Raw genomic sequence first — 72089 nt, forward strand, 5'->3', positions numbered from 1 at the left:
GAAAAAGCATAAAATATACTCACAATGGTGAATTTGTTTTTCCAGGTTTTAAAACTTCTTTGAAAACAGCATCATGATGTAGCCAAGTCTGGGGTAGAACTTTAAATCTTCTTGCCTTAATCTTCAGAGTGCTAAAATTTCATACATGCAACACTGTACCTGCAAGTTAGGATTATTTCTCCTGAATATGCTGTATGGTTACTGAATATAATAATCCTCAGAGTATGATTCACTAGTATAAATTGTTTAATAAGACCAGTGGATCCTAAATTTATTTCTGTGTTATGTTCACCCATCATTTTCTTACACACAAAGCAAAGAACAAAAATACCACCAAATCCTCCTATCTCATCCTCTATCTCAGCTTGTGTTTTAGAGAAATTAGCCAGGCAAGGGTGGTTTATGCCTCTAGTCCTAACATCTCAGGAGGCTGATATATGCTACCTAGGAGGATGAGATATGAAGGTCATAGTTTGGAGCCACATTAGCCAGGCAAATCTCTAAGACTCTTATCTCCAATTAATTACCAAAGTGCTACAAGTGGAGCTATAGCTCAAATAGTATAATGCTAGCCTTGAGGAAGTGTACAGGGACAGCACCTAGAACATGAGTTCAAGCTCCAGGACCTGAAAAAAACATAGCAAGAGGGTAAGAGAATGGAGAGGAAGAGATAGAGGGAGAGAGAATGATGCAGAGGATGACAGACACAGAGAGAAATGATCCTTACAGATAGAATATCTGCAGAACTGTAGATGAGGAAAAACTGAGAAATGTGGAGAAAAAAATAGGGCACAGCTTTGCATTAGGAATAAGATCCATTTCATGCCTGGGTATAGTTGGAATTTGCACATAAATCAGCTATCCAGTGGCTATCTCCTGTAATCCTGGCTACTCAGGAAGCTGAGATCTGAGGATCCCAGTTCACAGCCAGCCCAAGCACTAAAGACCATAAGACCCTTATCTACGATGAACCACTAGAAATGGGAAGTGGGGCTGAGGCTCAAAGGGTAGGGTGGTATTCTAGAGCTGTAGAGTTCAGGAACAGTACCCAGGCCCAGTGTTCAAGGCCTATGATCCACTGCCTTCCCCTCAAAAAAGTCAGCTACCCAAGAAGTGAAGACAAAAGAATTGCAGCTTTTGAGACAGCATGAAAATAACCTTAGGGAGACTTCTAGTTCAATAAAAACAGGTCCCTGTTCTTATGGCCCTGTTACATAGGAGGCTTCAAGGTTCACTACCAAAAAAAAGGAAGAAAGAAAAGTAAAAGAAAAAAGAAGACCCTAGCTGCCTCAACAAATGGCTATGGATTTGGTTCAGGTTGTATGGATCAACCACAGATAACCCATTTCAAATCTCACTACTCCAAGTTTGCTATGTTTTAAAGAAGATCCTTTGAGGCTAAACATCAACAAAGGTATCATAAATAAGAGAAGCCTAACTCTAAAAGCCTTACTTACTTGTCCAGCCTCTTTAAAGACCAACTCTCTTTTCTGAGATTCATTATCATTCTTATCTCTGTGCCTGTTTTTACCTCCTTTACCTGATTAGTAAAAGTAAATGAGAGAATTAATGGTCGCTCTCTATCTACTTTAAAATCGTCGTTAAAACTACTCTTGACCGCTGTATATACAGAGCGGAAAAGGGAAGAGATGTGGAATGGGTACACAATGGCTACTGTGTAATTTATCCTTTTCTGTGATTCGGAGTTCCAGGAGTTCCTTTTTTGCATGCATGTTTTTAGCGAACCTTAAATAAAAACATAATTTGTGATCTTCCAACTGGTTTGGAAACAGCAGAGTGGCAATGGCACGCCTTTGGGATACTGCACTGAACAAGGACGCATAGGACTGGGGGCCTTATTTGGAAGAAGTGGAACACCGCATGTCTTAACAGGTCTTTGGAGAAATGAAGTGGCATTTCTGCAGCCAAGTGTCAAACATCGAGTGTACAGAGCTCTGACCACAAGAGCATGAACATGGAAGACTTGTTCCAGGTTGTGAAGGATGGCTCTGTCTGGTGTAGTTTCAGGGGTCTCCTCTACCACGGTTTGGTAGGCTCCCTGCAACACTAAATCCTTTTATTACAGAAGATAGTAGCCAGCATCCACCCCTTCAGCTTGAGACAGTCCTTTTCTGAGGCAGCTGACTTTCAGACCTGGACAACTGCACACAATCGTTATCTGCCATTTGGACAGTATCTGTAAATCCTAGTCTTCAGGTCCACCCCGGGTCCCCACTTCTTCTCCTTCCGCTAAACCCCACAGGTTATAGAAGTCAATGGCTGGCACTTCTTTCATGTGGCATATGTGAGAAGTGGTCACTTATCCTCCGCCTAGCCCCACCCCCTAAAACTTCTTCCTTCATTCCCTGTACCTGGACCTCTGCATGATTCCTGGCAAAGTCCTCATATTGTTTAACATTTGGTGCCCAACATGGGCACCAACATGTCCTCTTGGGAATTTGCTCTTCCCTCCATGGAATCTCAGCTGTCCACGGAACCTAGCTCCTGAACCCTTGTACTTCTTTCTGCCAGACCAACAATTGCCTTCTGCCAAGTGATTATCGACATCCACTTCACTGGGGACTGGGAATCCCCAAGGTGATGTATCCCTATTTGCAGTGCTGTCTTTACTTATTCCTGCTCATAGGCCTGGTATCAGGCCACTGGTAAGCCTTAAGGCCTCAGACCTAAGAACTAGGTTTGGGGTCTGAGACACAAGGGTCAGTTGATGAGCTCACTGCTCTTTCTCACCATTCCTCCCTAAGTCTAAGTATATTCGGTGATAGCCGAACTAGTAGACCTTAGCCTAAAATCCCACCTGATTCACCTCGGGTGCATGGCTGGCATATGCTGGTGCATTGGTGGTGCATATGCTCTCTCCACTTAAGGAAGCATGGCCAAGCTATGATCTACAAAAAACCTCTACATGGCTGAATGACAGCACCTTTGATCCCATAATTCTCTGGTATTTACTTATATCATGAGTGATTGAGATAGTGGGATCAGGTACAGTAGCTTTCTACTCCTTCCAGGCCTATCTGGAACTCTTATCTCTCGAAATATATCTCTCCGACTGACCAGCAGATCAAGCAACAGCACTCAAAACCTCTGCCTTAAACCTACGATCTCCTCCCCCAGGCCTCAGCCACAGCAGCTGCCTGCAAAGCCCGTTCCTCTCCACTAACTTTTCAGCCCTCTCCCAACAAACTTCTCAGAAGAGGCAGAGTAGTTGCAAACTCTTCCTCCTCCCTTCTCTTCCCCTATTGCTCCAGCCACTCCCAGCTCAGGGATTGCCTCCACCCTCAACCTCACCTGGGCTTCCCAGTCAGGGCCACTATGGTGGCTCCTCCCCCCACTACAGAGCTCGCCTTGCCTCTCTCCAAGTACCCTGCCTTACTCCCCCTCCACTCCCAACATCACCTCCCTCCAGCTCCTCCTGCTCCTCAGGTCACTCCATGTGAAACACTTAAGACAATTCAGGATTCCCGCTCCCACTGTGCTCAGATATTTGGACAAACACTGCCCCACTGCCTCACATTCCTGTCAATCTCTCCCACCCCTGCTCCCCCACTAAACTCCTCCTTATTGGATAGCTTTATCCAACTGCTCAAACATTCACTTTTAGTACCACATCCACTTTCCTAACTCCTTCTCTCCCAGTTCTTTCTACAGGCTTTGGGATTAACACAGAAAAGGAGATAAAGCATACCTGCCAGGGGATTTTCTGCAACTGCACTACTCTTCTACCAGACCTATTTCTCTTTTTACTCCATGCAGTTGTTAGCCTTCTAATAGTGATGGTCTCAGCAGGTGTGGTGCTGGGGGACAGAAACCCCAACAGGGAAGGTTATGTCCCCCTGTGAATTTCCACAGCCCTTTAACCTTTCTGTCACGCTCACATCCAGCTTGCCGATGCCATCCAAAATCTTTTTGGAGTCACTCAAAATTCCTCCAGAAGCAAGTCCCTGTCTCTCTGTCCTGTTTTATGTTTTTCTCAAAGCTAAAAACACCCTTCTCCAATTAAAAGTAGTTGATATGCAAAGATGCCTTGTTAATACCAACAAGCACTGATATAAAACCCACATGTCATTCTTTATGTCTATCTAACATATACCTGACTTGCCAGCAAAATACTAACCGACCGACCAATGGACCTGCAAAGGCCAGTGTACTCAAAGTATGCAACCTGGAAAATCCTGGGTAATTTCAAATGTCCTTAACTAGATTCTGTAGAAATTTGCAGGCAACACAACAAGAAGTATGGCAATCCATCCAATGGATGCTGGAAGATGCTACTTCAGCCTCACCCAGATCCAGGCCATATCTTCTGCCTGGACCACTGTGACTTCCTCCACTGTGGTAAAAATGAATCCCTGTCTGCCCCCATCACACACAACTAAAGCCTGCTGATAAAAGACACAAGTCACCTCAGATCCACTAAAGCCAGGACCTTTACATCATCTGGACACTTACCCTCTTAACCTCTATTCATTTATATTCTCTTTCACCTGTTGGTATGTTAATACACACAAGTTAGATCAAGACGCTGTATGAACAGATACACTTTGGTAAATATCAAAGTCTACCAAATATGCCAAGTAGCAAACCGTGCCAAGTTTGGACTTGTGGCACAGGGCTGGTATTCATAACTCTAGCAGTAAAAATGGTCATTCTAAGTCAAATCTTGTCTAAGAGTTAACTCAGACTAAAAATCAAAAATACTAAAACCCTAAATCAGTTGCCTAGGTGAGCTCTATTCCCAGTGAGTTCTATTCCCCCTTGTTGCTCCAGTTCAAAACCAGCCTGTGCAGAAGAAAATCTGTCCAAACTCCATCTCCCAACTGTCCAGCAAAGAGCCGGGGTGGAAGCAGTTCTCAAGATCTCCCACCAGCCAAAGACTGAAAGTGGCACTGTGAGTCAGAGTGGTAGGGTGCTAGCCAGGAACAGAAGTGCTTGTGAGTACTGCTCAGGTCGTGGTACCACATACATAGATTAAAAACCCAGAAGTGGTGTTGGGTCTGAAGTGTTAGACCTCTAGCCTTGGGAAAGTCCAAGGCAGTGCTCAGGCCCTGAGCTCAAACCCAGGACTGTCAAAAAAAAAGAATTATAGAAAAAGTTTCTAAAAATGTTAAGATGTTTATGAGACTGCGTGTCAAGGTAAGAAGTATAAGCTGTTTGAAGAAAGAGGTTAATGGAATTGCAAATGTACTTCAGAAAATCATACCAGACAACTTCCTAATCATCCAGAAGGATAGATCTATCAAAATACAAGAAGCTTTTAGACCCCCAAACAGACCTGACCAGAAAAGGACATCCCACAGCCACATTATAGTCCTTAAGGATCAACCGAGACCAAGGAAAGGATCCTTAAAGCAGCTAGGAATAAGAGAAAAATCACCTACAAAGGAAAACCAATCCGAAAAACCACAGATTTCTCAGCAGAGACGATGCAAGCAAGAAGAGCTAGGAATGGTGTATGCCATGCCCTAAAGACAAAAAAAAACACCATTCAAGAATATTGTACCTAGATAAGCCCTCATTCATAGGTGAGGGAACAATAAAAACCTTCCAAAGCAAGGAAATGTTGAAACAGTATGTACCCAGAGAACCAGAATTACAAGAAATTCTCAAAGATGTTATACACATTGACAATCAACAATAACATATTGTTAACATGTTATTAACAGAAAAGTGGCACCTAAAAAGCATACCAGCTAGGGGCAGGGAGTTTGGCCTAGTGGTAGAGTGCTTGCCTAGCATGGATGAAGATCTGGTTTCGATTCCTCAGTGGGTACCACATGCATAGACAAAGGTGGGAAGAGGTGCTGTGGCTCAAGTGGTAGAGCTTCTAGACTTGAAAAAGTCCAAGGACAGCACTCAGGCCCTGAGCTCAAGCCCAAGACTGACAAAAAAACCCAAAAAACATAGCAGCTAATAACAGGTAGAATGGACAAGTCAAAGGCCCTGACCAAAATAAAAAATGGCAGCAATTATTAAATATTTTTCGATCCTAATCCTCCATATCAATGGACTTAACTAGACTGTCTAGGTGGATCACAAAGAAAGATCCTTCTTTTTGCTGTCTACAATAGACATATTTTGCCCCATAAACATATTCTGAGACTGAAAGGCTGTAATCTGTACCAAGAAAAACTTGGTAACTCATGGAGACTGAACAACACATTGTTGAATCACCAGTGGGTCATTGGGAGATGTAAATTCAACAGTTTATGGTATTAATCAAAAAGGAGCACACAAAATACCAGCTCCTTTGGGACACAGCAAAGGCATTATACTCTGAGGAAGATTTATACCTCTCAGTGCTTACATTAACAAATTGGTAAAATCTCAAACCAACAATTTCATGGCTCACCTTAAGCTCTTGGAAACAGAGCAACACACCAGTAGTAGGAAATACGTTATTAAAATTAGAGCAGAATTAAATGACTTAGAGTCAAAAAAATAAATTAAAACCATGAAAGAATCAACAAAACAAAAATCAAACAAAACTGAGGGACGCTTAGCAAACATTACCAAAAAAAACAAGGGAGCACACCCACATAAACAAAATCATAGATGAGAATGAAAATTACCAAGATCCAGAGCATCATAAGGGGATTCTTTTCAAACCTTTATGCCAACAAATTTGGGAATATAGAAGAGATGGATGAATTTCTAGCCAATATTAACATACTGAAATTGAACCAAGAAAACCTAGCCCTACTAAACAGACCTATTTCAAGCATTGAAATAGAAATCATAAGAGACCTCCCGTCCAAGAAAAGCACAGGACCTGATGGACCTGAATTCTATAAGGACTTCAAAGCAGAGCTCACACCAAAACTCTTCCAACTCTTCAATGAAATTGAAAGTGAAGGTTCTTTGCCCAACTCATTCTACAAAGCCAGTGTTAGACTCCCACTGCCCAAAACCAGACAGGGACTCATCAAAGAAAGAGAACTGTAGACCCATTTCTTTGATGAACATTGATGTAAAACTTTTCAACAAAATACTGGCCAACCGTCTTCAGCAACTCATCCAAAAAAATTATACACTATGATCAAACAAGATTGATGACAGCATGCAAAGCTAGTTCAATATATGCAACTTAATTACAATAATTCATCAGCAGAAGCAAGGACAAGAATTACATGATTATCTCCATAGATGCAGAAAAAACATTTGACCAGCTCCAACAGAACTTCAGGCTCTGTAGAAACTAGGGATCCATGGAACATATCTCACTATAATAAAGGCTGTGTATGAAAAATCGCTTAATCACCAAAACTAAAGTTTTTTCCTCTAAAATCATGAACATGACAGGAATGCCTACTCACTGCACTCCTCTTTAATGTAGTGAATAATAAGGCTAGAAGCAAACATAAAGGGGATCCAAACAGGGAAACTTTTTCTCTTTGTAAATGACATGACTATATATTTAAAGAACCTTACAGAGCCCACACTCCCAAGTAGCTTGAGCTGATTCAAAACTTTGGCAAAGTAGCAGGGTAAAAACTTAACCCTTAAAAATGAACTGCTTTCCAGTATGCCAACAATGAGAAGAGTGAGGAGGAAATGAGGAAAGCAACTGCCTTTGCAGTAGCCTCAAAGAAAATAAAATACTTATGAATTAACTAAGGAGTATAAATGACCTTTATGATGAAAACTTTTAAAACCTGAAAAAGAAAGTCAAGGCATATGGAATAATAAAAGAACCTGTATAGCAAAAAACAATCCTTAGCCGAAATAACAGTGCTGGAGAAATATCAATACCAAACTTTAGACAGAGCTATAGTAACCAAAAGAGCTTGGCATGCAAACAGGCCTGAGCAACAATGGAGTAGAAATGAAGACCCAGAAATCCACCCACAGCCCTATGGCCACCTAATCTTTGACAACAGAGCAAAATGTTAGGAGAAAGACAGCCTCTTCAACAAATGGTGCTGGTAGAATTGTTTACGCACAGGTAGAAAACTAACGTTGGATCCTTCTATGTCAACCAGTACCAGAATTAATTCCAAATGTGTCAAAGACTCTTGAAGCAAAAGCAGATACTATGAAAAAAAAACAAAAAACAAAAAAAATTCAGGAATCCCGGTTCCCTGCTGGCTGGCCTCGGCAAGTGGCGATGGAACAGAGACCTGACAACCTGGGACGACGGTAGAGGACCCCACTGTGGTGCGGTCTTAAGAGAGTGTGAGAGTGGGAGAAAGTATATTCAGGAGTAAAAATAATGGGACAAGATAATGCCCGCAGGCCCTTAGAGGGACACTCCAAGCCCGTGGATTGCGGGAAGGGCAGGGGCAGCTTGAATGCGTCCTACAGTTTATTGAGGAATTGTGCCCGTGGTTTCCAGAGGAGGGAACCCTAAATTTGGAAACCTTGCTAAAGGTAGAGAAAATGCTTGAGTAATTTTTTGAAACTGATATGTCCATCTGCCCATGGATCCTTGCAGGATGGGGTAAGTCCACTTGGGAGAGGGTAGCCTGGCAGCATCAGAAAGGGAAGCATACTAGGAGCCCCCTGGGAGAGTTCTCTGCTGCCCCTGTAGATAAAGTCATAAGTAAGCAAATTCATCCATCACTGATTGATCTCAAACTCCAGAATGAAAGCTGACCTGCCCCTCATCCTGGTGGCTTCTCTAAGGAGTTTCCCTTATGCCCCTCAGGAATCTCATGGGATGGGAAGTCCATCCCTCAGTAATTCCCCCCTTTTTTGTACAACAAATGTTTAGAACAATGCTAATCACCTTGAAGACCCCCTTGAACTGGAAAGCAATCATGTGGGCAATACTTTCGGGAGACAGTTTTTTTACAGTGCAAACTGGCCAGTTATAATGAAGCTGAGGCCAGGGGCTACAACAATGCCTAGCCTGGAATTTTGATCTCCTCCCAGTCCTAAGTTCCCACCTCCTAGAAACTCTGCAGCAGGTCCCCTCTCCAAGGCTTAGGCAGCCTAGCAGCTCATACCCGCTGCACTGGTGAGAGCTGTTCAGCCTCTGTTCTTAAAGAGAACCTGCCCAATGATCTCTAGGGAGAGACAAGATATGGTTGTTGTGTCATTCTATGATGACTGCATTATTTATGAGAAAATTGGCATAAAACTGCTCCCCCAATTTTAGGAACCACAGTTAACTTGGAAATCACATGACGCTGTATGGATGGATCAGTGGCCTATTGGCAGAAAAAAACAATTGGAGCCACTAAAATTGAAACAGGAACAACTTTAGAATTCCCCATTTTTGTTATCAAAAAGGGTCAGGCAAATACAGGTTTATGCAGCCCATTGGGGCCACCCAACCAGGGCTCAGAGGTCTTGCATGAATTCCTAATAATTTATAATGCCACTGAGATAAAGGATTGTTTTTGTTTTGTTTTGTTTTCTTATTCTGCTTCATCCATTGGATAAGCAGCAGTTTACCTTTACTCCCCCTCCTATTAACAACCTTTTTTGGGAAATATGCCCACCTAAAAAGCAAAAGCCTCAGGACGTAAGTAGAAGTCAGCCGACCCTCTGTATGTCTGCATGGTTTTTTTCTTTTTCTTTTTTTCCTTTTTTTAAGGAAGTGCACTGTGGGCCTAAAACAGAGAGGAAAAAGCTAGACACAGCAAGCTCTCTTAGGCCTGGGTGTCAAAGGCCAACCTTGATCCCCTTCTGGGTTTCTTGTCGATAACAGGGCATGCCTGGGAGTCCCACCAGCAAGACATGTGTAAATCGAAATGAGCTGTTTGGTGAAAATATTCATCTGAGTTCTAATTTTTGTGTTAAGTGTATCTGATTGAGTCCAATTTTCTTGTTATGAGTCAATGTCTGGTTTTCTTTGACAGCCTTTTGTAGGTAGGTTAGGATGGCCTCCACCTGCTGGCTATCAGGGAATGGAAATCTCCATAGGGGAGGTGCCCCCTGAGTTCAGGGCCCCATGGTTTTTCCATTACTCTGATAGTTTAAGGCCAGGCATGCCATCAGAAGCTTAGGAGTTATTTAAAAGACTTTGCTTCTCTGTCTTGTTCTTGTTATGTTTTTCCTTGGGTGTCCTTGCGGTGTGTGTGTGTGTGTGTGTGTGTGTGTGTGTGCACATCTTTGTTGTCTATTTAAATATATCTGGGAAGTAAAAGTTTTGGTCACACCTGGGGTAGGTATTGAGCCTGGTATGTCCCCCTCCCACTCGGAGGCAGTACAGGCAAGCTGAGATCAGACAGAGCAGCTGCAGGCTTAGTCAGTTTTCCTTTCCCTAACAACCTGTTCAAGTGAGAGTCTGGAGACAATTGGTGGCAGGACACAGACTTCAGTCTTAGTTCCCCTACGTTTAAGACTCCCACTCAGCTTTCATCTGCAAAAGAAAAGTGTGACATCAGGAACAAGCTCTGGAAAAATAAATTTCAGCTAAGTTGCCTTGTTAGAAAGTTTGGTCTTAAGAGACCTATGGCCAACTAATCTTTGACAAGGGAGCCAAAAAAATAGAATGGAAGAAAGCCTCTTCAACAAGTTGTGCTGGCAGAACTGGTTAAGCACCTGCAGAAAAATAAAGTTGGATCCTTCTTTGTCACCTTGCACAAAATTAACTCCAAATGGATCAGAGACCTGGAGGTAAAAGCTGACACACTAAAAACTTTACAGGAAGGAAAAGGAGATACACTAGGCCTCCTTGGCACAGGTCGAAACTTTCTTAATAAGGACCAAGAATCACAACAAATCAGAGAAAGTCTGGATAAGTGGGACTGCATTAAACTGCAGAGCTTTTGTATGGCAAAGGATATAGCTAGTAAACTAATCAGGAAGCCTACAGATTGGGAGAAGATCTTCACCAACCAAACAACGGACAAAGGCCTCATATCTACAATATATCAACAACTCAAAAAATTGAATCACTCCAAAACTAACCTCCAAAGTAACAACCATCCCATTAAAAAATGGGCCAAAGACTTAAAGAGAGTCTTCTCTGAAGAAGAAACAAAAAGGGCCTATAGACACATGAAGAAATGCTCAACATCTCTGGTCATAAAAGAAATGCAAATCAAAACAACTCCAGTTAGAATGGCCAGGATCAGGAAAACGAATGACAACAGATGCTGGAGGGGATGTGGCCAGGAGGGATCACTACTACACTGTTGGTGGGAGTGCAAACTCGTTCAACCACTATGGAAAGCAGTGTGGCAGTGCCTCAAAAGGCTAAACATAGAACTCCCCTATGACCCAGCAATTCCACTACTTGGCATTTACCCAACCACCCAGAAACAAGGACATACTAAACCCACTAGCACAACAATGTTCATTGCAGCACTATTCACCATAGCAAAGATATGGAACCAACCTAGATGTCCCTCAGTTGATGAGTGGATCAACAAGTTGTGGTATTTGTACACAATGGAATTCTATGCTGCTGTCAGAAAGAATGACATCGCCCCATTCGTTAGGAAATGGAAAGACTTAGAAAAAATCATATGAAGTGAAGTAAGCCAGACTCAAAGAAACTTAGGCTCAATGGTTTCCCTCATTTGTCACAATCAGTAGAAACCTTGGGCTCTACTAGCAGAGATCTGCAATAGAGCAAAATCTTGATACATAAGGACATATAATGTGAAGCTAATTGAAAGGACCTCCAGGATATTGAAACAAAGCCATATAATGAATGATTGTTGTCCTTAATGTATTGTGTTGTCTCTCATCTCCTTTGCTGTCCCTTGGTTATCTCATATTGGTATAGTATCTCACTTTGTTATCTGATATATTGAATTTATTTGTATTTGGATATTTGAAATTTGATAGGGAAGGGGGGAAAACCAAGATGGGTGGGGGGTGTGGGGGTGGAGGGAAATGGGTACCAAGACATGTGAAAGGGTATCAATGTATGTGAATTAATGCACCTTCTATCTGGCAAATATCATGTAACCCTTTTACTAATGACAATAAAAAACAAAAAAAGGAAGTTTGGTTTTAAAATTGGTTGTCACCTGCAAGAGTAAGATTGGCAAAAAAATATTCTTGACACTAAAATGTATGGCTGATATTGATTTTGTGTGCTTTAAGATCTTTTAGTATGAATGGGTGTGAGTGGGTGTGAGTGAACATGTTAAATTGTCAGTATGCTGTATAAAATAATGTATGAATTTGTACTTGAAACACAAAGGCAATTGGGTAAATCTAAGTTTAAACTTCAAGAAAAGTATTAGTTTTGAATGCTTCTAATGTCTCAAAGGATTATTGCATTACTTTAAAGAGGAACTGCTTAAGAGTATTTTTCTAAAGATCCTGAAATCTGCATCTTAAAAATCTGGTATTGTAATGCATAGAGCTATTTACATTGTAAACATGGTATCCTGTTTAGCACAGAGGAGTTAAATTTGGAATTTGGAATTTATTACCTTGAGTTAAAGTTCAGAGACAAGTATCAGAAATTTAAATCTGAATTTGGGTATCAATATCAGAAACTTTGCCTGTCTTTTAAAATTGTTTAGGTAATCAAATCCAAAAGAAAGGACCTGAAATCTTAGGATAGTTCTGTGAGCCTATATTTGGGGGTTAGAGGTGAACTGGCAAAAGTGCAGCTCTCGGTTCCCCATGGTGGGACAGGTCCTAGGGAGGGTCCATGCATGCTGAAAAAGTAAGCTGGCAGAAAGGCTGTTCATCTAAACCTCATCAGATGGGAACCGTGGACCATCTTCATCCTGTCTCTTTTCCTTACAGACTGACACTAGAAATCTGATGGTAAATGTGGGTAATATGATTAGCATTTCTTAAACTGCCCCTTAAAGTATATTAAATTGGGAAAAGGGTTTTAAAAGAAATGAATAACATTTACCTTCTCATGATTGGGTTTTATGCTACTTTACAATTAAATGTATTTTCGAAAAACAAGGAAACACAAGTCTGGACTTTTGGTGCACTGATGTTTGTAATTCTTGCATTAGGGAAAAACTGTTATTTGAGTTTAAACTGTTATTGGAATTCTAAGCAGTAACTAACCAATACAAAGGGAAAGTAGGACGATCAAAATGATTGCTCCATTGCTATTTCAGTTTGGTCTTTTAAGTTTATAACAATTTCCAGCAGACCCATGGAGGAGGACAGCTGATCCTTATTCAAATGTAATTTTGGCCGAGTTCCAAGTAAGATCATGCTTAGAGACTATTTCTGTGTTGACCACCTTGTTGCTTTAATTGGAGTTAAGTGGCCTTATAAAGGACTCATTGATCTAAAAACTGCAGTTCTGAGTCAGCAATTCTGGACAGAGCAAAGTCCCTGTGAAACTGTGGCGTCTAATCTAGCAGCAGAGTGCTAGTGAGGCAGAGTTGCATTGGAGCTTATAGTGGCAGAGTGCTAGCCTTAGGCTGGAGAGCTGAAGGACAGCACCCAGGCCCTGAGTTCAAGTCTAGCAACCAACGAAGTGAAAAGCCAATTCCTGTTTGACACATTCCTTGGAAAAAAGCAATGAAGCATCCACATGCAGAAAGCCTCTGCTTAGATGTAAGAGATGGTGTCAGATCCTAGAGCCAGTCATGCTTTGCCACTCAAAATTTCTCAGAGCTGGGAGGTTTTTTTCCAGCCCAATCAAGCAAACTGATCAGAAAAACTGCAGAGCCAAATTGAAAGAGAAAAGATGTTTTGAAAGGTTTGGATCCCGAATTTAGTGGAGACACAAGATTCCAATACTTCCCCAACCTCCCTAAAAAAAAAACTAAAAAATACCCCTTTTTATTTTCTTTTCTCCTTTTTTTTCATTTTCTACCCTTTTTCATTTGCATTTTTTTAATGTTATGATTCTTTCCTTCCCAATCCCCCATTCCTTCTGTCATTGTGATCCTTCCTAGAAACATAATGACAGCACTGGGTACAGAATGTATACAAAGGCATTTATACTGATACAGTCACCGCCTTTTTTTATCTCTTGGTTCCCAACCTTTGTATTTCTTGTCTAAGAACTCACAATTGTGTGGGATCTCCCCCCACCCATTTTTCTTGTTTTCCTTTTTTTAAATTTTTACTCTTTAAAATTTTTATTATTGAATTCTCCTATATATACCTTCCTATTTTCTCTATATATCCTCCTTGTAACTTTTATTTTCATAAGTTTTATCTTATTTTTTCTAAATTTTGTACTCAACTATTTTACCTTTCACCCTAAATCTGGTTTAGTATTACTCTTGCTCCCATTTTCAAATCGGCAGGACAAGAATCTCAATAAAAATGACAAACCAAAGAATAGCATCTCCCACCCAATATAAACAGGCAATGGCAGAACTAGAGGAAAGTCCTCTAAATGCTATACAACTGCAATTGATAAACATGATTAAGGAAAAGTGTGAAAACATAATACCGGAAGAGATACAAGAGGAAGCCATACTTAAATGAGATGAAACCATAAACAAGGTGATATGTGAATGAGAGGAAGCCATAAAGGAGGCCATAATAAAGGATTTACAAAGAAAAATGGATGAATTCATAGAATCCACAAACAGAAAGTTGACCAAACGCCAACGAATGTCCAAAGAGAACAAAGCTGCTGAGCTAACCACTCAAATGGAAATCAAGGAGTTAAAGAAGTCAGTACATGATCGAAAACAAGAGATGCAAGGCATCAAAAATGAGCAATTAGAAGCAAGGGAGATGAAGAATAAAGTAGAAAGCTTTGATAGCAGGTTAGACAATGTAGAAGACAGAATTTCCGGGGTTGAAAATAACTTAACTATTTTAGAGAAAGAACAGAAAATGAGTCAAACAAAATCTAGGAAATGTGAGAGAATGCTTCAGGAGGTCCAAGTTACAATTAGGAAGCCTAATTTAAGCCTAATTGAGAATGAGGTCAGGGATTCATCTCAGAGAACTTCCCAAATATCCAGAAGGACAGGCCCATCCAGATACAAGAAGCATTTAGAACCCCAAACACACCCTACCAGAAAAGGACATCCCACAGCCACATTATAATCCAAACTGGATCAATAGAGACCAAGCAAAGGATCCTAAAAGGAGCCGGGGAGAAGAGAACAATCACTTACAAGGGAAAATCAATCCAAACAACCACAGATTTCTCATCAGAGACCATGCAAGCAAAAAGAGATTGGAAGGATATATGTCATGCCCTTAAGACAAATACCTACCATTTAAGAATACTGTACCCCAGCTAAGCTCCCATTCATAACTGAGGGAACAATAAAAACCTTCCATTCCAAGGAAAAGTTGCAACATTACGTAGCAACCAAACCAGCATTACAGGAAATTGTCAAAGATGTTCTACACACTGAAAACCAACACAAACGTGATACTGACAAAGGAATGGCACCTAAAAATAATACCAGCTAGTAAGTACTGCAAGAACTGTCAAGCCACAGGCCCTAATGAAAGCTTTTAAAAATGGTAGGAACTAGTTAATATTTTTCAATCCTAACCTTCAATATCAATCAACCTAACTCTCCAATTAAATGGCATAGACTGTCTAGTTGCATCAAAATGCAAGATCCATCATTCTGCTGTCTTCAAGAGACACATCTTGCCCCCCCAAAACAAATACTTTTTGAAAGTGAGAGATTGGAATAAAGTTTATCAAGCTAACGGTCCCCATAATCAGGCTGGCGTTGTCATCTGCATATCAGATAAAATAGACTTCAAACGAAAATTAGTGAGAAAAGGCAAAGAAGGTTATTACATACTAAGAGAGGGTTATCTCCTCCAGGAGCACTTAACCATCTTAAATATCTACACACCTAATCCAGGAGCTCTGAACTTCATCAAGCAAACTTTACTTTCACTATATCCACACATAGACAGAAACATAGTGATGGCTGGTGACTTTAACATACCACTGTCACCTATGGAAGATCAACCAGGCAAAAACTCAACAGAGAAAGCTCAGAATTGAACAGCTGCATAGACCAACTAGACCTAATGGACATGTACAGATTATTTCACCCAGCAACATCACAATATACATTTTTTTTCAGCAGCAGCACATGGAACATTTTCAAAAATAGACCACATTTTAGGGCATAAAACAAACCTGGGCAGGTTCAGAAAGACTGAAATTATTCCCTGCTTTCACTCAGACAGTCAACAAGGGCATCAAATTGGAACTGAATACCAATCTCCACCAAGGAAAACCTGGTAACTCAAGGAAATTGAACAGCAAATTGTTCAATCACCAATGGGTCATTGAAGAGATCAGAACAGAAATTCAACAGTTTATATTCAAGAGTCATATAATAGAACAAAACCTAAATACTTAAGGCCATATAGAATGACCCTAAATCAAAGGACCTCTAAGATACAGAAACAAAACCCATATAATGCATGATTGTTGTTTTTAATGTACTATGTTATCTCTCATCTCTTTTGCACTCTTGCTTATCTCATATTGTTACAATATTTCACCTTGTTATCTGATATATTTTTTATGTGCTTAATTGGTTATTTGAAATAAGAGAGGGGAGCGAGGAAATCAAGATGAGTGGGAGGAGGGAGGAGGGAAATGGGGACCATGACATGAGAAAGGGTATTAATATCTGTGAAGTAGTGTATCTTCTATCTGGCTAATATAATATAACCATTCTATTAATTACGATAAAATTATATGAGAAAGATATGTGAGTAAAAAAAGAAACAACCATCCCAATAAAACATGGGTCAAAGACTTTTTTCTTTTTACCATTAATATTTTTCATATTTTTATTATTATTAATAGAAGGGTTACATGATATTTGCCAGGTAGGAGGTGCATTAATTCACATACACTGACACCCTTTCACATGTCTTGATCCCCATTTTCCTTCATCAGAAAGAACGACATTGCCCCATTCGTAAGGAAATGGAAAGACATAGAAAAACATCATAGTAAGTGAAGTAAGCCAGATCCAAAGACACATAGGCTCCATGGTTTCCCTCCTTTGGAACAATCAGGACACATGAAGTATACTTCTAGTATACAGGGGATCACAATAGCACAAAAGCTATGTACACATGGCCACATGGAATGAGGCTAAGTTTAATGTACTCCAGGATAAGGAAACAGGAGGCTTATCTTAGTGACTGTTGTTTTCAATCAGTAAATTGTTGCATCATGTGAAGTTATTTCTTTTCTCTTTTGTTTCTCCTTATGCTTTATCTCATGTTGTTACTGTATCCAACTTTGGTACTTGCTATCTTGTATATAAGTGTATTTGTTTATTTGAAAGAGGGAAGGTAAGGGATGAATGGGAGGGGTTGCAGGGAGAAAAACACGGGAAGGGGTAACAATGTTGAAGAACTAATGTACCCACTACCTGATGAATATAACTGTAACCCCTCTATATATCACAATAAAATAAAATAAAAACAAAAAATGAACTATTGTCTTAATAGTAAATATTTCACTTTTATTAGCAAATTCCACTTGAACTCAAGACAGTTAACATGTTAATTAAAATAACTCAGCATCTTCCTTCTTCACAGCAACATTGAAACTGGTTTTTGAAAACAGAACAACCAACTCTCTACTCATGCAAATGAAACTGCCCTCTGCAGATGATGGTCAAGATCACAACTGTAGAACAATCCTTGAAGACTGGAATAACGTTTGTTGAGTTCAGCCTAGTTCTGTAAGTAAAAGAAATGACAGATCCAGTGACTAAAGATCACTACAATGTAATACTGTACAGATAACTGTAAAGTTATCTGTATAATGCTATACGGATAATATTCATTCATCCAATTTTCCCCTTTTTCTGCCTGTTGCCAATGTGTCTTTCTTTGTTTCTATATAGGCAAATTTAGATTGCAGCATACATACTGATGGTGTGTAAATGGATGTTTACTTGAGTAAAATTTTCACAGACACTTTTCTATTCATCTCATTACTACTTCATATTTTGACTTGTTACCAAACACATTGATGCATCAAATTAATGTAATTACTACCTCCATTTTTGATCAGTATATATGCTTATACAGAATATATATGTAACATATACTATACATAACTATATAGCATATGTTCATAATACATTAATTTGTATTCTGTAAATATTGTATGATGTACAGTCTAGGATAAATGTATAGTATAGGATATATAAAATACTATATATTCTACAGGTATTTTACCTGCATGAAACATATATAAGAATACATCCTGCCGTACATAGGACATGACATGTACTCTATATTTACACAGTGTATTATATACACACGTCACATACACATTTATGTCTAATCACATACTAGCTAACTTTATGTAGACATTCTTGCATTCTTTTTTTTTGCCAGTCCTGGGCTTAAGCTCAGGGCCTGAGCACTGTCCTTGGACTTTCTCAAGGCTAGAGCTCTACCACTTGAGTCTCAGCACCACTCACGGCTTTTTTCTATATATGGTACCGAGGAATCGAACCCGGGTCTTCATGCATGCTAGGCAAGCACTTTAACCACTAGGCCAAACTCCCGGCCCATTCTTGCATTCTTTTAACCGTCTGAAATAGTCCTAGATGGATCTAACAAATTAGGATTTTTGAGATGATATGGATGAATGATTCTCAAAGAAGTCTCAACATCAGGATCATGATACAGTAATCTAACTTTGTCAAGACTACCCTATACAATTTTTGAAACCTCTGGCAATCATGTTGAACGTAAGAGTTTTTCAAAACTATCAGGCACAGTTTCATCTCAGCAATCAGTCAAACTGTCAATATAAGGGAATTTTGTTCCAGAACTGAGATATCAAAACCTATTACTGGGTCAATTTTCTTCAAAACCATTTACGTAAGTTGATTTCCAATAGAGGTATATTTAAAAAGAGGCTGATAAACTTGTAGAAGTTACACTATAATCCCAATTGCTTCTATGAATTCATATATTGATACATGTAACATATATACTATACAGAGTGTGGTGTTAAGAATAAAAAAGAATTTTGCTTGTAATATTTTACAGGTATGGCCATGAAGGGTTAAAGTGTAGTTATGTGCCGAGTGCTGTTTGCTTACCATTACAATGGATTTATTTTCTGAATGGACCTTACATATATGGCTGTATATTGTGTCTCTATCTATATAAACACACCCATATATGTACACAAATGTACATACAAACATCTATGTATAGATGCAAATCCAGGATTTATTCTGACCAATGAAATGATGGAATCTCCATGCTTTTCCCTAACAACGCTTTAGAGTACACTGCAATTTCACTAATACCTTTAGTAACTCTAAGTCTAATACCCCTTAAGGAAGGTATGGTTTCAAAGCTGCTATGCTTTTCTCTCTCTCTCTCCCTTTTTCTCTCCCTCTCTCTCTCTCTCTCTCTGTCTCGGTCTCTCTGTCTCTCTCTTCATTCTTTTCTTCCTTCCTTTATAAGCCATCTCTAGGTTCTCTAGGTATTCTTTTGTTTGCATGAGTCAGTTTGGGGGCTTGAACTCAGGATGTAGGCACTTTCCCTGAGATGTTTTGCCCACAGCTCTACTTCTGGCATTTTTTGGGGGGACAAATGGAGATTAGTTTCTCCATGCCATGACCCTCAGATCTTAGCTCCTGAACAGCTAGCATTACAGATATGTGCCTACCCCTCTAGATGCTCTTACTTTAACAAGTTAAGCTTATAGAAATGCCTTGTACCAAAAGCCATATATGTTGCTACAAAAAGAAAGCATCCAAATGTGTTTCAAACATAAACAAATTGAGTAACTAATTCTGAACAATCCCAAATTTACAATTTATGAACAAGTATCAAAACATGCCCTTAACTTTAAACAGAGGACATCCTTTTGATAAAAATTGTTGTGTTGGTGGACAGTGGTGGCTCATGCCTGGAATCCTAGGTATTCACGATGCTGAGACCTGAGGATTGGTTCAAAACCAGGCTGGATAGGAATTCAATAAGACTCTTATCTGCTATTAACCACCAGAAATTGGAACTTGAGCTGTGACTCAACATGGCAGAGGACTAGCCTTGATCAAAAGTGCTCCATAATCAAATATACACATATGTATATATGTATGTATGAATGTATGTATGTATGTATGAATGTTATTCAGGAAAATGTTTTTCTTATAGATAAAATTGTATAAATGTCTACTTACATCATCTAGGTCTTCATCATCATCACCAATATCATCAAACTGGACTTCATCATCCTTTCCAGGACCAAATGTGTCAGATTCATTGATTTTAGCTAAAAGTAACAATACATTCTTTATATAAGCAAAGTATTTTTAAAACTGCCCACTTTAGAAAATGGATCTGTATGTACATATATACATAATTCTGTGTATATATATATATATGTACACACACACATACACACAAGTGTATATATATTTATACTGGTTTTCCCTATATTTCCCTGTATTCCTCAGTAGAGGAATACAAAGCAGCTCAAAATTGTTTACCATTCTAGGTGCCATCTCCAGCAGGGCAAAACAAAACAAGTACCTCAAAAAAACCTCCTATATAGAACAATGTCAAGACCATATGAACTTCATTTCCTACAAAAATAAGCACTCATCTAGGGGATGCTGGCTCATACCTGTAATCCTAGAATACTCAGGAGACTGAGATCTGAGGATCACAGTTCAGTGTCAGCCAGAAAGTCTCTCACTCTCTTATCTTTAGTTAACCACATAAAATAGCAGGCAGTCATGCGGTAGAGTTCAAGGGGTAGAGTATTAGCCCTGAGCACACCAATCAGCTCTGAGTTCAAGCCCTTAGGACAGGCAGGAAGAGAGACAGTAAGACACATGACATATACACAGAAATGTACATATGCAAAAATATTAAGATCCTATTTCAAAAGAAAAGTTGGAGTTCTGATACTAGGGGTTCATTCTTGTATTCCTAGGCTGGGAGATTACAGTGGATAGCAGCTCAAAACCAACTCAAGCAAAAGAAGTTCACAACACTACAGTTCCAATGAACTAGTAAAACAAGGCTAGATAGGCAAGACTTAAATAGCAGAGCACCAGCTGTGAGCAAGCAAGCTCATTATGAGGCACCAAAATTTGTGGCTCAACTGCTAGCCACAAGAAACCACGCAGATGCATGGATCAGCCCTACAATCTATTTGCAATTTGCAGACAGAAAGTTATTTAGTTATTTAGGCTCATATATATAATCTCAGTTATTTGTTGATAGAAAGAATCATGGTTCAAATCCAACCTAGGGAAATAGTTGGCAAATCTCAATTCAACTAACAAACTGGATGTAGTTGTGCATGCCTTTGATCTCATCTTACAAGAGAATCAACAGGTAGAAGGATCTCGGTATTAGTTTAGTCTCTGGTTAAAAAAATGTTAACAGCTTCCCTGAAAAAAAATACCCACTGGAGATTTCACTCAAGTGGTAGAGTACCTTTCTAGGAACCTAGAGGTACTAGGTAAGCAAATCCCAATAGTACCAACTGGAACAGAAGAGGAAAAGCCTTCTCTCTGCATATTTGCAACACATCACACAGTCAGACAGCCAGACACATATACACATGTACATATTTATATACTATATACCTATTTTATTACAATTATGTATATGTACTACATACATATTATAAACATTAATATATTGTCATGTATATATTATTACCTATATTATATGTATGTTAACATGTATATCATAGACTATTTATGTATATGTATATTATTCCCTTGATACATAAATATTAGGAGCTTACAAAATCACAAATTCCTCCACAAATATTGTTTATGAGGGCTGTGGAGTAGTGCCACATGCCTATAAGTCTACTCAAGAGACAAGAGATCTGAGAATCACAGTTTGAAGACAGCCCAGGCAGGGATGTTCATCTGATCCCTGATCCTATAAAGTACTCAATAAATGGAAATGAATCTGTGGCTCAATGGGTAGAATGCTAGTCTGGAGAAAAAATGCTCATTGGCAGAGTCCAAACTTTGAACTCAAAGCCCAGGACTGGCTTGAAACGAACAAAAACGAAAAGCAAAAAAAAAAAAGTTTGCAGGCAAGTCCTACTATTCCTTTCTACTATACTGGCAATGTAAACAGACATAATTTTATCACAACTTGTTCACCTAAACCTTTACACAAAATAACAACACATAACATTGTAAAAGAAGAATGGAAAATTACCATGTTCTGGAAGTTCTCCATATGCTTTCAGATTTCTAGCTTCATCAGCATTATACTTTAAAATCACATCAGCTTTGTTATCCTTAGGAATAAACAAACAGCCTTGAAAGTTCTTATAACAAATATTATCAGTTGTTTGTTTCTTCAATGACAGGCATTAATATAAAGCTCAGCTGGCCAGGCTAGATAGCTAACCAGCCTAATCCTAGATACTGAGGAAGCTGAGATCTGAGGATTGCCATTCAAGGCCAGCGCAGGCGCTGAAGCCCCATGAGACTTATCACCAATTAACCACTGGAAAACTGGAAGTGGCCCTGTGGCTCAAGGGATAGGACTGGAGGCTTGAGCGGAAGAGCGGAAGGACAGTGGCCAGGACCAGAGTTCAAGCCACATGACTGAAAAAATATTCTCTGGGATTAAATTCTCTGGAAAGAAGTATATTACATACTTATGGTAAGTCATAACATGGAAAGGATTACTGCACTTTCAATCTTCATAAAAACAAAACAGAAAAAGCTTCACATTTTATTTATTATTTAACGCTGTTTGTTGACTGGAAGGCTGCAAAACAGCAGTGTAGTTTTTTGGTCAAACCAACCTTTGTAAACTGACTGGAGACAACTCAATCAGTGCACAACACCAAGTTCAAGGGTATTTTACCGCTTCCTTATTTGCTTTGAAGTCTGTGAGTATAAGTGTGTTTTTGCCCTGACCCCTGCTTTGAATCCAGCAAACAGCTATAGAATGGTCTTAAAATGCATTGGTCTTTTGCCCTATGTTCTGTCATTCTCAGGATATGGAAAGGGTCACAAAAAAGGAAAGTTGTTAGGAAAGTGGAAGAGTCACTTTGGGAATTACGGCCAACAATAGTAAAATTTCAGCCACTAGAATGGTATCTACAAGGAGTAAGAAACTCGATCTACCACGTTTTAATAAAGTTAAAATTTTAAAAACTAGGGGTCGAGAGTTTGGCCTAGTGATACAGTGCTTGCCTAGCATGCACAAGAGCTGGGTTCGATTCCGTGGTACCACACACATAGATTAAAAACCCAGACGTGGTGCTGGGTCTGAAGTGGTAGACCTCTAGACTTGGGAAAGTCCAAGGACAGTGTTCAGGCCCTGAGCTTGAGCCCAGGACTGGCAAAAACTTCAGAAAGAATTAGAGTAAATGTATTAAAAAATGTTAAGAAATGTTAAGATGTTGATGAGACTGCTGTGTCCATAAGTGGAAACTACCAACACAATATATTTCTATTGTGTTTTTTTTTTAAACGGGTAGAATTGTAGGGTCAGGAGTTTAGTCTAGTGGTAGAATGCTTCCCTAGCATGCACCAAGACCCAGGATCAATTCCACAGTACACAGAAAAATGCCAGAAATGGTGCTGTGGCTCCAGTGTGCAGGCCCTGAGATTAAGCCAAAAGACTGGCAAAAACAAAACAAACAAACAAAACAAAAAACATGGGGGCTGGGGATGAGTTGTAAAGTTAAAAAATTCTGGGAGGATACTGATTTGAATATTTTGTTTTCAATGACAATTATAATTGGACAAATGATCAAAAGAAATAAAGGAATTGGGCATTAAAACCAAGAGGAGATAACAAACATCTACAGAGTAGTCTACTGAGCAATAGCAAAACAAAACTACTACTTCTAGTAGTGATACTTTCTTACATAGTTGTATTTTTTTTAAACTGGTGAAAATCAAATAATCAAATACACTTTTTTTTTGCCAGTCCTGGGCTTGACTGAACCCTGTCCTTGGACTTTCTCAAGGCTAGCACTCCACCACTTGAGCCTCAGCACCACTTCTGTCTTTTTTCTATGTATGTGATACCAAGGAATCCAACCTGGGTCTTTGCATGCTAGGCAAGCAATCTACTAGTAGGCCAAACTCCAGGCCTCAAATATACTTCTTAAGTTTGAAACTTATAGAGGACTCTGCCATTTATTTTAGTAGAAATTTTCAATTTATAGCAAACAGTTAATAGTTTGCATGCATGTCTCAATGTTCACGAAAACACTGTAACATTTTTATAATTTTACTGCTTTGTGTAGTCATGAACCATGTTCCCAGCCCCAAATTTGTGATTTCCTCAACTCTGTAAAGTTCCCAGATTTGGATTTCTAAACCCAGTAAATAATGAGCCTGAGCCAGTGAAATGCTCTCTGTGTATAGCAGCAGTTACTCAGGAGATTGAAGCAAGAGGATCATTATACTCTACAAGTCAAAGCACACAGTGGGCCAAATCCTGAGATCCCCATTAAACCCAACAGTTTGTTCATATCCTAGGACTGGCACCAAAAGAAAAAAATGGATAGAACATGACTTGGGCCTCTGGTGAAACAGAGGTTTAAGGTGTGTATGTATTCAAAGATCAATAAAAATTCATTTTTAAAACACTACAAAAAGAAGACAAAAAGCTCACGTAATAAAGAGAAAGTAGGGAGGTGAATATGATCAGCATAAACAGTATGTACAAATGGAAATGTCCAATGAAACCTCCCACATATAATCAATATGCACCAATAACATTGCAAAGCAGTGAGAAAGACCAACTTGTCTGTAAAATTAATGCACTCATTGAAAACATCACCATAAACTGCCATTTTCATTTTAGAGAAGGTAATTTAAACAGCAATAAAGACAACACATACGATAACAGCAATGGGAATATCAGCCAACACCAGTCTTTTATCACTGACTGATGCTTAACACAGAACTTTCAAATAAATGATGATATTTATCTAGACCTACTAGAGATTATTAACTGCATGTACTATTTAAAAGAAACAAAAAACATTTTCCCACAAAAACACGCGTGTCTCTATAGCCACTTTTGAAACCCTTGTGGATAAAAATAATCCTGTGTCTTCAAATTCAACTAGCTCTTAATAAATATCAGCATGAGGAGAAGGGACAGGGCCTGGAATTGAACACAGATGCTAAGTCTGTTACTAAGTAATAAAGACACAGGAATTTTTACCTGATAGTCTCGCAGACCAACCAGTATAATGTCTGAGGCATTTATCCAAACCTGTAAAAGGCAATTTATTGCATATTACCACAAATCATAAAGAGCAGTGTTAGATAAACCAGTCATTATTATTCGTCTATTTTGGGCAAAGTACACATCAACACCTGCAAGATGAAAAGGTGCTGCAGAAAGCCAACACAACCAGGAACACAAGTTCAAGTCCACCTTTGGTCATACAGCACTTTTCTGTTACAATGAGACATTGTCTTTCACACAGTATATAACTGCTTTAAAAAAGAATTAACCCACTAAAATTAGAGGTGTAGCTCATTGTGCAAACATAACTTTCCTCCTATGCACAGTCCCTGGGCTCAAATCTCATCAGCAGAAAATAAAGGGGGAAGACATAATAAAGCAAAAAATGTAAGATGTCCTGACAGTCATACGTGAAGCCTCGCATGACATATGCCAAATTTACTTCAAATCCTTGGCAGAAAAATTATTCTTTAACAAAAAATGAGACCAAGTACCACAACTGTTAGTGATGATAGTTTGTTATCCAAATAAACAAGAATTACCCATCGAAACCAAACCTCTACCCTCCATCTACAGAAATGTAGGTCCTGTCATTGGCAGAACAGTGTGTTGCAAAATGCTTACATTAACAATCCTTACCTTGACCTAAGGTCAGTGACTCGTGACTGCAATCCCAGCTACTTAGGAGGACTGAAGTTCAAAGCCAGCATGGGTAGGAAAGTCCATGATGCTTTTAGCTCCAATTTACCACCACAAAGCTAGAAACAGATCTGTCACTCAAGGGGTAGAATGCTAACCCTTCAGCAAAGCCCTGGGTTCAAGTCCCAATACTGGCACCAAAATTAAATTAAAAATAAATAAATACATAATGGGGAGGAGGTTAATTCTGGTGAATCATGATGAATCAAGATTTGTGCCCATACCAAAAAAAAGGTCCAGAAAACACTTTGGTCACTTTCAACATGTCATCACTCAACTAAGATTCAGTTAGCAAGTCTTCACCATACATGCTCCACCACCAATGGTAATAGTCTCATACACTATAATAAATACTGCTTTTCTTTAAAAGCCACCCACACAGGCTTATTCTCCTATATTACATCAATACAAATAAAGTAAGATAGCTCCTACAAATAAATGCCAGTAAGTTGGAGAAGAAGGAACTCACAGACTCAAGTGTGTGTATCACATATGTATGTCAGATAGATGATTAGACATAAAGCGTCTACCATGTGGCATATATATATATATATATATACATGTAGTCCATCCTAGGATATGTAGGGCTGATATGTACATATGTATCACATATCTATGTATGCATCTCCTACACATAATGTAGTTTATAAACCAGTCTAATGTTGCAATCTATTTTTTAATATATCTGATTCAGAATTGCCTAATACCACATTCATTTCACGGAACTGAAAAAATGAACACTGACTTCTTTAGTACACCCTGTAGTCTCTTTCCATCTGAAATAATTCCTACGTTTTTGTATTCCTTACTACAACCAACAGTTAATTCAATCGAGACCGCTTGTTTTATAGATTCATTTTATTTGTTTCCTCAGTGTTATATGCATAATGAATCTTTCTAGCAAAATACAATACAGGTGGGGAAAATGAGAGTGATCAAGGATCTTATTTTATTTTCTATATCATAATGCACAGCACTCTTTTTCCAGAGAGTTTTGAGAGTTCCACAAAAAAATCTCTTCTTACTTTAAAAGAAATTACTTTTGTGTCATTTTGTTGTTAATATGAAGGTGCTATACAGAGAGGTTACCATTGTATAAGTCAGGTATTGAATACATTTCCCTTTTTGGACAATATCACCCCTTACTTAGCTTTTAAAACCAATTATTTTTATAGCAAACCCATATTACAGCACAACAATGAGATGGGCTAGAGGACCTGAGTTCAAAGGCCAGTACTACGACCACCCTCAACAACAATATGAATCCATGAAGTAAAGAAAAATTTATACTGTACCTTTTTCCTCAACTTTCCTCTGATATGACATAGCCTCCTTATGCCATCAAAACACATTGCTTCTAATCGTCCGTTTCCCAACATTTTGAGAACTTGTGCATACTCTGTAGTTGGGATAAAATTCAACATTGGTCTGAGTTCAAGACCCAGGACCAGTGTAATACATATATATGTACATACATTTATACATACTAGTATCACTCTCTGCCAAATAAATCTCCCTTGCCTCAGAGAAAGCTAAAACAAACGGCTTCATTTTTAGTAAGTCCTACGTTTACACTATCAAATAATCTATAAGATAAAAACACTGTTCAGAGGTAAAATGTCAGATGTTGAGTTCAAGTATTCCTCAAACCATCCCAATGTTCTTAAGAAGGATACTGTTAAGAATAGAAGCCATGGACATCTTGTGGGAAGAGAATAAAAGTGGGGTAGGAGGGGCTAAGTGTTTGGCCTAGGGGTCGAGTGCTTGCACACTCAAAGACCCGGGTTTGAGTCCTTGGTATCACATACATAGGAAAAACACAGAAGTGGAGCAGTGGCTCAAGTGGTAGAGATTTATCCTTGAGAAACCCTAAGTGCTCAGGGCTTTAGATCAAAGCTCTGAACTGGCAAAAATAAAGAGGAGAGTAGGAAAGGGAAATAAAATGTAAGAGAACCTACACAACACTCCATAGCACAGTTAATCCAGAGAAAATCTGACACACGAAAAGGCTGTCTACACAGCAGTGAGATTCTTTTCTGATAGCTACTGAATATACATGTGCTCCAAACATTTCCAGCATGTGGCAACAAAAAAGAAAGTTTGCTGTTAAGTTCCACATGTTATACAAATAAGAAATTCAAAGGCAAATATAGAAAGGCCTTCGGTGATAGAAAAGCATGTTTTATGTAATTGAAAAATGTGAACATTTCAGAAGATGGTGGTCACAGTGAGAACTTTGCAGGAACAGCTAGAAAAGGCCAAAGAGAGCCTAAACAATGTAGATGAAAACATCCGCAAGCTCATGGGGTGAGATCCAAATGACGTGAGACTCATCCAAGCCGAACAGCTGGCCCTTTCTGGAGGTAGAGGACGTGGTAGTTTATTGCTGAAGCGTGGATTCTCTGATAGTGGAGGAGGACCCCTAGGCAAACAGAGAGACTTGAAGTGGTAGTCGGTAGGCTGGGTGGGGAGCATCGGACAGGAAGAGAATCATACCAAGAGAGCAACCCAGAGGAGGAGGATGTCAATAAGCTGGCACTACAGTCTTCAGCTGTAGCTACCTCCAAAGAACACACACACAGAGACCTCCTTATCCAGGATCAAAATATGGATGTAAAGGGAAAGTAGAGGTATCGATGAATATTTGGCTTGTTGTTGGGTACTCTTCAGAAATTTAAACAAGAATCTAATGTTACTACTGAAAGGCAAAACAGACGTCAGGAAATTGAACAAAAACTTGAAGTTCAGGCAGAAGAAGAGAGAAAGCAAGTTGAAAATGAGAGGAGAGAATTATTTGAAGAGAGATGTGTAAAACAGACAGAACGGTGGCTTTTGTAAGGTTGGGCTTCCACAGCTGCAAGAAGAATGCAATGAACATAATGCCAAGGTAATTAAGTATATACAAACTAACACAGATCTCCATTTGTTCTATATTCCTGGAAGAATGTGTCCAGATACCCCAAATCTAATAGAAGAATCACAGAGACAAATGAATGCGTTATTTGAAGGTAGATGCTCAAATTTGCAGAACAAATAGGCCTAGAAGGCACACCATGAAAGAAAAAGAGCATCAGCTGCTACATAATGAAGAACAGAAGTGGGAACAAGAAGAAGGTAAGGTGGCACAGCCAGAGGAAGAGTTGGAGGAGACAGGTAATCAGCACAATGATGTAGAAATAAAGGAGGCAGAAGAGGCAAAGAAAGTAGGCATAGTGCATAGTGATGCAGAGAAAGAACAGGAGGAGGAGGAGCAAAAATAGGAAATGAAGGTTAAGTTTGAGGAGGAAACAGAGGCAAAGGAAAGTGAAAAACAACAGGATAGTCAGCCTGAAGAAGTTATGGATGTGCTAGAGATGGTTGAGAATGTCCAAAATGTAATTGCTGAGCAGAAAGTGATGGAAAATAATCAAGTTGAAAGCATAAAGCCTTCAGAAAATAAAGCTAGCAAAGAATTGGAGCCAGAGATGGAATCTGAAGTTGAGCCAGATAAAGAATACAAGTCTCTTTCTCCTACAAAAGACAATGTTAGTATTATAGAAGTGGAGAAGGAACCTGAGGAAAAAGCATTTGAAAAAGAATCTGAATCCCAGCCTGAGCCTGTGGCTCATCCTTAGGCCCTCCCTCTAACCCAGACGCAGTCTCAGCCCAATCAAGTTCATCAACCCCAGCCTCTTTCTCAGCCTGAGACTTTGCCATTAGCTGTTTCAGCTCAGGTTATTCAGGAACAAAAGAATCAACTACCTGAGAGGAAAGAGTTTGCTGTTGAGCCTGTAGAGCTCGCTGAAGTGCCAGTAGTGGAACCAGTTTAACAGCGCACTCCAGAGTACAAGCTGAAGCAACAGCAGTAGTAGCAGTTCTAGTAGCAGTTCAACCAATAGCAGCAGCGGAAGCAGTTCTAGCAGTGGCAGCGTAGTAGTCAAAGCAGTTCTGGTAGTAGCTCCAGCACAAGTGGTAGTAGTAGCCAAGATAGGAGCAGCAGTACTACTAGTAGTAATGAGAGTAGAAGTCAAAGTAGGGGCCGGGGACACAATAGAGACAGAAAGCACAGTAGGAGCATGGATCCGAAGGGAATGGATACGTCAGGATTAGAGAGAAGTCACAAATCTTCCAAAGGTGGTAGTGGCATAGGCACAAGAAGATTGAAGGATAAGAATTCCAGGTCTGACAGAAAGAGATCTATATCAGAGGGTAGTCGACCAGGCAAAAGATCTTCAAGAAGTGAGAGAGACCGAAAATCAGATGGGAAAGACAAAAGGTGTTAACGGAAGAAGCCAGGCTTTCCTAGTCTATTCTTTGCAGCAGAAGATTTCTTGAGTTAAAGGATTACCTTTCCTTGTAAGGAGGATGCTCCCTTGAGAGTTGCAGGTTGTAAAAAATCTTTTTGGAAAACACAGACTGTTTGTTTACCAGACATTCTTGTACTTTTTGCATAATTTTGTAAGAGTTATTTATCAAAATTATGCGATGTTCCGGAATATGTAAAAATAATAATAAAAAGATTAACATCTCTTGTCATCTTTTCTAAATATCCTATAGGCTTCAGTAAGAATCTGTATATCTTAATAGGTAAATCTTTTAAGTCTGTTCCCTTCTAATTCTGTATCATACATTGCTTTTTAGGAATAAATGTTCATTTCATTACTTTTGAGATGCCTTTTCAGTTTTTACCTCTAGATACTGAATAGGCTTAGGATGTTTCTGGACATTTCCTCACTTACTTGGCTTTAGCTCTCAGGTCTTTGCAGCTTTATAATCATTTACTATTTTCTGATCTCCCTTGTTCATCTAAGCATTTTCCTATTTTGGTTGTCATTTTCCTGATGATGGGAGCATTGTACTTCTGTCTTTGATGTTACCTCTGTGCTAACACTATATGCAATCTGTTAAACTAATGGTCACTTCTTTCTAAGAAATCTTCTAAACTTGGATTTTGAATTTGTGGTCTTGTCTTAACATTTCTGTTGGTTCTAAATGAAACATGCCAATATGTGTTTTAGAGAAGTTTTGTTCAAGGAACCACTGTATGGAAGCCTTGACTTTGTAAGTAAGCAAAATAACACGCAAGCGTACCAAGTGACAACTTTGGAGTTTCATAAACCTGTATGGAGTATTTGTTGCCATTACAATACATGTGCAAATAAATGTGGCTTAAGTCTTGTGTGACTGCTTAGGATTAGTACTTGTGCTTTGATATGGGCATACATTGCAAAATGGCCTGTTTTTAGTTCATAAGAACACTATAGCTTTGTATATTCAAGTTAATGGTTTCCAGACTTAGTTTTTTTGTTCTCCGTGCAACTTGTATAAGTGTGAGTATGTTAAACCAACTCTTAAAAACATACTTTCAGAAATAGAAGAGGCAATCCAAAATTTCATATGGAATAATAAAAGACCCCGTATAACAAAAACGCTTCTTAGCAGAAAGAACAGCGCAGGAGGAATTTCCATACCAAACTTTACACTCCGTACCGAAGTTTTATAAAAAATTTCTGGATGAATACTGAAAAAGTACAAAATGTAAATCTGGACAACTGATCAGAAATTGGGATTAATATCTGTTTCATGCCTGGTGTGGTAAGAATTTCCCCATAAACAAGCCAGCAAAGAGATGGAGATTAGTTGGAGCAGAGAATGGTGAAGTGTCAGCAAGTCTCCCTTCCATCTCAAGAAAAATGGGTACTTCTCCTTATGACCCAGTTTCACAGGAGGCAATAAGAAGAAGGAGGAGCCTTGACAACAATAACAATAGTAATATAATGACAATGATAGTAATAAGAGAAAAACAACAACTGAGAGAGAAAAAATTACAGAAAGATTCTACCTTACTGAAATTAAAGGGCTAGGGATATGGCTCCCAGTTGTACAGTGCCTCTCATCAAGCACAGTCACTCAATTCAGATCTCATCTACATACGGTTTGTAAACAGTTTCATACTGGGCTGCAGTAGGAATTTGTCCATAAATCAGCTGCCAAAGAGGTGGATATCAGGAGGATCACCCATGTACACTTTTGAGACCAGCCTGGAGAAAAAAAAGTTAGCAAGCCCTTTCCAGCTCAAGACAAACGGGTGCCTCTCCATTACACAGGAGGCAATAAGGAGGAGGAGCACGTGATAATCATGGTGCTGCTGCAGATGATACAAATTAAACAAAAATACAGTAAGATTCCTTCCATCTCAAGAAAAAACACTGTGTTGCTACTCCTTACTACCCTAGTATCCAGGAAATTGAGGATCACTAATGAAAAGATTCACACCTGCCTGAACAAAGGACTATCACACAGTTTGAATGTCATTACTAAAAGTTTGCTATGTTTTAAAGGAGATCCTTTGAGGCTAAACATCAACAAAGGTATCATTAATAAGAGAAGCCTAACTCTAAAAGACTTACTTACCTTGTCCAGCCTCTTTAAAGACCAACTCTCTTTTCTGAGATTCATTCTCATTCTTACCTCTGCGCCTGTTTTTACCTCCTTTACCTGATTATAAAAGTAAATGAGAGAATTAACGGTCGCACTCTACCTACTTTTTAAGCGTCGTTACAAGTACTCCGGATGGCTGTACATACAGAGAGGAAAAGGGAAGGGACGTGGAACGGGTACACAATGGCTACCGTGTAATTTATCCTTTTCTGTGATTGGGAGTTCCAGGAGTTCCTTTTATTGCATGCATGTTTTTAGTGTACCTTAAATAAAAACCTAATTTGTGATCTGCCCACTGGTTTGGAAACAGCAGAGTGGCAATGGCACGCCTTTGGGATACCGCACTGAACCAGGACGCATAGGACTGGGGGCCTTATTTGGAAGTGGTGGAACACGGCACGTCTTAACAGGTCTAGGGAGAAATGAAGCGGCATTTCTGCAGCCAGCTGTCAAACATCAAGAGCGTACAGAGCTCTGGGCTCAAGAGCATGAACATGGAAGACTTGTTCCGGGTTGTGAAGGATGGATCTGTCCCGTTAAAAATAAACACACACATAAAAAATCACCCTTTTTGGTATTTAAATGTTCACGAAACGATCGGGATAATTCACAGGACCGCACGCGTTAGGTCTGTCTACAAGAGGAAGTTCAGTCGATGCCCACGTCTCGGCTTTTGTGTTGGCAGTGCTTAAATCGAATCTGTGGTGTTTCGGGGGAGAAAACAAAGGACCCTGCTGGTCTTTAGTCGCACACTATCCAGTGCTGGGAAAGGCAGGAAAAACCTGGCTAAGTATGCCACAGTGCTCCGAATGTGAAAATCTTACTGTACTGTATGAAGGGCTGACCTCAGAAAACTTTGCTAGAGATAAACCCACACAGGATGGGTGTCGGGCGAGGGTGGGTCAAGGCCCCACCCAGGGCTCGGCTGGAAGTTTCCTGCCATATTGCTAACCATCTATGCGTCTGAGGCACAGACGCCAAGCAGGCCTTCAGGTTGAGAACGACTTCCAGAGAGTTCCCGGAAGGCCCGGCGCCCCACGGGCCAGGCCCGGGCGGCTCCCAGCGGGCCTGAGGTGCAGTCCGCCCTCAGTCGGAGGCAAAATCCTGCATTCTTGCCCAGGAGACCTACACAGGAGGACGCCGGCTGCACCCAAACGACCACACTCGGAAATGGGCCAATCGTCCCGGGGCCTCCGCCCAAGCCCAGTCAGAAGCAGCAGTCAAGCCGGAAGGAGAACTGGCTGTCTCGGGCCTAAGGAGGTTCAAGGCCCGCACACGAGACGGACGAGCCGGCCCGGAACTAGCCGCATTACCTTTATTTTTCGGCATGGTGGGTGGGGGAGAGTGGAAGCGCTCTCGGCAGGTGGCCACGAGCTCCCAACACGAACACCGGTTCCTGGAACTGTGTGGTGGGCGGCAAGCTTAAGAGACACGGGAGCAACAGTGGCAGTTGGCCTGGCTTCCGCTGCCTGGGGGTCATGACCCTGCTCCTGCGCATGCGCAGGTCAGGCCTCAGGTCAGGCCCACAAGGCCCCGCCCCTCCCCAGCCCACCTTTCCCACCCCCCTTGCCCAGGCCCTCCTGTGCCCATCCCCGCCCCGCCCCCTCTCCGGCCTCCACAGCCAGTCCTGCTCCAGGGAAAGTCCCAGACCCGCAGACAAAGGGCCCTCACCACCCGTGCCAAAGAACCGGGCCACACTCCACACATCAGCTCTTCCTCCCGGGACACCTCCACGTTTAACCGCTCCGCACCAGGATTTCCACCTTTGCTGCCTTCTACCAGCCCCACAGGGGAGGGAAGGGCCCCGGGCTCCCCTGTCAGCCCCTCCCTTCCCAAGGTGGCTCCCGGGTTCCTCCTCTCCTCCCCTCCCTTCCCAGGATAACACACAGCCCTCTCCTTCCCCTTCCCCTGCTCACTTACCCATCCAAGCTGGCTCAGAACTTGCACCTCTCCTCCCCTCCCTTCCCACGGTGGTTTCCAGCTTTCTTCTCTTCTCCCGTCGTCCTTCCCCGGGTGGCCCCTAGCCTCCCCTGCCCTCCCCACCCAAGGTGGCTCTGAGCTTCCACTTCCTCTCCCCTCCCTTCCCCCTGTGCCTCCCAGCGCCTCCCCTTCTCCACCCTTCTTCTACCGTCCCAAGATGGGGCCGACTTCCCGCTTCCCCAACCCACTCTTTCTCCCGCTGCCAACCCTGAAGGCATTCCGCTTGCACGCTGTGCCTGTGGGGCCTACATCCAAGCCTCCCTCCCTTTCAGAGTCCTGTGGTCACTTAGGTCCTCTTCTTCCCTTCCGGCCTGAGCCCTCCATCTCAGGCGAAGCTGAATGATCAGACTTGCAGCAGACAAGACCCTGGGGTGGGAACCCTATAGCCTCATGGGAACTAGGACTGGGTGCAAGAAGGACGAGGGTACACAGACAGCGTTCCTGTGACCATTGAGGTCAGACGGAAACTGATGGTTTTGTTACTGCTTTTCCTCACACGGACTAAACACATGGGATACTGCTTGGCTTTCCTAGTAATTCTGCAGGGTGAAGTAATAGTGCAGGATAAAGGAGGATAGAGGCCTGCTTGTCCAAAGGTGGTCAGGAAAGAACCCTAGAAGGTATTTCTGAAACCCTGCACAGTTCAGCCAACAGAGAAGAAACAGAGCTGTCTGGCAACCTGTTTTGGCCAAGCCCAGGAGCCCGTCCTGCAGAAAGCAGGTACTTACACAAACTTCCTGCAAATGACCAGGAATGTTACATTTCAAGGGGTCCCTCAGATTCTGCTGCTATGCCTTGCCCAGCCTGATTTCCTCCTTCCCAGAAGGGAAGGCAATCCTTTGCAAGAGTGGTTTCTAGCTCCACTGTTTCAGATCTTTCTCAAAATTGTCAAAGGAATGCCAGTCTTTCAAATTCTCCTAGCTTTTGGGGCTGCACACTTTGGACCCCTCTCCTTGAGTATTTGCTTTTAAAAATAGTAATGTATCAGTCTCTTTAAAGTGTGTTCTTGGTATCAATGACTGCTTTATATTTTAAAGGACCTTACCAAAAATACCTCTCTTTTGTTGTTCATTACTTGCTTTTTTATACATTTAAATTACTCAACTAGTTTCTCTTACCTTGATTGTTACCTTTTATTTCCAGGAATGCAATTCGAAGAGTGCTTACCAGCAGAGCCATGTCCTCAGCTACAATTTGCTTTATATAAATCAAGGGACTTCGGTCTGTGGTTTCCTAGGAGATCCTGGAGCTTTGCTGATCTAAAGTTTAATACTGCTTATTCACGCTCGGCCTTATTTTATGCTATTTATCAGAAATTCTGAAAATGTCTGATTGCCTTTTTCCCATACATTGTCCAACTTCTGGTATAGACATGCAGTCTTGAACAGCCCTCCAAACATTGCTTGATTCATTTGTACTGCTAAGCACAGTGTGAGCTCTTTTTCACTTGGGAAGATTAATGGAACTTCTCCCTTGCCATTTGCTTCAAGGGGGGGCATGTTTTTTCACAATATTAAGAGCAGGGAAACAATTGATCACACAACTAGTTGACAATAATTAACTGTAACTATCTAATAAAATTAATTACTAACAATAATTAAGGACTGTGCTTGCCTTTGGAACAGCCGAACTGTGCAATTTGTCCTCCCCTACACCATTGACTAAAACCAAGAGAAAGGAGGGCTTTCTGTATCCTTTTATTTTGTTTCTGCAGGGTTGTGGGGCTTATTTCTTCCTGGCATTGCATTGTTTTATTACATGTGCATGCTGGTTCTCTTAAGAGAAAATCTTCAGCAGAGCTCTTAAGGTTCCTTTCTCTTTTTATTCTCTGGTGATGTGTCCTGGACTCCAGCTGTTACATACAATGCCTGAATGCTTAGACTCAGCCTTGTACTCAGCTTTCAAGTCCTTCTTTTTTTATGCACCTCAACAATAATCAGAATGTATTACAGAACTCATTCCAGTTGTTAATCTTCTTTCAGGCCTGCTTGTCACTTGCTTGTTTTTAAACTAGCATCATTTGTTTAGTGTCTTAGTTTTGCTCAGAAAGAAAGATACATGTGACCAAATGCAGAAGTTCTGAATCAAGCTTGGACCTGCTTCTTGTGTGTTTATAGCACCCTAGTTACATCTCTCTTCCATTTTCTGCACATAGAGGAAAAGACCAATACATCCCCTTAATTTCTCCATAATGTACCCCTCTATAGTGACCACGAGTTACCATGATTGGTCCAGATTATAATGAGGATGAACAATTCACAATAAGCAGACATGGCATCATTGAGAAGTCCAGATTGAAGCCGGGAGTTTCTCTACCATCCCACGATGTTACAATGAGTGAGTATAGGATGGAGTTCTCACTATTGTCATGTCTTTCTCTTGTTTCTGATCATTTTGCCTTTCTTTTTTAGTTTGTTTAGTTTATAGTTCCTGCTCTTGCCTCATTTCTTTTTCTCAGCCTTTCAGTTCTTTTATTGAACAGTCTTATTATAATTTTCTATTTTACAATCTTTCCTTTTTCCCCTTTTATTTCCCTTTTGTATCTTCTTTTTTTTCCTTTACCTTTTGTCTTTTTTGCAGCTATTGGATGATACTCTCTCATCTAGCTCCACTTTAGCACCTGTATGGTGCCTGAAGGTGTAAGTATGATTTGTCTTAAACCACTGCAAATGTGAGAACATGAGGCAATGTTGCAAGTATGAGAAGTCTTCTCTAAAGATCAGTATTACGTTGTTTGTATAGGAGCTGTCATAATGTTTATGTTTTTTTAAAGTGTAATCTGGAACTGGTGAACCTAAAATTAGGTTCTGGTCTCTTAGAGTATGTAGTACAATGGCTATTAATATGCTGTAGTGCTAGGCACAGTGGTTCACATCTGGGAAATAGAGCAAGGAAGATTGAGTCAAAAAGTGAGACCCTGGAAGGTACTTGGGACCAGACAGAAGAACTTTCCAAACAAGAGAGAAGGGCCACTCATTCGTGACACCCTAGAATGGTGGGCACAGTGCTTGGATTGTACACAAAACACAATTGGTACCAGCCAAAAGACACCATCTGGGTGACTCAGGAATCCAGTGGAACACCAACTCCAGACTCGTGAGTAACCCAAATTCCCCAGACCAGAGCTCCTACCATGTAGGAGAGGAGTGAACCCAAGGGGAGCGCAGGCCCAGATGCTCTTCCTAGATTTTCGAGGGCCTGGGAAAACAAAAGTTCGCAACTCACCCCTCGCTAAAGTAACTACAGATCTTAACTCCCAAGTTTCCCTTGCCATTAGGCCCAATGGCAGAGTCCAAACTGGGGAATGCAGCCCAGTACACGAGAGTGTGCTTACCCTGCCGAGAATCCACCCACTTGCTCAGCAACAGCATGCCACCTGAGCATCACAATGAAATCAGAGGTTCCACTAAGAGATTGGATACTGGACACAGGGGACACTCAAGATCAAGACCCTCCCAATAAACTGAAAGAATTCCTTTTTTCTAATTGCAGTTCTCAATTTTTACTATTTTCCCATTAATTTTATTTCAATATTTTATCCATTTTTTTCCTTTACTACTACATCCCCATTCAGGTCAATCCTAGAAAAATACCCAAAAGTAACTACTAGACTTTCTCCATTATTGGGTACATAATTAACTCAAAGCTATTATTTTGAATCCCCAGTCCCATATATTTTAATCTTTCTGTTTTTATTTTTATTTATTTACTTTTTGTCAGTCCTGGGCTTCAGCTCAGGGTCTGAGCACTATCCTTGGACTTTCTCAAGGCTAGAGCTCTACCACTTGAGCCTCAGCACCACTTCCAGCTTTTTCTATATATGTGGTATCAAGGATTCGAACCCAGGTCTTCATGCATAGTAGGCAAGCACTTTATCCAGTAGGCCAAATTCCTGGCACCCTCTTTATGTTTTTAATGTCTTTTAATCTTAATGATTTTAAGTTTAAGATTACTTCTTTATTTGCATAATTTTATGATTTTATTATTGATTTCTGTATATTTTTCTTTTTATTATTGTTCATTTTTTTCCTTTAACTCATTTAAGGTTTGATTTATCTTCCCTCTACTATTTTCCTTCCATAACTTCCTCCTCTCTCTTCTTCTGTTACTTTTCATTACACTTATTTCTGGCCCTTATTCTAATTCCTTAGCTTGTTGATTTACAGTTATTTGTTGTTGACACAGACTATACCTTTCTGTCTAGATTGACTCAATACCACAAGGATCAGGTTGGTTTTTGTCTTAAAACTGTGGTGGCATTGGATCTGTTTTTAAATTGACCAAAGGAGAGAGAAGGAGGTTGAAAATACAAGTCTAGATTGCAGCCTTGTAAAGTTTGTGTGACTATACAGCTTTGGATTGGTTCTTATCTTAAAATTATTACCTGGTGTAGTTTTAGCCTTGCTCTCACTTCCAAATGGGATGAACAAGACATAGGAACTCAAGAAAAAGGGCAAGTCAAGGAACCTTGTCTCCTGCTCAAAATAAATAGCCAACAGATGATAATCCTAGAGGTTTGAACCCTCAAAATGAATGGAAAGATGGAAAGCATGAAGAAGACCATATGTGAGGAATTCCAAAATGGTATAGAATATGAGAGTGCTCAAACAGAAATAAACCAGATAAAGAAGTTCATACAAGGCATAAAGCAAAAGATGCAAGCCATTAAAAAATGACCAACTACAAGGAAGGGAGATTTAAAACAAAGGAGAAAGTATTGAAAGCAGAATATGTGATGCAGAAGAGGGACTATCCAGAAAGAAAGATTATATAAATGGAGATCATGTAAATATATATGTCTAGATTATATAAAGACCAGAAAATTATTCAAAACAAATCCAAGAAACATGACAGAACCCTTTGGTAGCTCCAAGATACAATTGGGAAGCCTAATCAATATGGAGAAAAGCCTGGAAAAAGGAAGAGAATGTAGTCGTATATACATTAAACAGAATCATCACTAACAATTTCCCAAATATCCAAAAGGACAGACCCATCCAGATATAAGAAGCTTTTAGAACCCCAAACATCAGAACCAAGCATCCCTTCACTACATTCTGATCCATATAGAATCAATAGAGACTAAGGAATCCTGAAAAGCAGCCTATAAAGGCAAACCAATCAATATAACCACAAATTTCCTGTCCTATTTGAAATAAACAAATGAGGGTATATACAATATGCCAGGTAACAAAGTCAGATACTGTAACAATATGAGGTTAGCCAAAGGGCAACAAAAAAGAAGAGAACACAAGCGGGGCAAACATGTTTGGGAGGGACTTGGGGAGAGAAATGGGGACAAAAACATGAGCGAAGCTATCCATGTGTGAGAAGTAATGCATCTGCTATCTGGTGAATATAGCTGTAACCCTTCTATACATTACAATTAAAAAATCCCACAGATTCCCCAGCAGGGATCATGCAATCAAAACTAGCCTGAAATGATGAATGTCAGGGCCTAAAGATACATAACTACCAAACAAGAATAGTGTGACCAGTCAGCTTTCTCAGCTATGGGAAAAATAAAAATTTTCCACACCAAAGAAAAATTGAAACAGTACATTTTGACCACACCAGCATTATAGAAAATTCTCAAAGATGTTCTACACAGTGAAAACCAACAGGAATAAGCAACTTTCAATTCTAACCTTCAACACAGAAACAAATGAAAGGCTATACGAAACATAGCACACAAATGGACCCCCATGACTAGAGTCGCCATGCTGCTATGAAATAAAGACTTCAAACTAATATTAGTGAGAAGAGACAAAGAAGGATATTACATATTAATAAAGGGATCTCCCCTTCAGGAGGATATAACCATTCTAAATGTCTACACACATAATGCGGGAGCACCCAACTTCATCAAACAAACTGTATTCACACTAAAACACACACATAGATCCAAACACAGTGATTGTTGGTGACTACCAGACTGGTGTCACCTCTGGACAAGGCAAACACTGATCAGAGAAACCTTAGAACTGAACAACTGAATAGACCAACTAGACACAACAGATATATCTGCAGATTATTCCACGCCAAAACACCAGAATATGCCTTCTATGCAGCATCACATACAACATTTTCCAATGTAGATCACATTTTAGGGCATGAAGAAATTTGTGCAAAGTTTAAAAATACTGAAATTATTCCTTGCATTTTTTCAGACCACAATGAAAAAGCCCAGGATCTAATGGATTTACAGCTAAAATCTATAAGAGCTTCAAAACAAATCTCACTCTAATACTCTTCAAACCCTTCAATGACATTGAAAATGGAAGTTCTCTACCAGACTCAGAATGCCAGCAGAACCACCATTCAAAAGCCAGACAGGGACTCATCAAAGAAAGAGAACTATAGACCCATTTCTTTGATGAACACTGATGCAAAAATTTTCAACAAAATACTCAACAATTCATCCAAGAAAATCATACACCATGATCAAACAGGATGCATCAGAGTGACGACACAGAGCTGGTACAATATGCACAAGTCAAATAATACAATTCATCACATAAACAGGAGCAAGTACAAGAAACACACAATCATCTCAACAGATGCAGAAAAAGCATTTGATTAAGATCTAACATCCCCTTATGATAAAAGCTGTGAGAAACTAGGAATCCACAGGACATCTCTCAACATAAGAATGAATGTGATAAACCGACAGCTAGCATTATATTTTAATGGCAAAATGTTAAAACCATTTCCTCTTAAATTAGGAATGAGCTAAGGATTCCCACTCTCTCCACTCCTCTTCAATATAGTATTAGAATTCCTAGCTAGGGCAATAAGGCAAGAAGCAAGCATAAATGGGATCCACAGGGAAAGATGAACTAACATTTTCCCTCTTTGCAGATGATAAGATTATGTATTGAACGAACCTTATAGTCCCTACTCCTAGGTAACGCAATCTGACAAAGTAGCAGGCTATAAAATTAACTCAAAAATCAACTGCTTTTCTGTATGCCAACCATGAGGAGAGTGAGTCTAAAATCAAGAAAGCAACTTCATTGTAATAGCCTCTAAGATTTAAATAAAATGAAATGAACACTATTCAGGAGGCTGAGATCTAAATGTTGTGCTTCAAAACCTGTCCAGGCATAGAAGTCCAGGAGACTCTTCCCTCCAAATAACAACCAGAAATCCAAAAGTGGAGCTGTGGCTCAATGTAGTACAGTGCTAGAGCCTTGAGCTGATGAGCTCAGGGACAGCTCCCAGGCCCAGAGTCTAAGCCCCATGATGAAAAAAATAAATAAATAAAATGTAAACACTTAGGAATTAGCTTAACAAAAGAAGGCAGAAACTCGCAGTGGTTCAGGCCTTTCTGAGCTCTCACCAAGATATCAGTTCTAGCATCCTAGTGGAACGTTCATACCTAAAGATCAATTCTAAGTAACCTTTAGCATCACAGAGATCTCATTCAGAGAGGAAAAAAATCAGGAAGCTAGCTCAACAAGGAAATTTGGAGTGAATGGCTCCTCTCCCCAAACAAACAGCTGTGGAAACAAAGCCTCCCACTGGAACGTGAGTGGACAGCACTTCTCGGCAGCGTGGACCTGCCAGCTACAGACAGAGCCTGACCGAGCTGTGAGCCATCACTCATCCACAATGCAGACCTACCAATTTCATGGACTCAGACAAACAAGGGAGTTTTTACTTTTATTGATACAGTCCCCTACTTTTTAATCTGTCAGTTCTTAACCTTAGTAATTCTTGTTTAAGAACTCACAATTGTGAGATGACACCCCTTTCTTTTCTTTTTTAATTTTTCAAAGTTTTATTATTGATCTCTCACATATGTACTTCTCTCTTTATTTATATATTCTTTTTATCCCTCTTTTTACTAATAAGTTTTATCTTACTGTTTTCTAAATATTGTATACAATTATTATACCTTCCTATCATTTTAGGTCAGATATTCTCACTCTTCATTACTAAATTATTCTTACTCTTCTACATTACTCTTTTCTTATCTCCCCTCTTGTCTTTCATACTATTTTTCTATCTCTGGTCCTTTGTTACTTCTTCAAGTTTTATAATGCATGAATCTACAGTAAATTGTTGGTGACCAAAACTCTATAGCATGTATTCAATTACACTGCAGATCCAGAGTGACTTAAATATCATAGAGTTTGGATTGGGGTTTTTTGGTCATAAAACTGTGTTCTGTGGGGGTGTCAGATTTGTGTGTAAGGGCACAGAGAGAGAGAGACAGAGAGATAGAGACAGAGAGCCAGAGAGAATAATAATACCAGCCTAAAATTGTGAACTTTTACTGTCTGGCCAGCTAAAGAGCTCTAGATTGGTTTTATCTTAAAATTGTAATTGCGTGTGTGGTCTTAGTCAAATGGGCAGAACAAGAAACTCAAGAAAAATGGCAAATAAAGGAATAGCATCTTCCCACCCAATATAAACAGGCATAGAGCAGTTAATGACAAATCTAGGGGAGCAGTTGGTAAACATGTTGAATGAAAAGTATGAAAACATAAAGAAAGATATACATGAATGAGTGGTTTGGATCACCAGTGGTTCATTGAAGACATCAGAAGAGAAAATCAACAGTTTATGAAAATTAACAAAAAGAAACACAAAATAACAGCTCCTTTGGAACACAGAAAAGGCAGTTCAGAGGAAAATATAATGGTTACCCTCATTTGTCATAATCAGTAGAGACCTTGGTCTCTACTAGCAGAGATCTGCAATAGAGCAAATCCTTGATACATAAGGCCATATAGTATGAAGCTAATGGAAAGGACCTCCAGGATATTGAAACAAAAGCCATATAACGAATGATTGTTGTCCTTAAGGTACTATGTTATCTCTCATCTCCTTTGCTATCCCTTGGGTATCTCATATTGTTACAGTACCTCACATTGTTATGTGATATATTGAATTTATTTGTATTTGGTCATTTGAAATTTAATACAGAAGGAGGGAAAAACCAAGATGGGGGGAGCGTGGGGGGGAGTGTAAAGGATATCAAGACATGTGAAAGGGTAGCAATGTATGTTTAATGCACCTTCTAAATGGCAAATATCATGTAAACCTTTTATTAATTACAATAAAAAATATTAAACAAACAAACAAAAACAAATTTAAAAAATCACAATCCAACACTGTAATGGTGCACCTTCAATTCTTCGGAAAGGGCAACAAACCACCCACATCCCAGTAGGTGAAGGCAACTTATTAAAAGTCAAAGCAGAATTAAATGAATTGGAGTCCATAGAAACTATAGAAAAAAGTTAACAAAATGGACATTACCTTAGTAAATCTTACCCAAAAAAGAAGAGAAGACACCCCAATAAACAAAATCACAAATAGAATGGAAATATCAAGAGTGAAATTAACAAGCTACATGGCAGCATAAGGGAATACTTTTCAAACATTTATTCCAACAAATTTGAGAATCTAGAAGACATGGATGAATTTCTAGCTAAGATTAACATTCTGACATTGAACCAAGAAGACTTAATCCAACTAAACAGACCTATTTCAAGCACTATTTCAAGAAATGGCAATAAGAGATGTCTCATCCAAGAAAAGCCCAGAGCCAGATGGATTCACAGCTGAATTCTATAAGGTCTTCAGAGTTCACATCAATATTCCTCAAGATTTTCAATGAAACTGAAAGTGAAAGCTATTTGCCAAACTTGTTCTATATATCCACTCATCCCAAAATCAGACTCATTAAAAAAAGAGGACTATAGACCCATTTCTTTGGTGAATATTGATGCAAAACTGCTCAACAAAATACTAGCCAAACATCTTCAGCAACTCATCAAAAAATTATGCACTATGATCAAACAGGATTCAACACATGGATGCAAAACTGTTTCAATATATGCAAGTCACTTAATACACTTTATCACATCAACAGTAGCAAGAACAAGAACCACATGATTGTTTCAATAGATGTAGAGAAGACATTTGACAATATCCAACACCCCTTTATGCTAAAAGCTCCGGAGATACTGGGAATCCATGCAACATGCCTCAATATAATAAAGGCTGTGTATGACAGAACCCATACTTAGCATTATACTTAATGGCCAAAAGCTAAAGCCACTTCCTCTAAAATCAGGAATGAGACAAGGATGCCCACACTCTCCTCACTCCACTCCTCTTTAACATGGTACTAGAATTCCTAGCCAGACCAATAAAGCAAGAGGCAAGCATAAAGGGGATCCACATCGGGAAAGAGGAAGTGAAACTTTCCCTCTGCGCAGATGACATGATTCTGTATTTCAAGAACTCTACAGACACCAGTCCTAAATTGCTTGAGCTGCTTCGAAACTTTGGCAAGATAGCAGGGTATAAAATTAGGCTGCAAAAGGAAAGTGCTTTCCTATATATGCCAACAATGAGAGGAATGAGGCAAAAAATAGGAAAGCAACTCCTTTGGCAATAGCCTCAAATACAATAAAGTACCTAGGAATTAACTTCGCTAAAACTGTTCCTGGTTGGGAGAATTAACATTGTGAAAATGTCGATATTGCCACAGCAACATTCTTTAGTGAAACAGAAAGCAATCCAAAAATTCAAATGGAATAATAAGAGACACCTAATAGTAAGAACAATTCTTAGAAGGAAAATAGCACTGGAGGAATATAAATCCCAATCCTCAAACTCTATTACAGAGCCATAGAAATAAAAACAGCTTAGCAGTGACACAAGAACCAGCCTGAAGACCAATGGAATTGAGACAGAGACCCAGAAAATAAACAGCAGACCTATGGCCACCTAATGTTTGATAAGGAAGCCAAAAACTAGGATGGAAGAAAGGCAGCCTGTTCAGCTAATGGTGCTGGCAGAATTGGTTAGCACCTGTAGGAAACCAAACTTGGATCCTTCTTTGTCTCCCTGCACCAGAATCAACTCTAGATAGATCATAAACCTCGAGGCAAAAGCAGATGTCCTGAAATGTTTATAGCAAGGGTAAGAGATACAATGGTTATCCTTGGCATGGATCAATTCCAGAAACAACCATCTCATTTGAACGTGGACTAAAGGCTTAAAGAGAGTTCTCTGAAGAGGAAATCAGACTGACCAATGAACATATAAAAAAATGCTCCGCAACGCTTGGCATAAGAGAAATTCAAGTCAAAAAAACTTTGGGATTCCACCTCAATCCAGTTTGAGTGGCCATTATCAAGAAATCTATAGCAACATATGCTGGTGGGGATGTCACTAAAAGGGATCCAAAGTTCTTCAGCCACTTTGGGAGAGCTCCCCTATAACCCAGCAATTCCATTCCTGGGCATCTACTCAAATATCCAGAAACAAGGGCATACTAAACCTACAGTACAGCTATGTTCATTATGGCACAATGCAATTCAATACTGCCATAAGAAAGAACGACATTGCCACATTTGTAAGAAAATAGAAAAGACTTAAAAAATCAAAGTAAGTGAAGAAAGCGAGGCCCAAAGATACACTTGCTCCATGGTTTTCTTCATTTTTAATAATTAATATGTGTCTAGGATTTTCTTAGCAGAGAAATTGTTCAAAAACCATAAGTATGTATTCAAAAGCTATGAGTATATGACCATATATGATTAGGCAAACCCAAAAGAACTTCTGAAATAGTTTTGTGGTTTTTAATGTTTTAAATTTGGGTTTTATTGGCTGTCTTGGGACTTGAACTCAGGGCCTGGGCACTGTCCTTGGATACAAGCCTAGTGCCCTGCTACTTGAGCCACAACACCACTTCCGGCTTTTTCTATGTATGTGGTACTGAGGAATCGAACCCAGTGCACGCTAGGCAACCACTCTAACACAACTTATTTTTCTTTTTTTCCTCCTTATAATTTATCTTCTGTTGTTGCTGCAACTGACTTTGATCCCTGGTGTATTGTACATGTATTCATTTGTTCATTTAAGTCAGGGAATTGAAGGAGAAAAACAGAGGATGAAACAAAGGACAAGGGACGAACCAGTGAAACAGAGATGTTTACAAGATATGATGGAAATGAACTTCACAACTTGGGATGATTGGGGGAAGGGAAAGTGGAAGAAAAATATGGGAAGGTGTAACAATGTTCACAAAGTAATATACTCACCACCTTATAAACGTACCTCTAACCTCTCTCCACATCATGCTGACAGGAAAAAAAATGTAAGATCCTATCTTGATAAAAGTCTAGATATTGTGTGGGTGCAAGCTGGAGGCATAGCTGTGGCATTGCAATATGCCAGCTGCAATGAAAACATAGACCAATTGTTTATTTGTTTGTTTATTTATTTTGTTGGTCATGAGGCTTGAACTCGGCCTGGGTGCTGTGCCAGCACGAGGCTATTACCCTCCCCCAGCTAGGAATTCAAGCACTGAATTGATGATAACATTTGTTTATTCTCGAGATTAGAAGAAATGTTTTTATTTCCTTGATTAGCATGATATTGGCTTTGGGTTTGCCATGCATACCTTTTATTATGTTTAAGTGTATTTCCTCTAGCCCTACTTTCCTCCAAACAGTTACTGTGAAGGGATGTTTGAATTTTTTTGCCAGTCCGGGACCTGAGCACTGTCCTTGAACTTTCTCAAGGCTAGAGCTCTACCACTTGAGCCACAGCACCACTTCTGGCTTTTTTCTATATATGTGACACCAAAGAATTGAATTTCAGGTCTCTGTGCATGCTAGGCAAGCACTCTACCTCTAGGCCAAACTCCCAGCGCCAGGGATGTTGAATTACTTGAGATGATTTTGTGCCTTTCTTTTTTTGTTTAATCTGCTTATTTGTTATGACGAATTTATTGATTTTTATAATCTGGATTATTCCCTATATCCTGGAATGAAATCAACTTGATCATTACATATGTTCTTTTAGATGTGGTGTTGTATTTTGTTTTGTCTTTTTTTTTTTGCCAGTCCTGGTCTTGAGCTCAAGGCCTGAGACCTGTCCTTGGACTTTCTCAAGGCTAGAGCTCTACCACTTGAGCCTCAGCACCACTTCTGGCTTTTTTCTATGTATGTGGTACCGAGGAATCGAACCCAGGTCTTCATGCATGCTAGGCAAGCACTTTAACCACAAGGCCAAACTCCCGGTCCTGTTGTTTTGTTTTGCAAGCATTCTTTTCGCTTCTTTTTTTAAAATGTATTTTTATTGTAATTAATAGAAGGGTTACATGGTATTTGCCAGATAAATGGTGCCTTAATTCCCACACACTGATATCCTTTCACATGTCGTGGTCCCCATTTCCCTTCCCCCCTCCTCCCCCTCATCTTGTCTTCCCCTCTTTGACACAGCCGTGTCAAAGGAAAGGCTGCTGGGTCCGGTGGGTTGCAGCAGGGGCATGCTGGGCTCCAGGGACCCCTCCGCAGAGGCCTTCAGGCTCTGGTGTCGCTTGCTCACATATAGCCAGTGCCCATCATGGAGAACCTGCCTCGGCTCTTCACACAGATGGGGCACCTCAGGGGCTGCACGGGGCCACTTCGGGGAACAGCAGGTGGGGAACACACCCATTCCTCTTTTGGGAGGCTGCTCCTATCTTCATGAGACCAGGGTGGGATGCTACGGGGTCTGGAGAGGTGACCTACTTCCCGACAAGAGCCCTGGAGTGTCCTGTCGCTGGGATTCCTCACAGGTGTGTTCAGGAGTGGTGGGGAGACAACCGTTCTATGTGGTGGTCGCGATCGACAGACTCAAAGGAGCGAACCCTGTGGAGTGGGGGTCTACCTCGGGAAGGATGCCAGCCCTGCCAGGCCCTAGCTGCTGGGGCTGTGCTTTCTTCATCTCCTGGGATGTGAGATGGGGATGAACTCCACGGAAGATGGTGCCACCCAACTGGAATCAGAGGTTTTGTGGAAAGCATTGTGGCAGCGACAGGAATCTTTGTCAGGGATGGCAGACCTCGAGGCCTTCAGGTCCTTCAGCAGGGCTTTGATGTTCTGAATCTGCGACAGGAGGGACAGCGAGGGTGCTTTGTGTGAGGACAGGTTCCTGTCCAACTTACTGGGAAATCTGATGAAGAAAATGCCCTCTTTTCTTGTTCTTTGGGCTTCTTATCCTGCACAGCAGCATGGCTTTCCAAGTCTTTTCCGGGTGTCCACTGCCTCTTGGTAGGGCTCCTGTGTCTGGTAGAGCTGGGTCTTGTAAATGGAGCACACGGGAGCTGGGTGGAATATTCTGCAGATGTCTGTTAGATATAGTTGGTCTATATAGTTGTTCGTTCTAAGGTTTCTCTGTTGAGTTTTTGCCTTGTTGATCTGTCCATAGGTGAGAGTGGTGTGTTAAAGTCACCGACAATCACTGTATTTCGATCTATGTATGGTTTCAGTGTAAGTAAAGTTTGCTTGTTGAAGTTTTGTGTTCATGACATCACTGTTTTTGCAGCCCAGCTTCTCAGACATGTGCAGCACCATGCTGGGGATTCAGGCCTTCCAGAGAAATCCTGCAGAGATAAGGTGATATTATAGGGCACTTTGCCGCTGTAATTCTCATTCAGCCAGCAAGTTGCCAGTGCCTGGTGGATATTGGTCCTCTTCACGGGGTCAGGAGAGAGGGAAGGAAATTGATGGCCCCTGTGAAGAGCTCGATGGGGAGGGGCTTCATTTCTTTGCCCACCATCTTCTGGTATAAAGCCTTTGGGCTGAAAGGCTCCACAGTCAAAGGGAGGATCCTAGCCAACATGAAGTCCAGGTTCACGCCAATGGAGTAGACATCGCATTGGGGGTCATATTTCTTCCTGGCCATCAGTTCGGGCGCAGCACAGGCAGGACCCCCATACTGGGTGCTGAAGGGGTCCAAATAATGCAGAATCGCTGCACCGTTGGTCAATCCGACATCAATGAGCTTGATATTGTCTTCATGTAGTACCAAATTTTGTATTTTCAGGTCTCCGTGCACCACCCCAGCCCCGCGCAGACATTCCGCTACGGAGACGAGCTGCCAGATGCATCTTGGGGCTTGCGACTCCTCCAGCCTCTTGTCACAAGTCACTTGTTTGGTGTTAAGTTGCCACCGGACACAGCTCCAACACGAGATAATACCCAGCAGCTGTGTGATGTTGGCGTGGCGGATCATCTGTTAGATCTGCTCCTCTCCCCTCAGATTTTGGATGACATAAGTGTCCTTCTTGGCTCCCTTCTTATTCATGACTTTTATTGTTACCATCTCTTCGGTCAGTCCATGCAGCCCCTTGCTCTCGCCCAGCTTTCTGCTGCCATGAGATAGTTACGCACTTGCTTGTGGTGCTGGAAGCTGCAGAGCAGCTCACAGAGCACACCACTACCCAGACTGGCAAGAAACTTCCCTTGCAAGCCCTTGGAAGGCCACTTCCTGCCGGGCCCGCGTCCTCCGAGCTCAGGCCGCCCCGGACGCTGCCGACTCGCCCAGGAGCCGGTCCCCAACTTCGCTGTCATGGCACTCGCAGCTCTTAAGCTCCTCGGGGTCCAGTGCCCCAACTGCGGATATTGCTTTTGTGGGTTGATTTTATGACCTGCTACTTTGCCAAACTTCCAAACCAACTCATGTAGCTAGGATGAGGAAATCTATAGGGTTCTTTAAATACAGGATCATGTTGTCTACAAAAAGGAATAGATTTTCTTCTCTTCCTATTTGGATACCCTTTATATGTTTCTCTTTTCTTACTGTTCTCACTAGGAATTTCAGCACTATGGTTGAAGATGAGTGGGGATACAATAAGAGTTTCTTCCTTAAAAGTAAAAGGTCCTGAGTTCAACACCAGTACCACCTTTGGGGTAGGAGGGTTGGGATAACACAAACAATTTTTGTTGCTATTGGGTTTTTTGTTGTTGTTAGTTTGGTTTTTTTTTTGCCAGTCCTGGGCCTTGAGCTCAGGGCCTGAGCACTGTCCTTGGACTTTCTCAAGGATAAGTTTACCATTTGAGTCTCTGCACCACTTTCAGAATTTTTCCCCTATGCATGTGCTATCGAGGAACAGAACCAAGACCCTCATGCAGTGTAGATAAGCATTCCATCACTAGGCCAAATTCCCCGCCCCTCTATTTCACTTGTAAAAGAATAGTTTGGCCTTAAAAAGGAAATTCTGAAGTATGTACTGAACATTTCATTTATTTATTTCATGAAGGTACCAAAAATATAGCTGCTAGTTCTAGTTATTAAATGCAGACACCTCTGTCACGTATTACAGCGTTTGTTGTGAGTTAAGATACATACATTTAGATCTTTGCTTGTCCATTAAATTAATCTTGAGAAGCAAATATCAAATTGAATTTGAGGATCAGTGTGTTTATATGAGAATACATTTTGTTTTTCTCAAGGAATTTTCCCCAGCCCTTATGTATGGATACATTCTATCCAGTTACACCGACAATATTAGTGATAAGAAAAAATAAGTAAGAGAAACACACAGTTATGCAATAAAGACTAGAAGTTACAGAGACACCTAAAGAAATTTGAGTACACATTTCATTAAATTATACAGTAAACGGCTTTTCTAGCATTATTCAGGTGAACATTTCTTAATGTTTTAGTAATCGACCGCTTCATTTCATTTTACTAGAGTACATCTTGATTTCCAGTTCACCTTTCAGTGTATCCATTAGTAGGGAGGCTACTATCTGGAAGAAGATTATCTCAGAAGTGAACAATTACTACAACATAGGTTATCAAATGGAAAGCTAAATTACAATCATTCTATGTTTGTTTAAAAAAATGGTAATATCAGGATGTGATGAAACACTTCTTGAAGTATTTAGACCTAAGGAGAATTTATTATAACTATACACAATCATGCGGGTAGATAAAAACGAAAGTGAAATAGCAAAATACATAAGATTTTGTTGTACTGAAGGTCCAATGTTACCTTGAAAAAGCATATAATATAATCACAATGGTGAATGTGTTTTTCCAGGTTTTAAAACTCCTTTGAAAAGAGCAACATGATGTAGCCAAGTCTGGGGTAGAACTGTAAATCTTCCTGCCTTCATCTTCAGAGTGCTAAAATGTCAGACATGCAACACTGTACCTGCAAATTAGGATTACTTCTCCTGAATATGCTGTATGGTTACTGAAAACAATAATCCTCAGAATATGATTCACTAGTATAAATTCTTTAATAAGACCATTGGATGCTAAATTTATTTCTGTGTTATGTTCACGCATCATTTTCTTACACACAAAGCAAAGAACATAAATACCACCAATACATCCTCCATCTCAGCTTGTATTTTAGAGAAATTAGCCAGGCAAGGGTGGTTTATGCCTCCAGTCCTAACATCTCAGGAGGCTGATATCTGCTACCTAGGAGGATGAGATATGAAGATCATAGTTTGAAGCCACGTTAGCCAGGTAAATCTTTAAGACTCCTACCTCCAATTAATTACCAAAATGTTACAAGTGGAGCTGTAGTTCAAATGGTATAATGCCAGCCTTGAGGAAAAGTGTACAGGGACAGCACCTAGAACATGAGTTCAAGCTCCAGGACCTGAAAAAAATAGCAAGAGGGATAAGAGAAGTGAGAGGAAGAGATAGAAGGAGAGTGATGCAGAGGATGACTGAGACAGAGAGAAATGATCCTTACAGATAGAATATCTGCAGAACTGTAGATGAGGAAAACTGAGAAATGTGGAGAAAAAAATGGGGCACAGCTCAGCATTAGGAGTAAGATCCATTTTATGCCTGGGTATCGTTGGAATTTGTGCATAAATCAGCTATCCAGTGGCTATCTCCTGTACTCCTGGATACTCAGGAAGCTGATATCTGAGGATCCCAGTTCACAGCCAGGCCAAGCACTAAACACCATAAGACCCTTATCTACAATGAACCACTAGAAATGGGAAGTGGGGCTGAGGCTCAAAGGGTAGGGTGGTATTCTTCAGCTGTAGAGTTCAGGAACAGTACCCGGGCCCAGAGTTCAAGGCCCAGGACCCACTTCCCTCATCCCCAAAAAGTCAGCTACCCAAGAAGTGAAGACAAAAGAATTGCAGCTTTTGAGACAGCATGAAAATAAGCTTAGGGAGACTCCTAGCTCAAGAAAAACAGGTCCCTGTTCTTATGGCCCTGTTACATAGGAGGCTTCAAGAATCACTACCAAAAAAACAGAAGAAAAATAAAAGAAAAAAGAAGTCCCTTGCTGCCTGAACAAATGGCTATGGATGTGGTTCAGGTTGTATGGATCAAACACAGATAACCCATTTCAAATCTCACTACTCCAAGTTTGCTATGTTTTAAAGAAGATCCTTGGAGGCTAAACATCAACAAAGTTATCATTAATAAAGGACGCCTAACTCTAAAAGCCTTACTTACCTTGTCCAGCCTCTTTAAAGACCAACTCTCTTTTCTGAGATTAATTCTTATTCTTACCTCTGCACTTGTTTTTACCTCCTTTACCTGATTAGTAAAAGTAAATGAGAGAATTAATGGTCACACTCTATCTACTTTAAAAGCGTCGTTAAAACTACTTCGATGGCTGTATATACAGAGAGGAAAAGGGAAGGGATTTATCCTTTTCTGTGATTCGGAGTTCCAGAAGTTCATTTTATTGCATGCATTTTTTTAGTATACCTTAAATAAAAACATAATTTGTGATCTGCCAACTGGTTTGGAAACAGCAGAGTGGCAATGGCACGCCTTTGGGATACTACACTTAACAAGGGCGCATGGTACTGGGGGTCTTATTTGGAAGTGGTGGAACACCACACGTCTTATCATGTCTAAGGAGAAATTAAATGGCATTTTTGCAGCCAGCCGTCAAACACCAAGAGGGTACAGAGCTCTGAGCGCAAGAGCATGAACATGAAAGACTTCTTCCGGGTTGTGAAGGATGGCTCTGTCTAGTGTAGGTCCAGGGGTCAACTCTACCACGGTTTGGTAGGATCCCTGCACAAGCAACACTAAACCCTTTTATTACAGAAGATAGTAGGCAGCATCCATCCCTTCACCTTGAGACAGTCCTTTTCTGGGCAGTTGACTTTCACACCTGGACAAATGTACATGCTCCTTATCTGCCATATGGAGAGTATCCATAAATCCTAGTCTGCCACAATGAAACTCCTAGTCTTCCTTTCCACCTTGGGTTCCCTCCTCTTTTCCTCCCCTAGACCTCACAGGTTATAGAAGTCACTCAGACAATGGTCGGCACTTCTTTCATGTGGCATATGTGAGAAGGGGTCCCTTATCCTCCACCCCGCCTAGCCCCACCCCCTAAAACTTCTTCCTTCATTCCCTGTACCTGGACCTCTGCATGATTCTTGGCAAAGTCCTCATGTTGGGCACCAACATGTCCTCTTGGGAATTTGCTCTTCCCTCCATGGAATCTCAGCTGTCCACGGAACCTAGCTCCTGAACCCTTGCACTTCTTTCTGCCAGATCAACAACTGCCTTCCGCCAAGTGCTTATTGACATCCACTTCACTGGTCTCCATCATCACAGGGTAAGTGGACTGGGAATCCCCATGGTGATGTATCCCTATTTGCAGTGCTGTCTTTACTTATTCCTGCTCATAGACCTGGTACTAGGCCACTGCTAAGCCTTAAGGCCTCAGACCTAAGAACCAGGTTTGGGGTCTGAGACACAAGGGTCAGTTGATGAGCTCACTGCTCTTTCTCACCATTCCTCCCTAAGGCCAAGTATATTCGGTGATAGCCGAACTAGTAGACCTTAGCTTAAAATCCCACCTGATTCACCTCGGGTGCATTCCTGGCCAATATATTCTCTCTCCACTTAAGGAAGCATGGCCAAGCTATGATCTACCAAAAAAACCTCTAAATGGCCGAATGACAGCACTTTTGATCCCATAATTCTCTGGTATTTACTTATATCACGGTGATTGGCATAGTGGGACCAGGTACAGTAGCTTTCTACTCCTCCAGCCCTATCCGGAACTCTAATCTCTCGAAATCTTTCTCTCCGACTGACCAGCAGATCAAGAAACAGCACTCAAAACCTCTGCCTTAAACCTACGATCTCCTCCCCCAGGCCTCAGCCACAGCAGCTGCCTGCAAAGCCCGTTCCTCTCCACTAACTTCTCAGCCCCTCTCCCGACAAACTTCTCAGAAGAAGCTGGGTGGTTCCAAACTCTTCCTCCTCCCTTTTCTTCCCCTATTGCTCCAGTCACTCCCAGCTCAGGGATTGCCTCCACCCTCAACCTCGCCTGGGCTTCTCAGCCAGGGCCACTATGGTGGCTCCTCCCCCCATTACAAAGCTCCTTTGCCTCTCTCCAAGCACCCTGGCTTACGCCCCCTCCACTCCCAACATCACCTTCCTCCAGCTCCTCCTCCTCCTCAGGTCACTCCATGTGAAACACTTAAGACAGTTCAGGATTCCCGCTCTCACTGTGCCCAGATATTTGGGCAAAACACTGCCACACTGCCTCATATTCCAACCTCCTCCTTATTGGATAGCTTTATCCAGCTGCTCCAACATTCACTTTTGGTACCACAACTTCCACTTTCCTAAATCCTTCTCTCCCAGTTCTTTCTACAGGCTTTGGAGACTAACACAGAGAAGGAGATAAAGCATACCTGCCAGGGGATTTTCTGCAATCCCACTACTCTTCTACCAGGTCTATTTCTCTTTTTACTCCATGCAGTTATTAGCCTTATAATAGTGATGGGTCTCAGCAGGTGTGCTGCTGGGGGACAGAAACCCCAACAGGGAAGGTTATGTCCCCCTGTGAATTTCCACAGCCCTGTAACCTTTCTGTCACTCTGACATTCAGCTTGGTGATGCCACCAAAATCTTTTTGGAGTCATTCAAAACTCCTCCAGAAGCAAGTCCCTGTCTCTCTGTCCTGTTTTATGTTTTTCTCAAAGCTAAAAACACCCTTCTCCAATTAAAAGTAGTTGATATGCAAAAATGCCTTGTTAACACCAACAAGCACTGATATAAAACCCACATGTCATTCTTTATGTCCACCTAACATATACCTAACTTGCCAGCAAAATACCAACCGACAGACCGACCGACCTGCAAAGACCAGTGTACTCAAAATATGCCACCCGGAAAATCCAGGGTAAGTAGATTCTGCAGAAATTTGCAGGCAAACCAACAAGAAGTATGGCAATCCATTAAATAGATACTGGAAGATGCTACTTCAGCCTCACACAGATCCAGGCCCTATCTTCTGTCTGGACCACTGTGACTTCCTCCACTGTGGTAAAAATGAATCCCTGTCTCCCCCATCACACACAATGAAAGCCTGCTGATAAAAGACACAAGTCACCTCAGATCCACTAAAGCCAGGACCTTTACATCATCTGGACACTTACCCTCTTAACCTCTATTCATTTATATTCTCTTTCACCTGTTGGTATGTTAATACACACAAGTTAGATCAAGACAGGTATATGAACAGATACACTTTGGTAAATATCAAAGTCTGCCAAATATGCCAAGTAGCAAACCGTGCCAAGTTTGGACTTGTGGCACAGTGCTGGTATTCATAACTCTAGCAGTAAAAATGGTGATTCTAAGTCAAATCTTCTCTAAGAGTTAACTCAGACTAAAAAACAAAAATCCTCAAACCCTAAATCAGTTGCCTAGGTGAGCTCTATTCCTACTGAGCTCTATTCCTTCTTGTTGCTCCAGTTCAAAGCCAGCCTGTGCAGAGGAAAATCTGTCCAAACTCCATCTCCCAACTATCCAGCAAAAAGCTGGGGTGGAAGCAGTTCTCAAGATCTCCCACCAGCCAAAGACTGAAAGTAGCCCTGTGAGTCAGAGTGGTAGAGTGCTAGCCAGGAGCAGAAGTGCTTGTGAGTACTGCTCAGGCCGTGAGTTCTAACCCCTATAAGTGCCAACTGGGACGAGTTTTCCCAGCAGCCAAGTCCTGAACTCCCCAGACCAGCCCTGATGATGAGGAACTGTGGAGTAGAGTAAGGAAGTAATGTCACATTCTAAATGGAGTCACTTTACACCTGCCCTCTCAAACTAATCAGAAATAGTTGCTAACTAGTCCAGTCCAGCCCTATCCTCTGACTGGTTGCTCCTAGCCAGGCTACTATAATCCCCCTATCCACCAGGCCTAAAACTCCTCCGGGACTGGGTAACATTATGTCCCCTTGCCCTCCTACACCTCCAAGCACTTTCAAAAAAACCTCTTATCTTATCCCCTCACCCCACCTCCCACCTGTCCTCAGCCATCTCCTGGCAGCTCTCTGGGAATATGTGAGTTCTAGAATCCCTTCCCAGAAAAGACTGCCATGGCTCCTTTTGAGATAGGGGACTTCGTATATTTAACCTCAACTCACTCTACCTCCTCCACCTCTTCAGGAGTACTACAGCTTAAATGAAGAAAACCTCAAGAGATCATTCTAACCACTCCACAGCAGTCAAATTAAAGGATGTAGCAGCCTGGTTCACATTATCCAAATTTGGGCCTACAAAGCCCCTTCTTACAAAGCAGGCAATTCCCCCAGGACCTGTCACAGTTCTCCTGAAAGGGACTGCAGACACATCTCCTCAGGAGGATGATAGCACATCTGCTCTCACTCCTACCCCAGAGGACAACCATCTACCAATCAATGAGTTACCTCTCCTCTATACCAATAATGTCCTCCGCGTCCCTCTTAGGTGACCTCACACATCATGACCTGACAGATCCTTCCCTGGCTGGCTTTTATCTCTTCCAATAAACCTCACAGGGAAACTGTTCTCCTTTTAAAAACATACTTATCCAGCTTATCTTTTAGACCTGCTTCAGGAGCCTTGCTGGATACCTCTAAAATTCACTTCTTCACTCACCTTTTATCCCTTTCACATACTTCCTTTTTACTTAATTCTCATTCCACGTATACTGCCCTCATTTCAAGTCCCAGACTTTCCACTGACACAACCCTTCCATCTTCAATACCTATATCTCTCTGTCTTCTAAATCTCCCTCCAAAACCAAGGCCTGTCATTTACCAGGATACTAATTTTCTCTACTTCTACGGCTGAAGAGGTCCAAAAACACATCTCCTGGATTTATCCCTGAATGTTGGTCATTGCTGACCTAGCCAACATTCTCACCCCTCTAATATCAACCACACTACATCCCCACCTTCACCAGCTTGGACCCTATCATCCCACCAGCCAGCCCATCTACCTCAAACAAGTAACACCTAACTCATTCCTCCTTGGGATGAGCATGGGGACAGCAGCCCCACCAGACTAACTCCTATCTCATCAGATATGGGTAACATAAAATTACCATACCCTTAACAACTCCTTTTACTTCAAGCATTTCCAACAAGGCAAGTCCTCACAATGGCTGCAAAAATCCTACCACCCTAAGCTATTGTTTTCTGCCCGCTTTTCCTAAACAGCTGCACTACATAGTATAGACGATCCTCCTCCTCCTGAGGATCCTCAAAGTCCTTTCAGGACTGCTTGTAATGTAACACCTGGCTTCATCTGGGCCCAACTAACTTATATCTCTAACTTTTATCTGAAGCAGGAACTGGAGTTGGGACATATGTTAGAGCCTGCCTGCCTCTGAGGTACAAGCATGCAATGGATGCATGTAGACTTTCCATCCACCAGTCTGTCAACTAAATTCTCCTAAAAGAGCAACCAGTCGAATATCAACCCCTGACTTCTTTGCCCCCATCTCAGAATGAAGCAGCTGCTGAAGAGATGAACTTTTCCCATACTCTGGATTTTGTGCCCCCCTTCAATTTATAAAATGGAAAAGTACAAAATGATAGTGACAGTGTAGGCCTAGGGGTCTCCTCTACCACAAACAACACTAGACCACAAGGCACCCCGCACAAGCAACACTAAACCCTTTTATTACAGAAGATAGTAGCCAGCGTCCATCCCTTCACCTTGAGACATTCCTTTTCTGGGGCAGCTGACTTTCAGACCTGGACAACTGCACACAACCCATATCTTCCGTCCACACAGTATCCATAAATACTCTGGGTTGAGAATGGAAAGAAGTATGTTACAGGTAACTAAATTATAAGCCATATCATGGAAAGGATTTTTGCAGGTTTAATCTCCATAAAAACAAAACAGGAAAAGCTTTACATTTTCATTTATTTAGCACTGTTTGTTGACTGGAAGGCTGCAAAACAGCAGTGTAATATTTTCTGTCAAACCAAACTTTGAAAATTGACTGGAGGCAACAGAATCAGTATGAAACACCAAGTTCAGAGGTGTTTTTTCTTCTTCCTTATTTGGTTTGAAGTCTGTGAGTATACATGTGTTTTTGCCCTGACCCTTGCTTTGAATCCAGCAAACAGCTTTAGAATGGTCTTAAAATGCACTTGTCCTATGCCCTATGTTCTGTCATTTTCAGAATATGGAAAGGGCCACAAATAAAGGAAAATAGTCAGGAAAGTAGAAGAGTCACTTTGGGAATTATGGCCAACAACAGGAAAAATTTAAGCCACTAGAATGGTATCTATAAAGAGTAACAAACCGGATCTACCATATTTTAATGATTATAATTTAAAGTATTAGAAGCCGGGTGTTTGGCCTAGTGGTAGAGTGCTAGCCTAGCATGCACAAGGCCTGGGTTCGATTCCGTGGTAACATATACATAGATTAAAAACCCAGAAGTGGTGCTGGGTCTGAAGTGATAGTCCTCTAGCATTGGGAAAGCCCAAGGACTGTGCTCAGGCCCTGAGCTCAAGCCCAGGATTGGCAAAAAAAAAGGAATAGAGAAAATGTATCTAAAAATGTTAAGATGTTGATGAGACTGCATACAGCTGTCTGAATAAAGAGGTTAATGGAATTGCAAAAGTACTTCACAAAATCATATCAGAGAAGATCCCAAGGAGAAGAACAGATCTTCAAAATACAAGAAGCTATTAGACCCCCAAACAGACCTGACCAGAAAAGGACATCCCACAGCCACATTATAGTCTTTACAGGATCAACAGAGACCAAGGAAAGGATCCTAAAGCAGCTAGGAAAAAGAGAACAATCACCTACAAAGGAAAACCAATCAGTATAACCACATATTTCTCAGCAGAGACTATGCAAGCAAGAAGAGCTTGAAATGGTTGTATGCCATGCCCTAAAGACAAAAAAACACCATTCAAGAATATTGTACCCAGCTAATCTCTAATTCATAGGTGAGGGAACAATAAAAATGTTCCAGAGCAAGGGGATGTTGAAACAGTATGTATCCAGAGAACGAGCATTACAGGAAAGTCTCAAAGATGTTCTACACATTGACAATCAACAATAACATGTTGGTAACATGTTATTAACAGAAAAGTGGCACCTGAAAAAAGCATACCAGCTAAGGGCAGGGAGTTTGGCCTAGTGGTAGAGTGCTTGCCTAGCATGGACAATAATCTGGCTTCAATTCCTCGTTGGGTACCACATGCATAGAAAAAGGCTGGAAGTGGTGCTGTAGTTAAAGTGGTAGAGCTCTAGCCTTGAGAAAGTCCAAGGACAGCGCTCAGGCCCTGAGCTCAGGCCCAGGACTGGCAATAATAATAACACCTAATAACAGGTAGAATTGACAAGTCACAGGCCCTGACAAAATAAAAATGGCAGCAATTATTAAATATAATTTGATCCTAATCCTCCATATCAATGGACTTAACTAGACTGTCTAGGTGGATCACAAAGAAAGATCCATCTTTCTGCTGTCTACAAGAGACATATTTTGCCCCATAAAACAAACATATTCTAAGACTGAAAGGCTGTAATCTCTACCAAGAAAAACCTGGTAACTCACGGAGACTGAACAATACATTGTTGAATCACCAGTGGGTCCTTGTGGAGATCAGAACAGAAATTCAACAGCTTATGGTATTAATCAAAAAGGAGCACACAAAATATCAGCTCCTTTGGGATACAGCAAAGGCAGTATACTTTGAGGAAGATTTATAACTCTGAGTGCCTACATTAACAAATTGGAAAAATCTCAAACCAACAATTTAATGGTTCACCTTAAGCTCTTGGAAAAAGAGCAACAATCCAGTAGTAGAAAATATGTTATTAAAATTACAGCAGAATTAAATGACTTAGAGTCAAAAAATAAATTAAAAACCATGAAAGAATCAACAAAACAAAAGTTAAACAAAACTGATGGATGCTTAGCAAATATTACCAAAAAAAAGAAGGGAGCACACCCACATAAACAAAATCATAGATGAGAATGAAAATTACCAAGATCCAGAGCATCATAAGGGGATGCTTCCCAAACCTTTATGCCAACAAATTTGAGAATCTAGAGGAGATGAATAAATTTCTAGCCAATATTAATATACTGAAATTGAACCAAGAAGACCTAAACCAACTAAACAGACCTATTTCAAGAACTGAAATAGAAATCATAATAAGAGACGTCCCGTCCAAGAAAAGCACAGGGCCTGATGGACCTGAATTCTATAAGGCTTTCAAAGCAGAGCTCACACCGAAACTCTTCCAACTCTCCAATGAAATTGAAAATGAAGGCTCTTTGCCACACTCGTTCTACAAAGCCAGTATTAGACTCCCTCTGCCCAAAACCAGGCAGGGGTTAATCAAAGAAAGAGAACTGTAGACCCATTTCTTTGATGAACATTGATGTAAAACTTTTCAACAAAATACTGGCCAATCTTCTTCAGCAACTCATCAAAAAAAATATAAACTATGATCAAACAAGATTGATCACAAAGCTGGTTCAATATATGCAAGTCAATTACTGTAATCCATCTCATGAGCAGAAGTAAGGACAAGAATCACATGATTATCTCAATAGATGCAGAAAAAACACTTGACCAGCTCCAACGGATCTTCAGGCTCTGCAGAAACTAGGGATCCATGGAACATTTCTCAGTATAATAAAGTCTGTGTATGACAAATCCACAGCTAGCATTAAGCTTAATGGCCAAAAGCTAAAATCATTTCCTCTAAAATAAGGAATGTGACAGGAATGGCTACCCTTTCCACTCCTCTTTAATGCAGTGAGTTATAAGGCTAGAAGCAAACATAAAGGGGATCCAAACAGGGAAACTTTCTCTCTTTGCAAATGACATGACTGTATATTTACAGATCCCACAATCCCAAGTAGTTTGAGCTGATTCAAAACTTTGGTAAAGTAGCAGGGTTAAAACTTAACCCTCAAAAATATACTGCTTTCCAGTATGCCAACAATGAGAAGAGTGAGGAGGAAATGAGGAAAGCAACTCCCTTTGCAGTAGCCTCAAAGAAAATAAAATACTTATGAGTTAACTAAGGAGCGTAAATGACCTTTATGATGAAAATTTTTAAAACCTGAAAAAGGAAGTCAAGGCATATGGAATAATAAAAGAACCTGTATAGCAAAAACAATCCTTAGCCGAAAGAACAGCGCTGGAGAAATATCAATACCAAACTTTAGACAGAGCTATAGTAACCAAAACAGCTTGGCGTGCAAACAGGCCTGAGGAACAATGGAGTAGAAATGAAGACCCAGAAATCCACCCACAGCCCTATGGCCACCTAATCTTTGTCAACAGAGCAAAATGATGGGAGAAAGACAGCCTCTTCAACAAATGGTGCTGGTAGAATTGTTTACGCACGGGTAGAAAACTAATGTTGTATCCTTCTATGTCAACTAGTACCAGAATTAATTCCAAATGTGTCAAAGGCTCTTGAAGCAAAAGCAGATAGTATACAAAAAAAAACCTTCACAAGAAGGAATAGGAGATACACTAGGGCTCCTTGACACAGGTGGAAACGCAGAAACATAACACATTAAAGAAAGCTTGGACAAATGGATCTGCATTAAACTGCAGAGCTCCTGTACCACAACAGATATAGCTAGCAAGTTAAATGGAAAGCCCACGAGGTGGGAGAAGATATTCAATGGCCATGCAACAGAAAAGGACTGTTGGGAGCCAGAATGTAGAGACAGAATCTGCATGAATCTGCATCACTGAGTAAGATAAGTACACAAAGAAGTGGGCTGTCATGTATGATGCCATGCCTATAAATTTTGAGCTATACTGTCATTATTGTGATCTTCCTCACTTTATTGATGTATCTTTCTGCTGAGACTTGATTACCATTTGGTACAAATGTGTTATTGCCTTATCACATTCTGCTTAATTGATCTGAGACCTGTTTACCATTTGGTGCTGACAGTTCCCTGGTTTCAAGAAAGTACATAAGCCTTCTTGGGCTGCTGACTTGGGCTGTAGTCCACATCTGTTTGTCTCTTCTGTATTTCTTTTCCAAGGTTTCATCCTCTAATTCAGGGCCTCGGCACATAGCTCTGGAACAGAGACCTGACAACCTGGGATGACGGTAGAGGACCCCACTGTGGTGAGGTCTTAAGAGAGTGAGATAGTGGGAGATAGTATAGTCGGGAGTAAAAATAATGGGACAATATAATAGGCGCAGGCTTTATGTGCAGGCCCTTAGAGGGACACTCTAAGCCAGTGGATTGCGGGAAAGGCAGAGGCAGGTTGAAGGCATCCTACAGTTTATTGAGGGAGTGTGCCCTTGGTTTCCAGAGGAGGGAACCCTATATTTGGAAAACTTGTAAAAGGTAGAGAAAAAGCTTGAGCAATTTTATGAAACTATTCTGTCCATCTTCCCATGGATTCTTGCAGAATGGGATAAGTCCACTTGGGAGAGGGTAGCCTAGCAGCATCAGAAAGGGAAGCATCCTAGGAGCCCCCTGGGAGAGTTCTCTGCTGCCCCTGATATAAAGTCACAGGTCAGCAAATTTATCCATCACTAATTGATCTCAAACTCCAGAATGAAAGCCAACCTCCCCCTCATCCTGGTGGCTTCTCTAAGGAGTTTCCCTTATGCCCCTCAGGAATCTCATGGGATGGGAAGTCCATCCCTCAGTAATTCCCCCCTTTTTTGTACAACAAATGTTTAGAACAATGCTTACCACCTTGAAGACCCCACCTGCATTGGAAAGCAATCATGTGGGCAATACTTTCGGGAGACAGTTTTTTACAGTGCAATGTGGCCAGTTATTATGAAGCTGAGGCCAGGGGCAACAAGAATGCCTAGACTAGAATTTTTATCTCCTCCCAGGCCTTAAGTTCCCACCTCCTAGAAACTCTGCAGCAGGTCCCCTCTCCAAGGCTTAGGCAGCCTAGCAGCTCATACCCGCTGCACTGGTGAGAGTTGTTCAGCCTCTGTTCTTAAAGAGGACCTGCCCAATAATCTCTAGGGAGAGACAAAATATAGATGTTGTGTCATTCTATAATGAGGGCATTATTTATGAGAAAATTGGCATAAAACTGCTCCCCCAATTTTAGGGACCACAGTTAACTTGGAAATCACATGACGCTGTATGGATGGATCAGTGGCCTATTGGCAGAAAAAAACAATTGGAGCCACTAAAATTGATACAGGAACAACTTCAGAATTCCCCATTTTTGTTATCAAAAAAGGTCAGGCAAATACAGGTTTATGCAGCCCATGGGGGCCACCCAACCAGGGCTCAGAAGTCTTTCATCAAGTCCTAATAATTTCTATACTATCGAGATAAAAGATTGTTTTTGTTTTTGTTTTTTCTATTGCGCTTCATCCATTGGATAAGCAGTATTTTACATTTACCCCCTCTCCTAACAACATTTTTTGGGAAATATGCCCACCTAAAAAGCAAAGGCCTCAGGAGGTAAGAAGAAATCAGCCGACCCCCTTATGTCTGCATGGTTTTTTTCTTTTTTTTTTTAATCTTTTTTTTTTAAGGAAGTGCACTGTGGGCCTAAAACACAGAGGAAAAAGCTAGACACAGAAAGCTCTCTAAGGCCTGGGTGTCAAAGGACACCTTGATCTCCTTCTGGGTTTCTTGTCGATAACAGGGCATGCCTGGGAGTCCCACCAGCAAGACATGTGTAAATCGAAAGGGGCTGTTTGGTGAGAATATTCATCTGAGTTCTTGTTTTTGTGTTAAGTGTATCTGATTGAGTCCAATTTTCTTGTTATGAGTCAATGTCTGGTTTTGTTTGAGAGCCTTTTGTAGGTAGGTTAGGATGGCCTTTGCCTGCCGGCCATCAGGGAATGGAAATCTCCATAGGGGAGGTGCCCCCTGAGTACAGGGCCCCATTATTCTGATAGTTTAAGGCCAGGCATGCCATCAGAAGGTTAGGAGTTACTTAAAAGTCTTTGCTTCTCTGTCTTGTTTTTGTTACATGTTTTTCCTTGGGTGTCCTTGTGTGGTGTGTGTGTGTGTGTGTGTGTGTGTGCTTGCACACACATCTTTGCTCTCTATTTGAATATATCTGGGAAGTAGATATCTGGGGTAGGTATCAAGCCTGGAATAGCCCCCTACCACTTGGATGCAGTTCAGGAGAGCTGAGGTCAGATAGCTTCAGGCTTAGTTTAGTTTACTCTTTCCTAACAACCTGCTGAAGTGAGAGTCTGGAGACAATTGGTGGCAGGACACAGACTTCAGTCTTAGTTCCCCTAGGTTTAATACTCCCACCAGCATGCATCTGCAAAAAAAAGTGTGACATCAGAAACAATCTCTGGAAAAATATATTTCAGCTAAGTTGCCTTGTTAGAAAGCTTTGTTTTAAAACTTGGTTGTCACCTGCAAGAGTAAGATTGGCAAACAAAATTCTCTTGACACTAAATGTATGGCTGATATTAATTTTGTGTGCTTTAAGATCTTTTAGTATGAATGGGTGTGAGTGGGTGTGAGTGAACATGTTAAATTGTCAATATGCTGTATAAAACAATGAATGAATTTATACTTAAAATACAAAGGTAATTGGGTAAATCTAAGTTTAAACTTGAAGAATAGTATTAGGTTTGAATGTTTCTAATGTCTCAAAGGATTATTGCATTAATTAAAGGGGACCTGGTTAAGAGTATTTTTCTAAAGATCCTGAAATCTGCATTTTAAAAATCTGGTATTGTAATGCATAGAGCTGTTTATTACTGTAAACACGGTATCCTGTTTAGCACAGAGGAACTAAATTTGGAATGTGGAATTTATTACCTTGAGTTAAGGTTTGTAGACAAGTGTCAGAAATTTAAATGTGAATTTGGGTATCATATCAGAAACTTTGCCTGTCTGTCTTTTAAAATTGTTTAGGTAATCAAATCCAAAAGAAAGGACCTGAAAACTTAGGATAGTCCTGTGAGCCTATCTTTGGGAGATATAGGTGAATTGGCAAAGGTGCAGCTCTGGGTTCCCCATGGTGGGACAGGCCCTAGGAAAGGTCCATGCATGGTGAAAAAGTAAGCTGGCACAAAGGCTGTTCATCTAAACCTCATCAGATGGGAACAGTGGACCATCTTCATCCTGTCTCTTTTTCCTTGCAGACTGACACTGGAAATCTGATGGTAAATGTGGGTAATGGGATTAGCATTTCTTAAACTGCTCCTTAAAGTATATTAAATTGGGAAAAGGGTTTTAAAAGAAATGTATAAACATTTATCTTCTCATGATTGGGTTTCATGCTACTTTACAATTAAATGTATTTTAGAAAAAGAAGGAAACTCAAGTCTGGACTTTTGGTGCACTGATGTTTGTAATTCTTGCATTAGGGAAAAACTGTTATTTGAGTTTAAACTGTTATTGGAATTCTAAGCAGTAACCTAACCAATACAAAATAAATAGTAAATAAATAAGTAATTATAAAAAATAAAAGAGACAGAAAGAAGGGAAAGTAGGACTACCAAAATGATTGCTTAATTGCTATTTCAGTTTGGTCTTTTAAGTTTATAACAATTTCCAGCAGACCCATGGAGGAGGACAGCAGATCCTTATTCAAATGTAATTTTGGCCCCTACCATGTTCCAAGTAAGATCATGCTTAAAGACTATTTCTGTATTGACCATCTTGTGGCTTTAATTGGAGTAACGTGGCCTTCTGAAGGACTCATTTTTCTGAAAACTGCAGTTCTGAGTTAGCCGGGACAGAGCAAAGTCCCTGTGAAACTGTGGCATCTAATCTAGCAGCAGAGTGCTAGTGAGGCAGAGTTGCATTGGAGCTCATAGTGGCAGAGTGCTAGCCTTGAGTTGGAGAGCTGAGGAAGAGCACACAATCCCTGAGTTCAGGTCCAACCACCAATGAAGTGAAAAGCCAATTCCTGTGTGAGACATTCCTGGGAAAAAAAAATGAGGCATCCACATGCAGAAAGCCTCTGCTTGGATGGCAGAGATGGTGTCAGATTCTAGAGCCAGTCATGTTTGGCCACTCAAAATTACTCTGAGCTGGGAGGTTTTTTTCCCCTGTCCAATCAAGCAAACTTATCAGAAAAACTGAACAGCCAAATTGAAAGATATGCGGATGACAACGCCAGCCTGATTATGGGGGCCGTTAGCTTGATAAACTTTATTCCAACCTCTCCCTTTCAAAAAATATTTGTTTTAGGGGGCAAGATGTGTCTCTTGAAGACAGCAGAATGATGGATCTTGCTTTTTGATCCAACTAGATAGTCTATGCCATTTAATTGGAGAGTTCGTTTGATTGATATTGAGGGTTAGGTTTGAGAAACATTAACTAGTTCCAGCCATTTTAAAAAGCTTTCATTAGGGCCTGTGGCTTGACAGTTCTTGCAGTACTTATTAGCTGTTATTATTTTTAGGTGCCATTCCTTTGTCAGTATCACGTTTGTGTTGGTTTTCAGTGTGTAGAACATCTTTGAGAATTTACTGTAATGCTTGTTTGGTTGCTACGTAATGTAACTTTTCCTTGGAATAGAAGGTTTTCATTGTTCCCCCAGTTATGAATGGGAGCTTAGCTGGGGTACAGTATTCTTGAATGGTAGTTATTTGTCTTAAGGGCATGATATATATCATACCAATCATAACATAAAAATGCAAATGCAAATGGGTAGAAAAAGAAAAAAAAGGTAAAAAAGGGTATTCTTCAGGTATTTTTTCAGGTAGGTTGGGGAAGGATAGGAATCTTGTGTCTTCACTAAATTCGGGATCCAAACCCTTCAAAACAGCACATTGTTCAATCACCAATGGGTCATTGAAGAGATCAGAACAGAAATTTAACAGTTTATATTCAACAGTCATACAATAGAACAAAACCTAGATATTTAAGGCCATATAGAATGACACTAAATGAAAGGACCACTAGGATATTGAAACAAAACCCATATAATGTGTGATTGTTGTTTTTAATGTATATGTTATTTCTCATCTCTTTTGCTCTCTTGGTTATCTCATATTGTTACAATATTTCACCTTGTTATCTGATATATTTTTATGTGCTTAATTGGTTATTTGAAATAAGAGAGGGGAGCAGGAAATCAAGATAAGTGGGAGAGGGAGGAGGGAAATGCGGACAATGACATGAAAAAGGGTATTAATATTTGTGAAGTAATGTATCCTCTATCTGGTTAATATAAAGTAACCTTTCTATTAATTACAATAAAATTATGTGAGAAAAATATATGACTAAAAAAAGAAACACCATCCCAGTCAAAGATTTTTTCTTCTTTTTTTCTTTTTACCATTAATATTTTTTCATATTTTTATTGTAATTAATAGAAGGGTTACATGATATTTGCCAGGTAGGAGATGCATTAATTCACATACATTGATACCCTTTCACAGGTCTTGATCCCCATTTTTTTTCTCCATCAGAAAGAACGACATTGCCCCATTCGTACGAAAATGGAAAGACAGAGAAAAAATCATAGTAAGTGAAGTAAGCCAGACCCAAAGATACATAGGCTCCATGGTTTCCCTCCTTTGGAACAATCAGGACACATAAGTATATATCTAGTATACAGGGGATCACAAAGGCACAAAAGCTATGTATGCATGACATGGCCACATGGAATGAGGCTAAGTTTAATGTACTCCAGGATAAGGAAACAGGAGGCTTATCTTAGTGACTGTTGTTTTCAATCACAAAATTGTTGCATCATGTGAAGTTATTTCTTTTCTCTTTTGTTTCCCCTTATGCTTTATCTCATGTTGTTACTGTATCCAACTTTTGTACCTGCTATCTTGTATATAAATGTATTTGTTTGTTTGAAAAAGGGAAGGTAAGGGATGAATGGGAGGGAGGGAAAGCAGGAGAAAAATATGGGAAGGGGTAACAATGTTCAAGAAGTAATGTACCCACTACCTGATGAATGTAACTGTAACCCCTCTATTCATCACAATAAAATAAAATAAATACAAAAGTGAACTATTGTCTTAATAGTAAATATTTCACTTTTATTAGTAAGTTCCACTTGACCTCAAGACAGTTAACATGTTAATTAAAATAACTCAGCATCTTCCTTCTTCACAGCAATATTGAAACTGGTTTTTGGAAACAGATCAACTAACTCTCAACTCATGCAAATGAATCGGCCCTTTGCAGATGATGGTCAAGATCACAACTGTAGAACAGTCCTTGAAGACTGGAATAACATTTGTTGAGTTCACCCTAGTTCTGTAAGTAAAAGAAATGACAGATTCAGTGACTAAAGATCACTACAATGTAATACCGTGTAGCAGGCTCTCTGTAAAATTATCTGTATAAGGCTATATGGATAATATTCATACATCCAATTTTCCCCTTTTTTGCCTGTTGCCAATGTGTCTTTCTTCTTTTCTAGATAGGCAAATTTAGATTGCAGCGTATATACTGATGGTGTGTAAATGGATGTTTACTTGAGTAAAATTTTCACAGACACTTTTCTATTCATCTCATTACTACTTCATATTTTGACTTGTTACCAAACACATTGATGCATCAAATTAATGTAGTTATTACCTCCATTTTTTATCAGTATATATGCTTATACAGAGTATACATGTAACATATACTACATATAACTATATAGCATATGTTCATAATACATTAATTTGCATTCTGCAAATATTGTAAGATGTATAGTCTCAGATAAAGGTATAGTGTAGGATATATAAAGTACTATATATTCTACAGGTATATTACATGGCATGAAACATATATAACAAAACATCCTATCCTATTTAGGACATGACATGTACTCTATATTTACACAGTGTATTATATACACACATCACATACACATTTATGTCTAATCACATACTAGCTAACTTTATGTAGACATTCTTGCATTCTTTTAACCGTCTGAAATAGTCCTAGATGGATCTAACAAATTAGGATTTTTGAGATGATATGGATGAATGATTCTCAAAGAAGTCTCAACATTAGGATCATGGTACAGTAATCTAACTTTGTCAAGACTACCCTATACGATTTTTGAAACATCTGGCAACTATGTTGAACGTAAGAGGTTTTGAAAGCTATCCTGTACAGTTTCATCTCAGCAATCAGTCAAACTGTCAATATAGGGAATTTTGTTCCAGAACTGAGATATCAAAACCTATTACTGGGTCAATTTTCTTCAAAACCATTTACATAAGTTGATTTCCAATAGAGGTATATTTAAAAAGAGGCTGATTACGCCCCGCTGGGTGACTTCCGCCACACCATGCACGTGGGCCGGGCCGGGGACGCCTTCGGGGACACCTCCTTCCTCCACAGCAAGGCCGGGGAGCCCGACGGCTAGTCCCTGGATGAGCAGGCCGCCGGCTCCTCCTCCAAGCGCAGCCTCCTGTCCCGCAAGTTCCGCGGCAGCAAGCAGACCCAGTCGGTGACCCGGGGGGAGCCGAGGGACATGCTGGGCTCCCTGCGGGACTGGGCGCTCTTCGTGAAGAACGCCATGTCCCTGCCCCAGCTCAAGGAGAAGGAGGCCGCCGAGAAGGGCGCCAGCAAGGTGCCCAAGAGCCTGTCGGTCAGCCTGGTGAAGAAGGCCGAGGGCGGCGGCGGCGGCGGCGGGCGCCCAGCGGAACGGGGCGGCGAGCCCCCATGCCCCCGACCCCCTCCTCGACGAGCAGGCCTTCGGGGACCTGGCCGAGCTGCCCACCGTGCTCAGGGCCAGCCTCGGGCTGAAGTACGCCGAGTCCATCATGTCCTTCCACATCGACCTGGGGCCCTCCATGCTCGGGGACATCCTCAGCGTCATGGACAAGGACGAGTGGGACCCCGACGCCGCCGAGGAAGATGGCCCCAGCGGCCCGCCCCGCGCGCCCCCGCCTCTGGCCGCAGCCCCTCGGCTGGGGGGCCAGAAGACAAGGCGGCCCTGGACCAGGCCTCCCTGGCCCCGCCCGCCCCGGAGGACGAGGGCTGGGCCGCCGCCGCCCCCAGCCCCAGCTCGGGCCGCAGCATGGGCAGCCACACCATGCAGGACAGCAGCTCCCTGTCCAGCGGCACCTCGGGCGTGCTGGAGGAGCGCAGCCCGGCCCTCCGGGGGCCCGACGGGGCCCGACGGGGCCCGGGCCGCGCCCCCGAGGCAGCCAGACAAGGAGTTCTCCTTCATGGACGAGGAGGAAGAGGATGAGATCCGCGTGTGAGGCCAGCGGGAAGGAAACCGCCCCCCCCCCCCCCAGGCTCTGGGCCGCATCTGTCCCCTGCCTCCACCCCGGTTGTGACCCTCGACCTTGCTCTGCAGGGGTAGCCACCAGCCATGACTGATCCTGGCCTCCACCCACAGGTAGGCAGAGATCCTGGACCTCACGGATGGCGGATGGCGGGGTGCTGGCTGAGCCCCAAGGAGAGCTTGGGGAATAGGGGGAATAGAGGAGATAGCATCGGTGCTGACTGGTTGCCTGACTTGGGGGCATCCCATGTCCACCCTTCAGTGCCTGTGTTCCAGCAAGAATCCTCCTTCCGGCCTTGTCCTCTGGCCTGGCCTCATGGATGCCAGACGTCAACCTGGGCTTTAGACACTTGGTTTCTGTTTTTCTCTCCTTGTGTTCCTGGTGTCCACCAGGACCGGGGCAGCAGTGACCTAAATGCCTCTTCCAGGAGTGAGGACAGGACGGGGGTGGGCAGCCCCCAGGTGTCTGGATTTTCAAGAAGGGGCCTTTCGGGGTGACAAGCTGACAGTCCTGGGCACTGCGCCAGGGATGCGTTTTTTTTCCTTATTGTGTTTAAATCCAAATAGAGCAATGCTCACAACAGCATTAATTAGATCCACAACCAAGGGGAATGAGGTCCTCATAGGAAACCTTTATACTAAGTTTCTCTCCACTTGGAAAGTTACAGTAGCTGTATACTCAAGTCTAGTGATGGTCCCTTGAACTATATGGCGTGGGTACCCACAGTTTTTGTGTTCCCCTCTCTAGCAGAACACGGCTGTGTAGAAAAATTCTGGAAAATTATGATTGTTTAAAATCTGACTAGATCCTTGGCAGAGATCAGGGAACAGGAAGTGGAGGGAGGGATAAGGTGCTCCCTGGACTCTCAGGTCCCTCCCCTCCCCCAGGAAGTGGCAGGCACTTCCTCTGCCCCTCCCCACTGCAAGTCCAGTGCCCCAAGGGAGAGTCGCCAAATTAGCACACACACTTATACACAGCAGACTGGGTTTAATTTGAATTTCAGGTAACAAAGGGTCCTTTCTTTTTCTGTCACTATGTCCCATGCAATATTTTTGTTTTGTTTTGCTTATTTTGAGACAAGGGGCTCTGTACTTGGCCCAGATTGGCCTGGCACTGGAGCGCCTTCTGTCTCAACTTCCCCAAGTGATGCCTTTTGTTCAGAGGTTTGGGCCATCACACCCACCCACTTTGCTTGCTATCTGGAACATTCTTACATTAAAAAGTTGTTTGTTGTTTTTCTGAAATTCAAGGTTTGCTCAGCTCCTGTAACTCTACCCAGGGCTCAAGCCAAGAACTGGGACTTAGGCCCCTAGGGTGACAGTGGATTATTTTTCTGTCCTGGGAACTAGCTGACCCACCTCCCAGACTAGTATAGCCCAAGGGAGGTGCCAGAGAACAAACTACACGCAAACACAGCTGGCCAGGGCTGGCCCAAGTGGTGGAGTGTCAGCCTAGCAAGCCTAAAGTCCTGAGTTCAAACCCCAGTACTGCCAAACAAAACACAGGTCCAGTCAGCTAAGGGTTAGCTGCAGGATCCTAACTCTTGAGACACTAACCTGCTTCGGGAGCAGGCACCAGCATCACCGCTTTCCCGAGTCTGATAGTACACTCAGCTCCTACACAGACCTACAGGCCCGGCCTGGAACCTAGAACCTAGAATTGCTGACCAGGCTGCACCAGCCACCTTTGGGTCCCTTCAGGTCCTTTCCAGATTGTAAACTTGGTGATTT

At 41.1% G+C, this 72089-nt stretch overlaps 1 protein-coding gene and 3 pseudogenes across 1 annotated transcript; 2 read left to right on the forward strand and 2 right to left on the reverse strand.

Annotated features, from left to right (window-relative positions):
• Positions 1-21948: 21948 nt before the first annotated feature.
• On the reverse strand, positions 21949-33612 carry LOC150040264 (eukaryotic translation initiation factor 1A-like). The gene is made up of 6 exons (XM_090327337.1): positions 33498-33612; positions 32158-32241; positions 27060-27163; positions 25039-25089; positions 22054-22135; positions 21949-21953 (listed from the first exon to the last, which is right to left on the reverse strand). The coding sequence occupies exons 1-6, from the start codon at positions 33511-33513 to the stop codon at positions 21949-21951; spliced, it is 342 nt and encodes a 113-aa protein (XP_090183463.1). The 5' UTR covers positions 33514-33612.
• On the forward strand, positions 27980-30026 carry LOC150040265 (pinin pseudogene; annotated as a pseudogene).
• A 949-nt stretch (positions 33613-34561) lies between the features above and the next one.
• Positions 34562-53518, reverse strand: LOC150040266 (hormonally up-regulated neu tumor-associated kinase-like; annotated as a pseudogene).
• A 12203-nt stretch (positions 53519-65721) lies between these two features.
• Positions 65722-70772, forward strand: LOC150040267 (cdc42 effector protein 4-like; annotated as a pseudogene).
• The last annotated feature ends 1317 nt before the right edge of the window (positions 70773-72089 follow it).

The sequence above is a fragment of the Megascapheus bottae genome, chromosome Y, assembly GCF_031878675.1.
Source record: "Megascapheus bottae isolate mThoBot1 chromosome Y, mThoBot2.hap1, whole genome shotgun sequence".
NCBI lineage: Eukaryota > Metazoa > Chordata > Mammalia > Rodentia > Geomyidae > Megascapheus > Megascapheus bottae.

Coding starts and splice junctions, on each gene's coding strand:
- LOC150040264 (XM_090327337.1), bottom strand. Junction 27,164..32,157: donor CTTTAAAGAGGCTGGACAAG/GTAAGTAAGTCT, acceptor TCCCAACTACAG/AGTATGCACAAGTTCTCAAA. Junction 22,136..25,038: donor TTGGTCTGCGAGACTATCAG/GTAAAAATTCCT, acceptor TTTATTCCTAAG/GATAACAAAGCTGATGTGAT.